This window comes from Sorex fumeus, unplaced genomic scaffold, assembly GCF_029834395.1.
Source record: "Sorex fumeus unplaced genomic scaffold, SorFum_2.1 ptg000171l, whole genome shotgun sequence".
Lineage (NCBI taxonomy): Eukaryota > Metazoa > Chordata > Mammalia > Eulipotyphla > Soricidae > Sorex > Sorex fumeus.
The window spans coordinates 242053-314141 of record NW_026606228.1 but is presented as its reverse complement, the minus strand read 5'-3'; the positions used below and the strand labels follow the sequence as shown (position 1 = coordinate 314141).

General features: G+C 40.9%; 2 pseudogenes; one reads left to right on the top strand and one right to left on the bottom strand.

Moving 5' to 3' along the window:
• The first annotated feature begins 14026 nt into the window (after nucleotides 1–14026).
• LOC130017019 (kelch-like protein 5) lies at nucleotides 14027–14678 on the top strand (annotated as a pseudogene).
• A 6212-nt stretch (nucleotides 14679–20890) lies between these two features.
• LOC130017018 (tRNA N(3)-methylcytidine methyltransferase METTL6-like) lies at nucleotides 20891–57273 on the bottom strand (annotated as a pseudogene).
• Nucleotides 57274–72089: the final 14816 nt, after the last annotated feature.

Below are 72089 nucleotides of genomic sequence, written 5' to 3'. Positions count from 1 at the left end.
GCAAGAGAGAGAGGAACCTTACATTCTATGTTACATTCTAGTGGAGAGGGACAATGGTAAATATAAAAACACAGTAAATAAACTCAATCATTTCAAATAATTATGTTTCATGCAAGATGAGAGAAGAATAAAATAGAGTCATGGTGAATAGGATGGTGCTGTAAAATTTCCTACATATTATCTCACATACTAACCCCCAAATGTACTTCCATTTTGAGGCTCCATACGCTCTAACTGAATTTTCACTCTGTGGGATATCAAGCCTCTTCTCATATTATCATCCTTTCTAAATGTTGAGTCTTTCTCTGGGCCATGGTCTATATTGGTTGACTAGTTATCTTTCCCCCTCAGGGCAAAGAATACAGAAACTTACATTAGATGTGGCCAGGGTAGGATGCTTCAAAGAAGGAATATGTAGCTGAGAAAGGAAGAACATGCCAAACACCAAAAAGAGCAACTCGGGCAGAACACAGGACAGTGTTTGTTCCTAGAGTTAGTTAACAGGACCAGTGTTGATGTGATGGGGTTAATAGCATCCCATAAACACCAAGATGCCAAGCCTCACCCCACACTCCTTTTCACACTTCCCACTGCAACTTAAAAGTTTGAAGCGAAAGAAACAGTACTGAAAATTGGTCATGAAGGAACCGAGAAATGAATGGCATTTGACCTCTATTGCCATTTAATATAAGAGAGAAAGCACAGAGGCAAAAGCTGACGAACCTTATTTTTATCACATTTAGCCTTAATTTTCAAAGATGTTCTGGAAGTTCTCACCTAAAACCTACTGTGATTTCAGATTCCCTTTCCATGACTTGTTCCTTGGGGGAAATATGCAGCAGTGTTTTTGGACTCAGCACATGAACCAGATGATTTGGCTATGAGGAGTGGAATGAAAATGATTCTCAGCTCATTTGGGGGAACTTTCCTTTCCTAGATTGAGTAACAAAAACAGCAATAGCAATTAGTCTTCAAGTCACTTTTAAGCCCATTTGGGGTTTGAGTTTTCACATTTATTTTATTGCATTTCTTTTTAATGACTCCAAAACTACCTGCTTTCTGAGGTGACAAAATGATAGACTATGTTCTCATAGTTTGGTGTGGTTTACTATGAAGTTACAAAGAATTACAAATAGTGAAGAAGGTGGCCAACTGAAGAGCAAAGTGTCAAATACCACAAGTAAGAGATGAAGGTTGTTTAGAGGTGGTATTTCCAAGATGCATCACAGTAGATGTAGACCAGATATGAAAGTGAAGAAAAACTCTTGATTATCTATTAAAAATTTGTAAAATTATTTCAGTTTTCAGATAAGAAGAAAAGCACTATTACTGTCGAAAAAGTGATCTGGGAAAAGTTTTAAGTAGGAAAAAACATGTTGGGAACTCTTTAGGAGCTTTGCTGCATGTTTTCCAAGAACCCATTTGGGTCAATAACTAGTATCTTACCATTGTCTTCCCTTCACTCAGGCTTATGATACCAGGAGTCTTACTTTGTCAGCAAACCCAGAGTAAACTCCATTTCCAAGAAGTCTCACTAGTTTTCATTCAGCAGTGTTCATTAAAAGCCTTCTATCTTCTAGACTTATGTGTTTTAGGCACTAAGAAGCAATGGTGAGCAGGCAGACATTAACAAATCCTTTCTTAAAGCCCCATTCATAGCTTGATTTGGTTAGTAAACTTAAATCCTAAATATCTCTGATTTCACTTGATTCTGAGGCTACATAACCTTTTAATGACCACTGAGCACACATTCCATTTAACTGCAGAAACTAGTCTTTTGCTAAAACCTTTTCCCCAGGAGTTACTGAGACTCCCTAAAGAATACTTACATAGTCCTTAGATTCATCCTAATTATCTGGCTCAGTAGGTATTTAGCAAAAAATTTTATGTGTGAATGAATTTTGATAATCCCTTATACAAAGTACTTTCATGATTCTTTCATCTTAATCACTTACTATATGCACTGCAGAATACATGACACCTCCAGACAGGTCAATTCTCATTTCTGGAAAGCAAATAAAACCGTGTGTCACTTAGCTAAAAATACAAATGAGCAGTAGAGCTAGTCAGCATTGTAGAAGAACCCAGTGGAGCAGTTAGTAGCTAAGTAAAGTCTCATATTTAGAAATGGGAGATTCTAAACTAGCAAAACAAAAAAAGAAAAGTTTAGGTTATGCAGTGTTTAGAGTCCAAAGGTAAGGCCATCTTAACTTTGGATTTAGATAGCTCATATGGGGCCAGGTTAAATGCAAAGTCTTTAAGGCTAGGTTTAGGAGTTTTACTGACAAATAGGGAGAAGTCACTAAACGAAAGCACAATAATATTGCTAACATTGTTCTAATAGGGTTGAAAAAGACAGTCAAGTATTTCTAACTGCACTGATAAAGAGAAAAGTCAAAGAGCTGAGGATGTGGCTCAGCAAAAAACACATGCTTCACAAATATGAAATTGTGGATTCAACCCTGAGCACTGCAAAAAAATATTGATTTCTTGACAGAAATAAAGAGTCTTATATCCCCAAGGAATGAAACATGCATACTATATATGAAAAGAGTTGTTTCAACAAGATTTGAGGTTAAAAAATCCAGACTGCCTTTCCTAAATAAGTTATTTAGCAGGGAGGAGAAAGTAAATGGGTTAAACTTTCCTAATTTCATTATGCTCTAGATTCCCAAATCACCTTGCCCTGTTATATCTTTCCCACTAATTCTATTAGAACCCTTAACTCTGGTAGGCACTGTGGGTATAAAAATGTATTAAAAATGCATAGAACATCTATCATACACCCAACCATCAGGTGAATAGTGTTTATATTGAGTTTCTGCTATCTGCCAGATTCCTTCTAAATGCTCTCCAAAATTTACATGAATATAATCTTCTCAACCTCTTTGAGAGATGGGTGTCTCTATTTTGTGGTTGAAAGAGCTATGATTCAACGAATAGTGGCTGGAGTGATAGTACAACGGGCAGGACATTTGCCATGCATGCAGCATAGCCAGGTTCAATCATTGGCATCCCACACGGTCCCCTGAGCACAGCTAGAAGTGATCTCTGAGTGCAGAGCCAGAATTAAGCCCTGAGTACAGTTAGGAATAAGCCCTGAGCATTGCCTAGTGTGGTTCAAAAATAAAACAAAACAAAAGGATTAAATTACGCTCAAAAAAGTTAAATTGCTTGCTCTAGGTCAGAGTATACAACCAGTTGATCTGGAATTCAAATTAAGATTGGTCTGATAGTCTTGCTTTTGACAACTACCCCTATTATGTAGGGCTTAGTGCATAAAACAGAGAAGGAGCAATAACCAAGAACCTTACTCAGCACTTTTCAATTCTCCTTGTGATTTTATTTGATTGTGTGAGTGAAAGTCGTTTCATAAGAAGAATGAAATGTGCTGCAAAGTATTATCTGGAGATGACCTTTATGAGGACTAAACGTCAGTTCAAGGTGGAGATGATGAATAACACAGATTTTCAATCACACATAATCTCAATTAATTTCTCCTCTACTGATTTACCTAAATTCATGCTCTAGTACTATTTCAGCTTCACTCTCTCATCTTGAGCCTAGATATACAGCTCTTCAGAGTTCTAATTTGAGCCAAAGGTAGAACACATAACACCCACTGAAGGAGGAAAGGTAGCTTCAATATCAGTTCCTTGCTTTAATATCAGTTCTTTCAACCAGCCTTTTCATAGACCGATAAATCAAGATTATGTTCTCTCTCAAAGATATGGAGGAAGTAGGTAGTACCACTGGTTCACAAACTCTTGTTGAATTGTTGACATTACTGGGGCTAGAGAAAAAGCACAACAGCTATGGTCTTTGCCTAGCACACGGCAACTCAGGTTTGATCCCCTGCATTCCATCTGGTCTTCTAAGCACTGCTTAGAGTTATTCCTGAGTTCAGAGCCAGAAATAACCCCTGAGCATAACAAGGTGTAACCTCAAAACAAAAAAAAGAAAGAAAATAGAAAAAAAAACAAATTCCTGTTGACATTAGTTAAAGTAAAGGCACATATAAGTAAAAGCAAATATAAATTTATTTACAAATTATATGATATGCTACTAAAAGATCATATAGATTATGATATAAACATACACAGATACTAAAAATATTAAGGGTTAAAAAATAAAATCAACACTATTTAATACAATTTTTTTAACTTGGGAGCCACACACTTGGTGGTGCCCAGAGCTTACTCCTGGCTCTGTGCTCAGTTATCACTCTCGGCAGTGCTTAGGAGACAATATGTGGTGCCATGGTTGAACCTAGGTCAGCTTTGTGCAAGGCAAGCATCTTACCCACGAACCCCAAATTTTAATTTTTAATGATACATCTAAATTATTACTAAGCATAATTTTCTAAATTAAAGGCAATTAAGTTAACATGGCTCCTTAATTTTTTAGACTTATGAAACACTGATTTAAAGGATCACTTCTAAATTTAGGTTATTTTAATAATAGGCATTAATGGAATTCTTGGTTGAAAAAGACAAGTCACAAAAATACATATATTTAAACAGAAAAAGATATTGTCTGCTTAATATGTCATCATGAACAAGCATTTTTAAAATTCTGTGTTCCAGCAAGCTAAGAGTTTATTACAATTTGTCTACTACATTCCTACACATCCTAGTGTTAGTCCACTATGCCTGAAAGCTAATCAGCTGGGATATTTGAGGGGAAAAAACAGGTTCATATTTTATTAAATACGTTTGACATAGAAAATTATAATAAAAGTTAGAAATATTTTCCAATGTTTAAAAGTTATACAGATACCAAAATGGTTATGTAGATACCATTTTCTTAGATGATGAAGCAATTATATAAAATAAATATTTTCTAGTATTCATGTTTAGAATATGTTTTTAAGCAGTGGCTCGTCCTTTCTTAAAACTTACATGGAAGGGGTAGATTGTATTTTTCAATATATCTTCTGAATAACATACTGTTGTCAAATTCTTAGCATGAAAAATTCAGAATAATATACTGTTGTCAAATTCTTAGCATGAAAATTTCAGAAAATTTGCAATACCTGATATTTGCTTCAAAGAGTAAAATGTACCTCTAAAGGTTCACAACCTATTGATGTAAAATGTACCTCTAAAGGTTCACAACCTATTGATTTGGTTTTGATACCACAGCTAGTGGTGCTCAGGAGCTATCTCTGGCCCAGTGCTTGGGGAACCATGCTGTTCTGAGGAGGATGAACCTTGGGATCCCCCTTACAAAGCTTGTGCTCTAGCCGTCTGAGCTCTCTTCCCTGCCCCAAAGTTAAACAACTTAAAAGATTTAGTTCAGAATGACTACTACAGAATCCATAGAGAGAATCCAGGAGGTAAGGTGTTTGCCTTGCATGTGGCCAACCCAGGTTCAATCCCCTGAGCACTGTCAGGGGTTACTCCTGAGCACAGAAGCTGGAATAGCCCCTGAGAAATGCTGGGTGTGGCCTGAAATTGCCATGCCTAAAAGAGATGACAAGTAAAAAATATTCCCATATCATTCTTACAAAATAGTCAAAAGATCTATCATTGAATATTATACAAGCAGATAAAGGAATGTGTCTCAGTGACAAAGAGCATGCCTTGAAAGCATGAGATTTGGACACTGCAAAAAACATCAGCACTGCAAATATATATATATATGTGTGTGTGTGTGTGTGTGTGTGTGTGTATGTGTGTGTATCCTTTTCCCTTTATGCTACAATATGCTAAAACAAAATCAAATGAAATCATTGCTGATGACCACTTTGAATTGTGACAATGATTCTTTCATCAGAACACTGATGGTCATAAGTGCACATTTAACCCAACAAATGGCCTATGAGCAAGCAATGTCCATCTAAAAATTAAACATCAATAATAATCATTTATTTTTATTTAACATAAAATAATTGTAAAGATAAATACAATATAAATACCTACTATTTCCCCCACTATTGAGGGTCCATACATTCAAACTTTGGAAATCACTCCCCTGGGTTACCTATTAAGTGCAATCCATGAGCTTTGGCACCAAAGAAGTAGGTAGGTCATAGAGAAGACAATAAGAGTTGAGAATTATACACAGTGCCTTTAACCAGGGGTTACACATCCCTAGCTTTGTTTAGAAATGGGATGAAGGAATAGCTGAGATGAAATAAGATCAGCAGCTAAACTTAATATTATCATGAAAAAACAGTATTTTCAATGCCATACTGGGAGACAACTTGTGAAAGCAATATACTAGTTTCTGAGAAAACTAATAAGTAAATTTCATATAGACTGAACTCTAGGTAAAATGTAATTATTACTAAGTAACATTTCTAATCCCCTCTACGGACTTTAAATGCACTTTACAAACTCAATCTCTTATCTCTATTCTGTTCTAGCAGAGCTAGGTATGGAACCTAGGGTCTCACACATGTAAGGCAAGCACTCTACCATTGAGGTCCATTCCTGGCTCTCAGTTTTATATTTACTCATTTTAGCCATCTCAAGTTCATGAAGTAGATGTAGTCTCAGCCCCACTTTATAAGTGATAAAACTGAGTCCCAGAGGGAAGACTTAACTTGCCCTAGATTGCACACACCTCAAAAAGTAGTCAGGCTGGGGGTCAGAGAGACAGTACATCAGGTAGGGCACATACATTGCACACAGCTGACCTGGGTTTGTTCTCTGGCACCTTATATGATCCCTCAATCCCTACAAGACATGATCCATAAGTGTACAGCCAGCAGTAAGCCCTGAGCACTGCCAGGTGTGGCTCAAACGAACAAAAAAATGTAGTCAGGCTGAGGATCCAAATGTCTCCAGCCTAACATGGCACAAAATGGAGCCAAGCAGGGACCACCAGTTCAGTTCCAGCACAAAACTAATGATTTCTACCTTAGGAACCATTTTACTTCTCCCTGCTGTCAAATCCTAAAACAAATGCTTTATCCCGGTGTTTTGATTTCCCAGACTCAATTAAATCCCCTGAAAATGTAACTTGCTGTCTGAATTCCCTCAGTCCTCTAAGGACAAGGACAACTCTGGAAATGTACTTTCCAGATGGAAGTGCACAAACACTACAAGTTGTGTGGTATGTTTTCACCCATAATGTACGCTTACACTTATTCTTCCTACCAGATCATAAAAGGTCGCAAAGGGACTTAGGGTTTATTCACTGGGGATGTGCAAATAGTTCCCTTAGTGCCACCTGACAACCTCTAGGACAAAGAGGCATGCACAGAATAGGAACTACTGTAAAATTTTATCAACTATGACATGTGACTAGAATAAAGGTGAAAACATTTAAATTCCTTTGGCTTCAACACTTTGGAACTTAATGTAGCATTCTTCATAGAACTAATATGTTCTTCAAGGCAGTGTATTAATAGAAAAGAGAAATGGAATATTCCTAAAGGAACAATAGCTGCACAGATGAAGGTCAGTCTCGTTTTTTAAAAGTATCACCATTTCAGTATGGTGAAAAACAAAGTAGCATGCAGATTTTTAGCATATTTACCTGCATATATATGTGTATGTGTATATGTAAACCTGTATACATATACTATATAGTCAAAATATATGCAAACAAGAAAACTAGAATTGTCTTAATGATTAGAAATGTTATAGAGCATCATAGAAAGATATGGGTTAAACAGTGTGACCACAGACAAATTAACTCTGTTTCTATTTTCCATTATCTATTTATTTATTTATTTATTTTTGGTTTGGGGGCCACATCTGACAGTTCTCAGGGCTTATTCCTGGGTCTGCACTCAGGGACCACTCAAGGCAGGCCTGAGGGGCACTTCACGCAGTGCTGGGTATCAAACCTGGGTCCATGCATGCAGAGCAAATGCCTTACCTGCTGCACTATCTCTCCAGCACATATTTTCAAATTTTTAAAACAGCAAAGTATGGCAAACCCTTGGCCTTGGAATAAAAATAACCCCTCAGTGGGAAGTTGGGAAGGGGAGAAAGAAGACCAGACTTCAAGTGACAGAAGGACAGTGGTGGAGAGTCATAGGGATTTTGGTGCTGGGAGGACACAGTAATTTTGTTTATTGGTAGTATAAGCTTTAACACTATTGTAACTAACTAAACTCTAATAAATTAAATTAAAATTTTGAAAAGGGAAAATTATTTCTTCCTGTCCAGAATTGTTGAGAGGATAAAAATGTGCTATTCTTAGTACTCTGCCTAGCAAATTAGTAAGCACTCAATAAGTTTTAGCTTTTCTAAAAACTGACTTACCTAATATTATTGTTAACATTATTATTGTAAAAGCCAGAAACCATAAGACTCATTTCTCCTGCAGTGAACTGAGAAAAGCTTATATTGTCACTACAGAAACTTAATTAGCGTAGAGAAGACTTGAGGAATATGGATCGACAAGCCATGAAGGGATTTGATGAGGACGATGCGAAGAAGTTATTCTCAATGTAAATTAAACCCTGACCAAGGAGAAATGAGCAAAATTCAAGAACAAGTGACATGACTGGAAATTTTTATCTTATTTCCCTTGAATTGGAAAAGATTCTAAGAAAGCTGGTGAGACCCTTATCCCTAGATAGTGCCCCAAATTTGGAAGAAAATAGGTCTCAGATCTCAAGAATTCTATGTAAAATCGCTCATAAGTAATATGCTCACAGCTCTAGAGGGAAATTTCCATTCTCAATCTATGGGAAACCACACCGGAACCCTTGCATCTGCCTTTGACCAAAGCCAATTTACACAACCACAATGGTAGCTCTCTGCCTCGGCACCATGAAGATCATAATCCCCAGGCATACCTTTCCAGCAACACTATCATTTTCACCTTTAAATGTCAGCATCTGAAGACACTAATGGGCACATTAAATTTTCCACTTGTAAATGAGCAAATCCAATTTTTTCAGATGACTCAAACTGAGGAGAAATCTGAATTTTCCACTTAACACTAAATGTAGAAAGGCCAATATCACACCCACATCGGGCTTGGTTGGTTTTCTTTCCCCCAAACCAATCTGAAAAGTACATACTTCTCTGAATAAAGTGGATTCAGTTGTAGAATTACCAAAGTGGGCTAGGAACATAAGATAATCAATGAGCTATTTTATGTCAAATAGATATAATTCATTTTTATTCTAGATTTTAAGTTCTAAAAGAACTTTGCAAGACGAACACTCCCTCTATATTCTGAAGATCAAAAAGGTCTCTAGAGTCCAGAGAGATTAGACAGTAGGAAGGCAGTTGCCTTGCACACTGCTGACCCAGGTTGGATCCCCAGCATCCCACATGGTTCCATGAGTTTCTTTAAGAGTGATCCCTGCACTGGACAAGATCTGAGTGTTAAAATTAGGTAAAGGGATATTCTTAATAACATTTAAGTATCAATATTGCAAACCACAAATCCCAAAAAGAGACACAGAGAGAAACAGAGAGAGGGATGGTGGGGGTGATGGGAGAGAACTTGGGGACACTGGTACTGGGAAAATGTACACTAGAGGAGGGATAAGTGTTGGGGGAAAGTAGGAGAAAAAATGGAGCTAACTCTAAGAGTAAAGCCAGGAGTAAGTCCTAAGTACCACCACGTATTGCGCAAAAACAAACAAAGGTCTCTAAATTGGTTTTACTTAAACATTTCAAAAAGTTAAGTCCAGTATTTCTTGAGATCCTGCCCATCTTCAGAGCTTCTTCTATTTCAAAAGAGAGGGAGCTTTATGCATTCTCCCAGCTTCTGAGGTTAGATAGATTGCTAAAAATAGCTTAGAAAGAAGACCGAAGAAGCAATTTTGTTTTGAGAAGGTCAGTTTTCAGGATGCCTTGCATCCTACAAGGCATGCCAGGGTATAGGATATAAAGAAAACAGTTTTGCTTTCCTTATCAATTCATTTGCTTGGAAATCTTGGAGCTTCTGGCTTTTATCATACACACCAAAGAGTCCTGCTTATAACCTAAATATCTAGGTGATTTGTAAAGACGTGACAACTTCTCTAGCGACCAATCTCTCCTCTCATCATGAGTTTCACACCCTTGAATTTGTTTCCACTTTCTGTTGGGACTGGCTGCAAACTGTTTAAGCAAGCACTCTGAGGTGGTCAGGTCAACAATGTCTCAAAAGATTATCTTCTTAAATAACTTGTTAATTTGTTATTTGGCCACAATTTAATTAACCTTATACCAGCTGCTACTAGGGAGACATGATACCTTGGAGAACTAACCACTGCAGACACCAAACACATAGACAATTTACTGAAAGATGTCCATGTGCGTTAATGTAATATGCTAGTAAGCCTTTGCAAAAATACTTTTACCATACATTCACATACGTGTGCATGCGAACACACACACACACACACACACACACACACACGATACCCTGAGTCCTATTCTTCCCTTCAAAGCTGCTAAGCTAATTAAATAAAATGTCCCAAACCAACTAATAACTATCTCCATGTTAATGTGATAGTATTTCTCTACATCCAGCACCCAATATTTTAAAGTGGAACTCTAGAATACAATATTTTGTTTCTTTCCCTAATAGGAAGTTCAGACCTTAGGACTTGCCTGTAGGGGAAGAATTTGGCAAAGGCAGATCCTTTCCCCACACCCTACAAATCACAAGGCTTGGGTGACTGCCTATTCCCTTGACATAAAGCTGGCTCCAAGTCTAAACACACACATATGGTGTCCAGCTGCTTCTCACTTCAGAGTCAGAGATTTGGCCTTCATCTTGTCTTCCCCAACCTACATTCCATCACCTCCTCATAGATTACTGATGGGAGCCATATGTTCAAAATTTACATGCACTGTATTCATAATGGAAAATACTAGTCAGACTTCTGCAATAGATATCTGGATGTCAGCTTCATTAAATTTCTCTGGACAGAAAGCAAAGCCATTTGGCAGTCATGTCTCTCCAAGTATTATAAAGTAAAATACTAATGTTTTGCACTTAGACTTCCTGGACTTTATATTCTAAAGACTTTTGTAAATATTCTTACATGAATATGATTACCTTTCATCTATTTAGTCTAATATATCACATTCAGGGGTAAAACTTAACTCTTTATTTCTCAAAATACATCCTAATCTGCCTTCACACAAGCAAGTAGTGCGTCATTCATGTCCAGAAATCTATATTCTAGCATGGATAAATGCTTCCCCATCTCCTGAAATTTGAAAATTTTTAGCACTTGTTCATGCAGTGTAATAGTTGTCTCTCTAATTACTTCTCATACGCTTATCTTGCCAACCATATTACAACATCCTTGAATCCTTTGTCAAAATATGAAACACCTCAAATAGCATGCAGAACCTACCTTCGTGGTAAGATACAATAAAGAATCTAAAGTGAATGATCAAATAAAATTAATTTTCTCTATACTATTCTCTGAAAATATTTGGGAAATGATTTTAAAATAAATAAAATCAAGTCATGTGACTATGGAAGGATAGCACAAGAGTTTTCTGGGAAAATGTAATGTGAATCTATACATATGTTACAATTCAGGGAAGTTCTGTACTCCTGCACTTTTTGTCAATTTTACTATATTATTTTTAATATTTAACAATTTACTTGAAGGACATTTGCATCACATATCTGAAAACTTACTCAAACCCTAGTTTCCTATCCAAGACTTGAGTAAAAATCCTTTTCCAAATCACCCTGAATCTTTTACAATTTCCCAAAATAACTTTTATATTAAAAAGGACAATCATGGGGCTGGAGTGATAGCACAGCGGATAGGGCATTTGCCTTGCACATGACCGACGTAGGTTTGATTCCCAGCATCCCATATGGTCCCCTGAGCACTGCCAGGAGTAATTCCTGAGTGCAAAGCTAGGAGTAACCCCTGAGCATCGCCGGGTGTGACCCAAAAAGCAAAAAACAAAAAAGGACAATCATGATACTAGTTTCAGATACCAATAAAGGCTATCCTCTTTAGTATGTCAGAAGTTACAACATCAAATATGATGAAAGGAAACTGAAGTTCTAAGTCTCTTGAAATGAGCTTAGACTAGAACTTATTACATGTCCAGTGATTAAATGTACCACAGAGAATAATAGAGGTTTTTCTCTATTTGTATGTTTGTATTCTTCTGTATACCACTAAGTAAAATAATAACTAAAGCATATTATGGACAAAATTTATGTTAAATAAAAATTAAGACGAGGAAGCAACTATCAGATCTAAGAATAGGATAAAGATTCTCAAGTCATAAAAGCCTCCATGGTTAATAAACTTAGAGCTGCAAATTTGACTGTGACCATTCTGGCAACTCATGCAAAAAGATTGTGTTTCCACAAGATCGTTTACCAGATTTGCATGAGAAATAAAACATACCACTTTATCAGGATAAACGTAGTTTTTCCTAGCTTTTATTCAAAAACTTTCTCACATGGGGGTGTCATAGTGGACACTTTATAATAAAATAGATGACATAAACAACAATATCAAATAATTTAACTAGTTCTCCAGAATTCTCTAAAGTACTATGAAAAATATTCCAGGGTCAAACAAGTTATGACCTTAGCAAATTAACTGCTTCCCTCTGAGCCTTAGTCTTCACATCCGTGAAAATTAGGTACGGAACAAGTTGATCTCCTAATTTCCTACCAGATTTCACATTATTTGACTCTGTGACAACTTGTTTCCGTTGTATATATGTGTGCTTAATGTATCTTCAAAGATCTACTTCAGTTTCTCTTCCACATCCTCTGAGTCTGACAACTGCTTAATGATAGAAAGGCTCTCCCATAGCCCTCACAGGACCTCAAAAAAGAAACCAACAACAATGCAACCTTCTCTACAGGCTCCAGAGACTGAAATTATGCTATTCCTTGGTAAAAGATACAAAAAGGAAGAAAAAGTTACTCATAACCCATTATATGCTAGACAGTTTTCCCTAGATTTCATCTTAGTTAATTTTTACTGAATCACCATGAATTACAAAGTTACAAAGTTACAAAGTTAATCATGATTGAGTTATAGTCATACAATATTCCAACACTAATCCCTCCACCAGTGTGTACTTCTCTCCACTAATGTCCCCAATTCCCCTCCCACCAAAATCACCCCCACTGAGACACTTTTTCATCCTTTTTTTCTTTCCCTTTATTATTTACAATACTGTTGCTGATAGGATATCATGAATATCACTTTACCTCCTCTTAGCACCTCATCCTCCTCCAGGGTGACCAGTTTTCTGCACCATTGTTATAGTGCTCCTTTCCCTGACCTTTGAGGAAGTATAATGACTTACTTTGTAGGAGCTACACTCAGTGGTGCTAATAGGGCCTCAATTTTATTGGTGTTTAATTCTTTACAAGAGTCCTATGAGTTAGGTATTATTATTCCCACTAAAATAGAATCAGGAGCCAGCGAGATAGTATAGAGGTCAAGATGCTTGCCTTGCATTTGACCCACCCTGGTTCAATCTCCAGTAGCACATATGGTCCCCTAAGCATCTTCAAGAGAGACTTCCAAGCACAAAGGCAGAAATAGGACCCGAACACCACTAGATTTGACCCAAACCTCCTACTCCCCCCTCCACCGCAAAATAGAGACTCATGTCTAGATATAATTCAGTGGTTTTTCAAAAACACCTGCCTTGCAAGTGTGAGGTTGCAAATTTGATCTTTAGCATCACCATTTCTTACAATCCTAGCAACATTTGGAACCCTTACACCACCAAAGTGTGTGATCTCTGGCACATTGCAATCAAGTGTGTGAAAACACCACATCTAAAGAATGAAACCCTGGCAAACACCACAGCTAAAGTGTGAGAGAAATGCAACAAAATGTGTATGCACCACAAGTATGTGTAACCTCCAGTCATTGCAACAACAACAAAAGTGAAAGAAAGTGGAATAAAAATAAAAGAAACGGAGTCATGTCTAAGCTAGAGGTGGGGGGTTCTGCTTTCCCTTCCATAATCTAGTAGGCCTCCACGTTTTGGTTTTGGGGTTGTAGCACTCAACAGTGTTGAGAGTCTTCAGCCCATCTCTCCTGCCCACCACATACAGCTTGTCATCCAGCACTGCTACACCGAAGTGCAACCTCCTCCCATTCATGGTCGCCATCAAAACCAAAACATGGAGCGTGATGTCACCCATGTCCACACACAGGCATGGCCTCAGTGTGGATGTGCTGGAAGACCCCATGTATGCCATGGCCGGGCACAATGGCTGGAGCTACCTGAACACAGTGGAGAAATGGGATCCACAACTGCGCCAGTGGAATTTTGTTGCCACTATGTCAAAGGAGCACAGTAGGTGTGGCAGTGCTAAGTGCAAACTTTATGCAGTTGATGGTCACGACGGCAGTTCCTGCCTTAAAACAGTGGAGTACATTGATCCTCACACTAACACACTTGTGCACAGATGTCCAAGCGGCATGGTGGCGTGAGCTGACACGTGGAACGGGCTGCTCTACATCATCGGTGGCCACAACACGACTGCCTCCAACCTGACCTCAGGGCTGTCGGACGGCGTGGAGAGATATGATCCCAAAACCGATAATGTGGACTGCAGTGGTGTCCATGAGCGTCATCAGGAACACCTACAATAAGTTGTATGCTGTAGAGGGATATGATGGACAGACGTGCCTGAATATGGTGGAGGCCTACGATCCCCAGACAAACAAGTGGACCCAGGTGGCTCCACTCTGCTTGGGCAGAGCTGGTGCTTGTGTTGTGACTGTGAAACTGGGCTTCGCTGAATGAAGATAGACTCTCCATTTATGAATTGAATTCTTTCCTTTCTCTGTGGATGTACTTTCAACAAATTTATAAGGCTATGTCTCTGGGCACGAAGTGTCAGCTCTCACCTGGCAGAGGAAGAAGTGGACAGGGGCACGTTAAATGCTTCCTTTCCCGTGAATCCACATGGTGGGTTTTGAAGATGCATTCCCGGTGCCACAATGCAGCATCTCCTAAACTCCACCCAGCACTAACTGGGAATTTTATTCATTGAGCACATTTTACTGACATTCTCCAGATTTCTTGTATTACATATCAGATACGACAGATAAAACTTCTATGAAAAATAACTTTCTTTTTAAATTTATCATACCAGAGTTTAATTTTATCAAATTCATTTGTACTATTAACCATCACCACTATTTTAATAATACATTAAAGACTGATTTTTAGGTTTTTTGGGGGGTTGGGGCTTTTTTGGGGGGATTAGCTAATTGTCTAGTTCTCACTCTCAGAGAACCCGGCAGGCTACCGAGAGTATCCTGCCCACACAGCAGAGTCAGGCCAGCTTCCCATGGCATATTTGATATGCCAAAACGCAGTAACAATTATGGGTCTCATTCCCCTGATCCTGAAAGAGCCTCCAATGTGGCACTTGCTAAAATCTCAGTGCTAGGACAAATGGAGATATTACTGGTGCTTGCTCGAGGAAATCGACGAAGAAAGGGATGACAGTGACAATGACAGTAAGTCTAGTGGGCCATGAAAGAAATGTATAAGATTTGAGAATGCAATTGAAGTAATAGCCATCATCTTCACACACCTGAATGGCTAATGTGGGGACCAGGTGTGATTACCTTTAGGCACATTGTCTCTTCTGTCTGTTGTTTTTGGCACAGAGCAGTTTCAGAGTACCAATTATCATACTTCCCCCACCAACTTCCCTATTTGGCAGAAAACACCACATTTAGGCCCCAATGTTACCAGTTCCCATGGGATCTCCTACTGACTCAGGAACTCTTATCTTTGAAGTTAGTGGCAAAGAGGCCCTGAGAGATTGATGTGAATTCTTATTTGTCCTCATGAATTCCAGAAAGTCCTGAAGAGTACAGCTGGTCCTCATAAGTTCTCATTTGCTCTCCTATACTGTACCTCCATCTTTCCAACCTTGGATATTGCTGACTTCAGGCCCAGTTCCAGATATAGATGTGACAGTCTCATGTGAACTATTGAATTTTCCACAATTGAATTAGATTAAATCCTCTTTGTTTTCTATCTTCCTAATTGTCCTGATTCTCTAATTCATCACTAATAGAAGATAAAATGAAAAGAAAATTTGACCAAGATTACAAAACTAGGTTCTGAATTCTAAATTAAAATGGGCATAAACTGACTCCAAAGTTCATGCTTAACTGCCTACATAAGAATTTTCCTGTTACCTAAGCTTGAACACTGATTTCCCAGGGAGATAACAAGCAACCGTGTTTATAAATCCATATTCCCACACCCTGTTTCATTTTCTCTCTAGAATTTATCATTTAACATACTACTATATTTTATTTACTGCATTCAATAGTCACTAAAATATAAGCACCATGAGGGCAGGATTATGCATATGTTTTGTTCATTGACCTTATTACCAGTGCTTAGAAAATATTTTGTACAATGTAGACATTCAATAAACATCTGTGGTTAATGAATGAAACTATGCCATACCAGAAAATAGGAACAGTATTTTGGAGTAATAAAAACATAAAAATCAAACATAGTTAAGAAAAATTATGAAAATTGTGATTATCAATTTATCTTCAAATAAAAGCTAGTGAGAACAAAGTATTTTAAGAGTAATGAGCATATTGGTGGTCTAAAGGTGTGATGTGCATGTATATATCTAAGTCACAGAGCCAACAACACTGAAAGCATTAAAATATACAAAAATAGCTAAATTTAAAGTGTGCATATTAAGGATGCAGGCCAAGGGGTGGGAGGGAACCTGGGAACACTGGTGGAGGAAAGTTGATACTGGTGTTGCAGCACTGTATGCTAAAAATTCTATTGTGAATAACTTTGTAAACAATGATGCCTTAATAAAAATATTTTAAAGAGTGTCAAGAACTCTTATCAACCTTTTCAAAAACTAGCACTAATGACAAGCAAAAACTAAATAAATGCACTGTCCATGGTAAGCTGCCATCTAAGTATGACAATAGCTCAGTCTCTACCTTAGAACTTTATTTTGAAATAGGCCTACTTTCAAGTCAGTAATTATTGTTGAAAACTGAGTTTTAACTCCTTAAAAAAGAGCATCAAAAGGACAATGGGAGGGAAGCTGGGGGCAGGGGAAGCATCAAGGGACCAGAGAGATGGTACAAAAGATAAGACACTTGCCTTGCAAGCAGCCAACTTGGAGACATCCCATACAGTCCCTGGAGCATCCCAGTACTGTTTCCTGAGTGCGGAGCTAGGAGTAACCTCTGAACATCATTGGGTGTAACAAGGAAGGAAGGAAGGAAGGAAGGAAGGAAGGAAGGAAGGGAGGGAGGGAGGGAGGGAGGGAGGGAGGGAGGGAGGGAGGGAGGGAGGGAGGAAGGAAGGAAAAGAAGGCAAGCAAGCATCTAAGGCCTAGGAGAGAACTCAAGAGCTTTGCATGAAGTAGTACCAAGTAGAATTCCCAGCAACACATGGTTTCCCAAGTACTGCTGGTTGTGGCCCAGAAGCAAATAAAACCAGAATCACCACATAGATTAAAGTATAAAGCTGCCACTGCCTTATATGCAGCCTACCCTGGTTCGATCCCCAGCATACCATATAGTCCCCCTGAGCACCCAATTACTCAGGAGTAATTCCTGAGTACACAGCGATGAGTAACCCTGAGCATCACTATGTGTGACCCCCAAACAAAAAGTAAAACTAAAAGTAGGAAGTTTCTGAGACACATAGAATCGCGATGGTCACAGTCAAAAATATATATATTTTTTGGTTTGGTGATGCTCAGAGGTTACTCTTGGTTCTGCACTCAGGAATTACTCCTGGCAGAGACCATATGGGATGCTGGGGATTGAACCTGGGTCAGCCACGTGCAAGGCAAGTACTCAAACTTCTGTGCTATCGCTCCAGCCCCAACCAAAATACTTTTAAAATAATGTTTTATTTTATAGGGAGTTGGAGGAAACTACAGGCCCAGATGGGGGTGATTTGCCTAAGGTCACCCAGATAAATGTGGATGTTGGTCTCCTACTACCTAGAGTCAAATTTCCACTGGGAACTTTTGAAGAAATAAAGAGAAGAATAGTATTTTCCTCAGAGTTAATATGAGAATTAGCTGAAGTAATACATGAAAAACATTTATCAAAGTGCGTGCCACATTGTAGACATGTTATTCACTTCTCCCTGCTACAGACACACACACTCACACACACACAAAATATCCCATTAATAAAAATCTTTCTCCTCTTGTCTTTTGTCTATATATATTATGACTCACACCAACCAAGTAAGTTTTGCTACTTACCATAACTATCTGTTGTGATGACAATTCGGGAACCACTTTAAGAATCTAGGGAACCCCAATAAAAATTCCAACTTCAGAAAATAGGATACTTATCTGCTGAATAAACAGATTCCTAGCTCTGTTTTTTTAAACTAGCATATTCCACTGGTACATTTAAAATTCAAATTGTTTACCAAAAGTACATTTACTGACTACCATTTCAGGATGAGGAGAGATGGCAGAGTTCCAGGCACACCTGCATTCATTTCAAGCCATCTGGAAAAATCCTGATATGATCATTTCCCCCAGTGTAAGTTTGATGGTCCCTAGGCTGTTGTCTGCCCTCCAAACATTGATGAAAAGGAAACGAAGCCACTTTCCCAAGATATGTAGTTTGTAAAGGCTTTAGCAGAATCTCTACAAATTTGACATTTTACTAAGAGGTTCTTGGGGGTACAAATAAATTGAGAACTGGTGGAATGACTGGCAGAAGAATTTGAAAGGAATAATGTACTAACAGCTGCTTTCTCAAATGTCATTCTAAAGATGACCACATATTTTGTTAATGATAACTCTGTTAAGGTCAACTTGAAGATGTTACAAGGAAGCTGAATATGCTCTTGAACTGTTGAAAAGGCTGTCCAAACAAGCATAGTGAAAGCAGATATCAGTCTCATCCTTCAAGGACAAAACTGAATTCACGTTTCTAATTTCAGTCATCAATCACTAATAGTGTGTCCTTAAAAGACTGCCCTTCTCCACTCCCCTCTAACACAAAATACTTCATCTTACATGCACACACGTTCCATGACAGACAAGAAGGATGGAAATTCTGAATAGGCACTGCTGTGCTCTGGTAACAGGGAAGAAGAGAAAAAAGAGAGACTTAAATAGAATTTCTGGTCCATTCCAGGCCCACATGAGCACCAAAACAAATCCGAGATGCAGATACTCTAACATAGACCACTGCTGCTTTTCTCTTTGGACCTGAACATTGTTCTGTGGCAAACTTATAAAAGGATCAAAATCAGTAACAAAGCCAGCCAACTACAATCTACCATGGACTAACCTGTAACTATTAATAATGTGGTATTCAGAAGTTTCTTGTAAACACAGGGCTGGAGGAATAACACAACGCTAGGGCATTTGGCTTACAAGCGGCCAACATGGCCGACCTGAGTTCGATTCCTCCGCCCCTCTTAGAGAGCCCGGCAAGTTACCAAGAGTATCTCACCCGCATGGCAGAGCCTGGCAAGCTCCTCGCATCATATTCGATATGCCAAACACAGTAACAACAAGTCTCATGGTGGAGACGTTACTGGGCCCGCTTGAGCAAATCAATGAACAACGGGAGGACCGTGACCGTGACTTGTAAACACATTCTGTATCTGACTATATATACAAATGGTTGTAGAAATGAAAAATGGTGACCTAACCTAGCATCATAAATATAAGTCATAATTGGTGATCATTTCACAATATATACATATATTCAGTCTTTAAGTTGTGACCTGTGAACAAATACAATATTATATATGCAATTACATTTCAAAACTAGAAAAGTATTTCAAATGGGCTCTGAAAAATTGAAGTATTTTAGGGACACCTCCACTCTTACATGGACAAGGCTTAAGAATAGAGAAATATTCTGAGTGAAGTCAGTTAAAAGTGATAGCTACAGAATTATTGTCCTGTCACTGTCCTCCCATTGTTCATCGATTTGCTGGAGCGGGCCCAGTAACGTCTCCATCGTGAGACTTCATTGTTACTGTGTTTTGGCATATCGAATAGGTCACGGGTAGCTTGCCAGGCTTTGCCATGCAGGCGAGATACTCTCAGTAGCTTGCTGGGCTCTTTGAGGGGGCGGAGGAATCGAACTTGGGTGGGCCATGTTGGCTGCATGCAAGGCAAATGCCCTACATGCTGTGCTATCGCTCCAGCCCACAGAATTATTACACTTATATAAAGTACTTAAAGATACACAGTAAGGTGGCAACAATGGGCCAAAGGAAAGAAAATGGGAGAACTGATCCACGCAATTGAGTTAGAGAGTAGTGAGAGGGAGGGGTGTTAGGGTCCTTGGGAAAAGAGAAGGCACACTGATAATTGGTGTGGTGTTGGAATTATGTACATGAGAAGTCATAATTAATAGCATTATAAAGTACAGAATCTCAATTTTTAAAATTCCCCCAAAGAAGAATAGAAGAATATAGAAATCCTTGGGGCAGAATATATATATATATATATATATATATATATATATATTTGAAGCACAATTGTCTTGCACACTAACAAGATGGTTTCCATCTCTCTATCACATATGGTAGCCCAGTGCTCTTCCAGTAGTGATTTCTGAGCACATAGCCAAAAGGATGCCCTGAGCACTGCTGGCTGTTGTCCAAAACAGAAAATATAAGAACCCTTTAGTTATTTTTTTAGTTTTATTTTTAGCAAGTCTCAGAATTTTATTTGACTTTTTGTAATAGATACATTTACTTGGTTTTAGTAATACAAATATTATACACATTTGTTTTTAAGACTACAATATAAAACCATACAACCAGAGAGTGACTTTCTACTCCTCAAGGGAAGATACCACCTCAGCCCTGTGAAAGGTCAGACTTGGGATTCAGGGGTCCTGGGAGTGAGGGGATCTTCAGTGTCTTCTAGAATTTGCCCTATAGGAAAACCCTGGGCACACACAGGCCCTCCTTTTTATTTACCATCTCACAAAGCACATACTCTTTCACCACTTCTTCATAACCTGAATCCATGAATAGCTGAGCCAGGGATTTAGCAGTGAAAAAAATACAATCTGGTTCTGTCTTGTCACACATAGAGGTTCTCTCCAAGATTGTTGCCAACTTTAAATCTGAGCATGGTGTGGTCATAGAGCCCATAATCACAAAACAACACACTTTTGCCTGGTTTTAATACCTTGTAAATGTTCCATAAGACATGGTGCATCTTTTCTGGGGCCAGAGAGGAAAGCATAAATATCAGCGTGACCACGGCCACTGACTCTGGGGAAACAGGTTCCAGAAGGTCATCTGTCATCAGGTTACAGTGGAATGTCCTGCATCTTTCTGTTTTATATAAAGAATTCAGCTTGACATTCTCTATTGCTCTTGGAGAAAAATCACAGGCATAGACAAAGATATTCAGATCTTTTAAAAGTGGAAACAAACAATTTCCAACACTGGCTGCCAGCTTCAAGTCTAGTCCACTTTTGATCTTCAAACTCCCTCAAACTCTTTGGTGGTCCAGTGTCTATCTTTGAAATAATTAGTACTATATCTCTTGTGAAAAAGATCCCAATTCTTCTGTGCCTCTTTTTCCAGATTTTGCTGTTTAAAATCAGATACTAAAATCTCATCTCTTTCAGTTTCTCCTCTTCAGAGCTAAAAATCTGTGCCTGTAGCTCTTTCTTCTGCAGAAAAAAAATCTTATAATTTGATGGTAAGACATTCAACACAACTGAAGATGACTAACTAAGCTGATTGATGAATAACTAAGGAATCCAATCTGACAACAGGCAGCTTATTCTTGGAGGTAGTTCCTTAGATTGGGTTGATGTGTAGCTGACACAGCACCTGGTACTTGCAGGGCCAGGCTGGTCCCACTAAAACCTTAGCAGGGTCTAAGTTGTGAAAGTGGAATTTGGCAGCATCTGCTGCCACTGTCACAGAGAACCCGGATCCTGACCAGCCAGCCTTGAACATCAAGAAACCCTTTCATTTGTAACTCTTAGAGAAATACTTGAAGAATAATATCTAAAAAGTTCTATTTCAACCAGTGGTAACATAGTAGTGAAGGATCCTGAGCACTTAGGTGGTGGGGATGGTTCAGTAACTTTTTATACTAATACCATAAATGTTAACACTGTTGTAACCATATTACCTGAACTACAATTTGAAAAATTACTAAAAAAGGGAAAAGATTCCTATTCCAGCCATTGATATAATTTTTCTTGGTCATCTACTGTCTACTAGAAGGTATTAAAGCCTTTTTTGAGAAGTGATGTCACTGAAAATAGAGTAACAAGTAATGACCTAGTCAAAATGACAACAAAACAAACCTGTCTGAGTCAACAATTCAAGAGCAATTACATACAAAATTTAAAAACTGCTTAGAACCAGGAAAAGTCTTGAAGAAAGAGACTGGTTTTTAGTAATAGAGAAAACAGTTGTTTTAAGATGTTCATCCACCATGCCCCATACAACTGATTAGCATTGGCTGTGCAGATGAAAACTGTCACCTCTGGTGAGAGAGTGCAACTGCCAGAGGGAAAATTTATTGTCCTTATTTTTTATTTCCCTTAATTATGATAGCAAAGGCTATTCTTTATTTTTTTCTAACTCAAAATGTTCCCTGTATTGGGTAACTTCCAAGGCAAAGGTACTTTTTAAGGCATAGGTATTGGCTGCAGCAGTGTGGAACAAGAAATAGAATAACAAGCCTGGGAAATGAAGTAGAGAGATAGTACATAAGGTATGGTGCTTGTCTTGTATGTAGCTGACTAGGTTTGATCCCTGGTACCCCACATGGTCACCTGAGCACCACCAACAGTGGTACCCTTGTACAAGTCAGGAGTAATTCCTGAGTACTGCCATGTACGGCCCCAAATCACTAAGAAACAAACAAAAGAAGACTAGAAGGAAGTGGCTGAGGAAAACAGTCATATGAGGGAATAAGGGCTTTACATACCCATGTACACCAAGAAAATGAGGAATGCACATAAGTAAAGTAAAGTAAAGTAAAGGCCCTCCCGTTGATCATCGATTTGCTCGAGCAGGCCCAGTAACGTCTCCATTGGAGACTTTGTTGTTACTGTGTCTGGCATATCGAATACGTCACGGGGAGCTAGCGAGGCTCTGCCGTGCGGGCGAGATACTCTCGGTAGCTTGCCGGGCTCTCCGAGAGGGGCGGAGGAATCAAACTCGGGTTGGCCATGTTGGCTGCATGCAAGGCAAACGCCCTACCACTGTGCTATTGCTCCAGTGAGGAATGCACATAATTGCACTATATGGTATACATACTAACATACTAAGAAAAGATGTGAGAAGGATCTGAAATTTCTTTTTTTTTTTTTTTTTTTGCTTTTTGGGTCACACACGGCGATGCTCGGCGATGCTCAGAAGTCACTCCTGGCTCTGCACTCAAGAATTATTCCTGGAAGTCTTGGGGGACCATACGGGATGCTGGGGATCGAACCCAGGCCAGCCATGTGCAAGGCAAACACTCTACCCGCTGTGCTATTGCTCCAGTCCCAGATCTGAGCTTTAAACAATTCTGGACTAGCCTTCAGTCTCTGTACAAGTCGGAAGCTAAAAGGAAGCATTGTGTGTGGGAGCAATAATATAAAGGGTAGAGCATGTTGCAGACAGCCCACCTACCCACCCTCGGTTCAATCCCCAGAATGACATACGGTCCCTGGAGCCTTCTAGATCTAGAGCATTCCTAAGCACAGGGCCAGAATAAGACCAGAGCACTGCAGGGTGTGACCCCAAAACAAACAAAGTAAGTGTGTAAGACCAGGCTAAGCATTAGAGTACCTCCACTCGGTATGAGAGAACCAATCTGCCACTCGAGACTCACTCACAAGTGAAGCCCCACAGAACCAGGTAAGCAGAACTCTGTGACCTTAGATTCCAGACTCAATGGGACCTGGGAACAGAGATCCTCTGCCTGCTCCCAACAATGTCCAGTGGCCAAGGGATTAAAACCAGAAGCCCCACCCTACCCTACACTGTCTGCTTCCAACAACCTCCAACAAGCCAGGGATTGCACAAAGAAGACCCACCCTACTGTTACCAGATAAATACCTAATCTGCAGACCTCCACTACCTCCACCACCTCCACTATCCAGCTGCCGCCACACTCCAGGATGCTTCCTGGACCGCGTGGCCACTTCACAGTCACGCGACACATCATAAGACACTTAATACCCATCTTCCAAGTTACTACACCATATTTGATGGGGTTCAAATATGGTTTGAACCATGGGAACACCTGCAAGGGTGATTAGAGGCCACCCTAAAAGCCTCGATCCCTCTCAGAGAGCCTGGTAAATTACTGGGAAAAATCTCACCCACACTGCAGAGCCTGGCAAGGTATCTGTGGTGTGTTCTATATGCCAAAACCAGTAAATAAAATTGGGCTCATTCCCCTGACCTTGAAAGAGTCAGCAATATGGCAGCATTAAGAAGGATGAGGAAGGAGAGGCTGGTAAAATTTCAAGGCCAAACTAGGCTGACAAAAAGGACAAAAATGACTGTCTGTTCTTTCAATGCATGTATGATGGCATCAGATGCATCCATCGAGGACCTGATGGAGGAAGCGCAAAAGATCAAGTATGACATCATTGGTCTGACCAAGACAAGAAGGCATCAACCACATCACATCGTTTTCTGTAAAATCTTATCACGCCAAAGGTTATGTGTTCGCGGGCTCACTGGATGGCACTGTCTCACTGCCCGCGTTTGGTGCTCTTGAGCTGCTGTGTGTGGCCTGGATCGGAACGGCTATTGGACAAGGGCAGATGGAAGAAGAAACAATGGCCAGGTCTGTCGATATCAATAGTAGTTTATTCCAATCCTCTTCACTTCTGTCTCTCTCTGCCTCCTTCTCTCCGGGGCTCCAATCTGGAACCTCTCTCTTTCTGGCTCTAACTCTGGATCTCTGGAGCCCGAGCCCTCTTGCTTCTGACTCCCCTCTCCGAGCTCACAATCTTAGTTTATATAGCAATTACATAAGGAATACAATCTACTGGTTCAGCACCTCCATGATTATGCGAGGAACGCCTAGAGAGAGATAGCCAAAAAAAGATGCCTGTCTTCAAAAACTCTTGAGCTCATTTGCCAAAGTGGCTTGGTGCAAGCCTCAGGCAACCGAAAGTGAACATCCAATCTCACAAAGGAGTGCAGAGAAGCGATCAAGGAAGACCTCAAAGAGAGAAGAGCAGCAGTGCTAGCCGATGTTGCAGAATCCGGGAAAAGCATTTGCGAGCCTGCCTGTTCTTCACCAACTACAAGACGAAGATAACTGCCCTCCAACGTCCTGATGGATCTATCACATCTACCAGAAGGTCAATGGAGAAGATTATCCACGACTTCTACTCAGAACTCTTCAATAGCCATGTCCACCTGCTCACATACCAAATTTCGCAGGATGGATAAGTCATTCCCAAAGCTCTCCCTTCTGAAATCCGACACGCCATTTTGTCAGTAAAGAAGTGAATATCACCTGGCCCAGACAAGATCAGACCCGAACACTTGACGAACCTGCTGTCAATACTCATCAATACACTGGCTCGGCTCTTCACACACTACCTGTCTGAATGCAAGTTTCCATTCCAATGGAAAATCAGCAGGACTGTTCTACTGTACAAGAAGGGAGACATCCACAACATTGGCAACTATCGCCCAATCTGCCTATTGTCTGTCATCTACAAGCTGTTCACTCAAGTCATCCTGAATAGGATTAGCAGAACACTAGATGCAGGACAACCATGCGAGCTAGCCAGGTACCTAAAAGAATTCAGTACAATCGACCATATCCACATGATAACCAAGCTCATTGAGGTTTCTTGGGAGTTCAAGATGCTGCTATGTCTAATGTTCTTTGATTTAAAGAAGGCCTTTGATTCTGTTGAGACTGAAGCAGTCATCAAAGCCCTAGCCAAACAGGGTGTTCAAACTTAATACATCAGGATCCTCCATGAGCTGTATTATGGATTCACTACCAGGATCTCACCATTCTACAAGGAAGTGATCATCCATGTCAAGACAGGGCCTCGGCAGAATGATACCATTTCACCGAAACTCTTCAGTGCCACCCTCGAGAATGTCATGCGATAATTGGAATGGGAACGAATGGGAGTGAAGATAGACAGTCGGCAACTGCACCACTTCTGCTTTGCTGATGACATTGTTCGAATAACAACAAACATTAGCCAAGCTGCACAAATGCTGGCCAACTTCGACCATGAGTGTGGAAAGGTGAGACTACAGCTAAATATCATGAAGACAATGTTTATGAGAAACGGTCTCATTCCTGACATTCCACTTGATCTCAACAGCATGAACTTCTTTGAATCAACAGTATCTAGGTTGAGAAGTAAACAGTACAAATGACCTGCAACCTGAGTTGTGCAGGAGGAAGATAGTGTCTTGGAATGCCTTCAAGAGCATCGAAGAAATAGCTAAGAGGACAAAGAACCTCTGGCTCTGAGCACATCTCTTTGATTCCACGATTCTTCCTGCATTAGCATCTGCCTCAGAGATCTGGGCCCTACGGAAATGGGATGAGAATGTTATTTGAGTCTTCCAAAGAGGAATTGAAAGAGCTATACTTGGAGTATCATGCTTCACTCAAATGAGAGAAAGTATCCTGAGTTCCGACCTCCATCAATGATCAAGAATCAGGGACACTGTCTTGTTTGCCAAGGTGTCAAAAATCAGATGGGCTGGACACGTAATGCGATTTGGAGACAACCGCTGGACTGGAGCCATTACCAACTGGATTCCATGGGACGTCATATGATCGCATGGCTGCCCACTTATGAGATGGTCAGTCTTCTTCATCAAGACCCTGAACAATCTGTTTGAGGCTCTTAGTTTACCTGGAGCAAGCAGATGCCGTTGGGCTACACTAGCATGTGACAGGGACGAATGGAGACATTACTGGCGCCCACTCGAACAAATTGATGAGTAATGGGATGTCAAGTCATCAAGTGATAACCTTTTCTTTTTATATTTCTTGGATCCGAGGATTTAAGATAACTCTGTCAAAATACAATCTGACCTTTAAGCTAAGAGATCATTAAAAGACTAACAAAAATCACGGTCCTCCCATTGTTCATCGATTTGCTCGAGCGGGCCCAGTAACGTCTCCATCGTGAGACTTGTTGTTACTGTGTTTGGCATATTGAATACGCCACGGGGAGCTTGCCAGGCCCTGCCGTGGGGGCGAGATACTCTCGGTAGCTTGCCGGGCTCTCTGAGAGGGGCGGAGGAATTGAACTCGGGTTGGCAAGGTTGGCCACTTGCTCAACAAACGCCCTTCCGCTGTGCTATAATTCCAGCCCAACAAAAATAGTTTATAAAATTTTACAGTAGGCATCAACAACAAATTCTGGGCAGCATGAAGAATCTGATTTCTATGAACTGTCACATTATAAAATTGAAAAAGACAGATTACATAACGAGATACAAGGAATGTAATGTGTAGGAGGTATGACCCATCCATACATCCATATGTAGATAATACAAACTATTCCTTAGGATGCTCAGACATTGGAATTACTATACAATGACTAAATAAATTGGCAAATATAATCAAAGGCCTAAAGGAAACTATGGGCAAAAAACTAAATGAAAGTGCTAGAATAATGTCTCAACAAGTAGAGAATAACAATGAATAATTTTTATTTTGCAATTATTAAAAAAACAGAAGTAAAAAATATTTGCTAGAGAGGTTTAACAACTGATTGATGATGCAGTATAAAGTATCGGAAGAAAATTACCATACTTAAATTCAGGTTAGTAGAGATTATTCAGTCAGAAAAACAAAGAATAAAGAGTCAGAAAAACAAAGAAAAATATGAAGAAAAGTGATCTGAAATGATGATACCCCATGGGATACCAAATATACCAAAATATGCATAAATGAAATCCCAGAAAGAGAGGAGAATATAAGCAAAGAATATTAGATGAAATAAAGGCTCAAACCTTCCAAATTTTGTTGGAAACCATGCATTTGCACATGAAAGATATAGAAAAAGTTCAGTCATGAAAAATTCAAAGATCTCTCCACCAAGATTCATAAAGGTCAAATTGTCAAAAAACAAACAGAGAAGCAACCTAGCAAATATGAGGTCTTCTTAATAAGATTAGCAGTCTCTCTTCAGAAAACTGGGGCGGGGAGAGATAGTACAGGGGCCAGCGCAATATTGCAGCAGGTCGGGCATTTGCCTTGCATGCAGCCAATTTGGTTCAATCTCCCATATCCCATATGGTCCCCTAAGCACCACCAAAAGTATTCCCTAAGTGCAGAATCAGGAGTAACTCCTGAGTATCACTGGGTGTGATCAACAAAACAAAAAGAGTTAGTATAGTGGACAGGTCAAAGGATTGCCTTGTACAGCTGACATGGATTGATCCATAACACCACATATGGTCCCCCAATCCCCTCCAGTAGTGATCCCTGAGCACAGAGCCAGGAGTAAACCTCAAGAACTACCAGGTGTGTGCCAAAAACTAAAAACAAACAAACAAACAAACAAACAAAAGAGATCCTAGATGAAGTAGGACAATATACTTTAAGTTTTTTGTTTTTTGGTTTTTTTTTTTTTTGCTTTCTGGGTCACACCTGGCGATGCACAGGGGTTACTCCTGACTCTGCACTCAGGAGTTACTCCTGGCGGTGCTCAGGGGACCATATGGGATTCTGGGAATCGAACCTAGGTCGGCTGCGTGCAAAGCAAATGCCCTACCCGCTGTGCCAGCCCCAATATACTTTAAGTTTTGAAAGAAAATAATGCAAACCAATAATTCTATGTTTAGAAAAACCATCCTTAAGTTTTAAGGAAAAATTATTCTCAGATAAAAAAGAGAGGGAGTTCATCACCAGAATACCTGCCTTATAAGAAATATTAAAGAGGATACTATAAAATGAAAAGCACATTAGAGGAGGTCGGAGTGAACATACAGTGGGTAGCTGATGTGCTTTGCATGCAGCCAACCAGGGTTCCATCCCCAGCACCACTTATGGTCCCCTGAACTCTGCCAGGACCTATCCCTTAAGTACCACTGAAAACAAAAAAACACTAAATAATAATCCATAGCTATATGAATAAAAAAAGATGATAGTAAAATTTGATAAATAAGTATAAAAGCTGGTAAAACTATATAGGTGGTTCAAATATTCTTTAACTTTTATCACTTTGGGTCCACATATGATTTAAAAGGAAAATATGTAAAATAGTATTTATGAGGCTATTTAACAGACATACAATGTTTAAATAGGTAGTTTTGTGGAAATTAGACAAAGCAGGAATATGATCTATAAGGAATAGTTTTTATATCATTGAAATTAATTTGTCATCAATTCAAACATACTAGCACAAAGTTAAGATGCCAAATATAATGTCCACAATGATTAGGAAATCTCTAAAGTGCTCAGGAGCCTCTCAAGGAAAAAATAACACCTAAAAATACAAGAAAAGAAAGGGGAATCCAAACTTCACACTAGAAAAAAAGTTTTTCAGGAGTAACCCCTGAAAAAAATTCAAGGTATCAAAAAAGAGACAAATTGGGCCAGAGAGATATTACAGAAGTTAAAACATTGGTCTTGTACATGAATGACCCTGGTTTGATCTGTAATACCACATATGATCTTATCAGAACCTCAAGTAATGATTCCTCAGCAAAGAGCTAGGAGTAAGTCCTAAGCACCATTGGGTGTGGCCCCGAAAAAAAATCAAAAGGGAGAAAGGGAAGAACTAAGGATCAAAAAGATCTAACTCCTGGCTGTACAGCAGGTAGGCACTTTCCTTGCATGTGGCCATCCCCATATCCCTTATGGTCTCCACACCCAGCACCGCCAGAAGTGATTCCTGAGCACAGAGCCATGAGTTACCTCTGAATATCGCCTGATATGGCCTTAAAGCGAAAATAAAACTAAACTGAAAAAGATCTAACTCAACCAGAAAAAAACCTGAAAAAGGGATCAAGAAAGATATACAAATGGTTAGGGCTGAAGAGCAGTACAGTGGGTCAGGTGCTTGCTTTGCATGTAGTCAACTCCAATTCAATCCCCAGCATCCCATATGATATCCCCAGAAGTAATTTGTGAGTGCAGACTCAGGAGTAACCCCTGAGCATTGCCAAGTGTGGTCCAAGAACCAAAGGGGGCAGAAAGGTACATATACAAGTGGCCTAAAAATGCACATGAGTCATTAGGAAAATGAACCAAAAATTACACTGAAGTATTTGCCACTTCATATACATTAACAAGGCTGTAATAGGAGAAAATGAAAGACAATAAGCTTGCTTTTCAAGCCTGTGTATTCCCTTAACTCATATCTCGCTTGCTTGTCTCTTTCTTTTCTCACCTTTTTTCACTCTGGAGAAGCCTGTGTTCTCTCTTAAACATATACTTCTCCCTTTCTCTCCCCTCATACCTTTCTAAATAAGTTTCATTTAAAACTTTCTTGCTTTACCAAAAAAGAAAGAAAATAAGAAGTATTGGCAAGGATATGGAGAAACGGGAACCTCCTCACACATTGCTGGTATAAAATGTTGCAGTCCAGTGTAAAGTAATTTGGAAGTTGCTCAAAAAGATAATGCAGTTATCATATGACTCAGCAACGCTATTGCTGGCTATACATACAAAAGATGTGAAAATACTTATTTAACTAAATATTTGCACAAAACTGTTCATAGCTACACTATTGACATTAACGAAAATGTATAAACAGGTGAAAATATCCATCAAGAGAGTTTTAAATGTGGTATAGGGGCTGGGATGTGACTCATTGGTGGAGCATTTGTCTTGCATGTGTGAATGCCAGCTTTCAAGTCTGTACATGGCTAGTCCCATGAGTATGGTCAGGAGAGACCCATAAGCACCAAGTCAGGCGTAGCTACGGAGTACTATTAGGTGTGTCCCAAAAATCAAAACAGGAACAGAAAGGAAATGTGGTTCTACCCAGTATAGTTAAATGTTAGTAATAAGAAGGAATGAAATATTGATTCATGTTACAAGGATGAACCATGAAAATATGCTAATAAAAAGAAGCCAAACACAAAGGTCACATTTTTCATGATTCCATTTATACAAACTTTCCAAAATAACATAGCAACAGTAAGTAGATAAGTGGTTGCCAGGGTCTATGGAATGGAAAGGTGGGTGAGAAATGACAGCTAAGTAGATATAAGTTTGTCTTGGAGGGTGATAAAATGTTCTGTAATTAGTGCTGACATTTGCAAAGCACTATAAATACTATAAAAGCAACTGATTGTTTGGGGGCGGGGCTTGGGTCATCCCCAGCGGTAATCAGGAATTACTCTCAGCTCTACACTCAGAGATCACTACTGCAGGGCTCAAGAGACCATATGGGATGCCGTTTGTCAGCATGGAAGGAAAGTGACCTCTCCACTGTACTATTTCTCCAGCTCCTTAAATGCAGCATTAAAATATTATTTTAATTTTAATATGGTCAAGTATATGTCATGAGAATTTTATTTAATTGAATAATTTATTTAATTATTGATTTGGAGGACCAGTAATATACCTCAAGAAGTACCTTGAATTTTCACAGAATTGCATGCCACCCATCCAAAAGCACTTCCAGTTGTGACCCCACCAATAAAACATGGCATGCTTCCAAAATGAGGCTGTCTCTACCTCCTATGAAATATTGTTTATACATTATTAAGCTTGTAGGAAAGGTTGCATGAACTATTTTGTCACCATTATTAATGAACATTTATTTAACAGATATTAATGAGCAGGACAGAATGTAGTCAAAGATTTCCTTTTGTTATAATCTCATAGATTATTGTGGAAACATTCATAGTTTTTACCCATCCTCTATGACTATCATTATTTCCAATTAAATACATACAGACACAATCAAATTGACTGAGGCAAGTTTACAACTCATAGGGTTCTGAGGATATTATTTATTATTATGCTTCAAAGTGAATGAGGTTCTGGAGAGTAAGTAAGGCATTTGGCTTGCATATGGCTGATACTGGTTCTATCCCCGACACTCCCTATTTTCCCCTGAGTTCAGCCAGAAATGATCCCTGAACACAAAGCCAGTAGTAAGCCTTGTGTACTACCATGTATGGCCCCAAACTAAAAGCAAAATAATTGTGCAGTATTTAAATGTAAGGTCATTGGAAAACAAGGGAGGCTATTGGTGCAACTAAAAGAATTTTCAAATAGATCTCATATATATGGACAAAAATTATACAGAGCAGTGCTTTCAGAAGGTCACCTCAGCATCAGCATGCACAACTACAAATACTGAAAAAAGAGGGCCTGGGAGCAGTCAAACACCTCTAGGAAACAATTTGAATCTTATGTTTAACATGAAAGCAAACTTACCAAATCCTAGTGGTTAAAGAATGCTCTCTTGAGAGGCCAGAATGATAGTACAGCAGGTATAGTGTTAGCCTCGCACATAGTCAACCTGGGTTCAATTTCCCCACACCCAATATGGTTAGCAAAGTCCAGCCACAACCGATCCCTGAGTATAGACTCATGAGTAAACCCAGAGCACTGCTGGGTGTAGCCAAAACCATAATAATAATAATAATAATAATAATAATAATAATACCTATAATTATTTTATTTCCACATCAATGTGAAATATAAAGGGCAGGCATTATTCATATTTTACATATTAGGAAACTGGATACTATGAAAGAAAGACAGTGATTTCAATAAAGGTACAAATTGGGCTGGAGAATTAGTGCAATGGGTCAACCTGGGTTCTATCTCTGGCACCACATGTGGTCCCCAAGCCCCGCTAGGAGTGTCCCTGTGTTCAGAGTCAGAAGAAAGTCCCAAGCATCTCTGGGTGTGTCCCCAAAACAAAACAAAAAGTACAAGAAGTACCGAAGAGATACTAGTAAATAGTACAGCAAATAAGAAAATATATTCTTAGTACAGCAAATAAGAAAATATATTCTATTTTAATTCCCTGTTCTCCCAGTTCAAGGCTTTTCTTCAACTCAGCTTCTAATTATATAGGTTTGGGTTCAAATAGATTTCACAAGAATCTCACAATTGAGATAAAGAATCATACAATTAAAAAAACCCCAAACTATATGAATCCATTAAGCAAATATGTGATGTGTCTTTCTCTGGAAAAGAATTACACTTTAGTTTCATTTGCAATATCACACGTAAGAAATTTGGCCATATAATGCCCAAACTAGAGAGAGAGTATGAGTAAAACTGTCTGCAAGGGAGCAGGGGGAGGGTGGGAAAGAGGGAGTATACTGGGGAGATTGGTGGTGGGGAATGTGCACTGGTGGAGGGATGGGTGTTTGAACATTGCATGATTATAACTGCAACATGAAAGCTTGTAACTGTATCTCACTGTGATTCAATAAAATAAAATTAAAAAAAAGAAATTTGGTCACATTCCAAAATAAGAAAAAGAAAGAAAAACATTTCCATCTCTCTCTACCATAAGGCAAAGCCTTTACTGATGTGATGGACACACCACTAAATGTAAACTCAGAGCCACAAAAAGTCAGGCCTTCACCTTGACCCAAGAGTGGAAACAATAGAAACTAAGCTGAAGATTCTTCCATTCAAGTAAAGTCATCTGAGACTCAGTATCAGAAACTACCCATGGAAGCACTGACTGAATGAACTTATTTTATTTTTTTTTAATTTTAGTTATTGGTTTTTGAGCTACACCCAGCAATGCTGGTGTGGGAGGCAGGGAGAGAAGAAACTAATTTAATCCTAATAATAGCTCTAGGAGTTAGAAAACCAGTCTTCTTTCAACTTCACAGACAAGGAAACTGAAACTCAGAAAGATAATACAAAATTACCAAAGAAACACTGGTAAAGCCTTGAATTCAACAAGGGTCTGTCTGAATTCAAAAGGATAAAATTAATTGAGACTACTTGTACAGGCCCTACTGCTTAACCTGCCCTTAAAAGATCAGAAGAACTGGTGGTGCAGCAAAAGTATATCAGGTAGAGTGCTTTATTTGCATGAAGCCAGCCCAGGTTCAATCCTTGGCTCCTCCCATGGTCCCCTAACCCTGTTGGGATTTCCGGCTTTGCACTCAGGAATCACTCCTGGTGGGGCTGAGGGGACCATATAAGGTGCCGGGGATCAAACCCGGATCAGCCACATGCAAAGCAAGCGCCTTACCCACTCTACTATCACTCTGACCCTTAAGTTTTTTAAAAGAAAGAGAACGGGGGCAGGTGCTAAGGCAATTGTATTGTATGCAGCCTATCTACCAAGGATTGATCCCTGGAACTGCCTACAGTCCCCCAGCACCACCAGAAATGAACACTCAGCACAGAGCCAGGAGTAAGACCTGAGCACCACCAGGTGTTTCCCCCACCATAAATAAGAAGAAAGAAAAAGAAAAAAGAAGTAACTTTGTATGAAAGTTCCATCCCTTTGATCAGCAGACAGTTATTTCCTCTAAGCTCCTATTGTCCTTCTGGTTGTGCTACTTAATATTTACAAAATTGGCAAGCCTCCTGGAATGGCCTCTATATTGGCTTAGCATACAATAGAAGAAATCAGAAGGGCATATGATAGCAGTTTGCAAGTATAATACCCTGAAAAAAACGATTCTTTTTTCTAGTTTCTGTGAACTGACAGATTTCATTTTTTTCTTTACAGCTGCATAAATGTTAACACTATTGTAAACATGCTACTTAAGTACAAACAGCAATTAGAAATTGTTTAAGTTTTCTCATCGAGTTGGAGAGAAAAGATCCTCATATCCATGAAACAATGAGCCCATGATACAGGACACTAGATAATAAAAGGATAAGTTATGTAGTAAAGAGTAGGTAACATAAAAGGCCAGAAAAGAAGTCGGAGAAAAGAAACTAATTTAATGCTAATAATAACTCTAGATGTTAGAAACCAGTCTTATTTCAACTTCACAGACAAGGAAACTGAAACTCAGAAAGATAATACAAAATTACCAAGGAAATATTGGTAAAGTCATGAATTCAACTAGGGTCTGTCTGAATTCAAAAGGATAAAATTAATTGAGAATACTCCTACAGGCCCTACTGCTTGAACCTGGCCTTAAAAGATCAGAAGAACTGGTGGTGCAGCAAAAGTATATCAGGTAGAGTGCTTTCTTTGCATAAAGCCAGCACAGGTTCAATCCTTGGCTCTTCCTATGGTCCCCTAACACTGCCGGGAGTGATTCCTGACTGCAGATCCAGGAGTAATCCCATGTGGTCAAAAAAAAAAAAGAAACACTCCCCAAATGGGAAGGACTTGAAATATAAAGAATGTTAAAAAATCAAGTAGGAATTGTGTAATTATCAATAGCACTGTGCAGAGTCACGGGGAGCAAACAATGGACAACAATGGACAACAGTGGACAGGGTACTCATCTTGCACATGACTGATCCAGGTTCAATCCCCAGCACCCTATATGATCTTCCAGGCCCTGCCAGTAATAATTCCAGAGCACAGAGCCAGGAGTAAGTTCTGAACACCTCCAGGTATGCCCCCCAGCAAAAAAATAAGAGAAGGATATCAATGACTACCTTCAAGATAACCCACAGTTATGATGAAAAAGGAAAACTAAGCTATAAAATAAAAGAAATGTATAGTCAAAAGATAAAAGGAAAACTCACATAAAACTGTGTCAGAAAACCAAAGTATTCAAAATCTAGTCAGCATCAGTAAAAAGAATAATATAGATTGGAAAGGGGAAAAAAGGCTATTATGATTTGATGAGAAAGATGCCTGGGACCCTGTGGGATGTATTTTCCCAAGCAGACCCAAAGCCTCATGAGGAAGTATTTCTCAATCTAAGTTACTCATGCGTTGCTATGGGATCTTCGACACAGTTGACTGCTTAAACGGAAAATACTGTTCTTAGTCAATGTAGTGCTTAATGAAATCTCAACACCTCTGTTTTCAGTTTGGTTTATGGCCACATTATCAGCTTTGGTGATCCCATACCCAATAGAGACCCGACCAAAGTCAAGAGTTATTACCATCATCTTGAAACACAGTAAATGTAGCCATAGTGGAAGAAAGAGATCAAATTTTATCGGCAGGAAAGTGAACTTTGGGTGTCAGTTTCTTCAAACACAGCACAGCACCTGTCACAAACACACCAGGTGGCACGGAAAGGTCACCTGCTTGCAGCCTTATTTTCTTGCTGACAAGTCAATGGGGGTTTCCCAAAGTGGTGCACTCTCACTTAAGACACTCTGGAGTCCTAATTTCCATTTCAAGCTATCAGTTGTCTCTACTTTTGATTAAGCTTTAACTCATTGCCATGGAATTCCTCAGCCTGACTTGGGTGTCTCTGAAAATGGTAGGTTTCTGGGAAGAACTCTTGGGGAAAGTCCCCTTCTATGGTTGCATAAGCTCACTGACCCAACCAATAGAATGTACTGACTATTTTACATAATCAGTATACTCAGAGAACACCATGATGTCTGTGGGAATCCATTCTGATCTCTAAAAAAATAGCTGGGAAATGTCAAGAACTCCCCCATAATGTAAGCATAGTCTCAGAAAAGTATGACTACAGTAGTATATTTATGTTGTTGTTATTTTTCACTTTGAATCCCCAGGACCATATCCAGTGGTGCTCAGGGTTTGCTCCTGCCTCTGTACTCAACAGTCACTCCTGGTAGGGCCTGAGGGACCATATCGGTTGCCAGAGGTGAAGCCAGGTTGGCAATATGCAAGGCAAGCACATTGTGTCCTGGACTATCTCTCCAGGCTCTATAGTAGTATCATAATTTCATTGTCTAGTGTTTCTCATTGCTATTTATCCTCTTAGTAAGATGATGATGTACATATTATAATTTCCCAAATCTACAAGCATCTTAAATGGCAAGAAAAATTTTCACGATATGATTAATATAATGAAAACACTTTTTTCCTAGATTATCTGCATGAGTTAAATCTCACTCCAAAAACCCTCATAAAAGTGGGGCCCAAGTGATAATACTGTGGGTAGGGTACTTGCCTTGCACCTGGCCAATCTGGATTCAGAAACTGGGATCACATATGGTCCCCCAACCACCACCAGGAGTGAGGAATGATTTCTGATAGCAGAGTCAGGAATAATCCCTGAGCTTCATGTCTGATATGGTCCCGAAGCAACAACAAATAAGAATACTTATAAAAGTGATGCCAGACTTGTCAGAGTCAGAGGACTTGATGAGAGAAGAGAGGGTGGTAGGGCAGAAGAAAAAGGGTGAGAAAAGACAAATAGAAGAAAAAATGAAAAGGGGGAGAAAAAGGGATTTTAAACATCCCTGCTGGAAGGAGAGACACTACAGGGGATAAGGGCATGCCTTGCATGCAGCTGACCCCAGTTTGATTCCTGCCACCAAATATAGTTCCCCCACTCTTACCAGGAGTGATCCCTGAGCACAGAACAAGGAATAATCTCTGAGTACTGCCAAGTATGGTCCCCATCCACTCAAAAAGTCTGCAGATGGTGTTGAAGATGGGTAAAGAATATGGGTTGCCACTAGAAACTGGAAAGACCGAACAAATTCTTTAATGCCTCAGAGAATGACCGCAACCATGCTGACAACTTGATATTAGGACTTCTGAATTACAGAGCTATAAATTTGTTGTTTCAAACCACTATGATTATCCTAATTTGTTACAATAGGAAACTAATATACTTGCCATCATAAATTCTTTTGAAAACAATGTAACTAAATGTGGGTAGGGTACTTGCCTTGCACCTGGCCAACCTGGATTCAGAAACTGGGATCACATATGGTCCCCCAACCACCACCAGGAGTGGTGCCTAGATTTCTCTCAGAAATTCACGGTGCATCATTGATTCACTGAAGCTCTAAGAAATCCTACAGAAAAGAAGTCTAAGTATAACTAAGTTTTTGTCATGGAGAAAAAAATTTAACTGCAACTGTCAATTGCAATCTTGAAGAATCATGTTCCTTTCTCAAAACACTGGTTTTGAGGTAATGCTGCTTATAATTGCGTGATAATTTGACTGAAGCTGAAGCTCAATGTGTTAACCAAAATAGAGGTTAGTGTGGAGATCTAGAAGATGGTGAGGCAAAAAAGAAACTCAGTATGTTGCTCAACTGGTCCAGAAAATTTCTCACATATAACTATGAGAATTTAGGACCCGCTCTCAGATTCCTAGGGTAGAACTATCACATGTCAATGACAGATGACCTTAAGATAATCCAAGGAGTTCCCTTATTAGTCCTTGCTTCTATAATAACCTTCTGCTATCATCAAGATTTCAAGTCTGGACTGACCAGCTGACATGCCAAATTCAGTCTGTATCACATTTATCTATGCATCTAAAAATGAATACATTAGTATTCTGGATTTGTATTGCTATCCCCTTGTGAATTATGGTTGGTTAACATGTGTTCATCCATCCCCAAGAAATTGCTGACCTGTAAGTATCTCTGATAAAAATTCGGTTTCTGGGCCTAGTTAGTGTCCTGAGATCCTGCCTAAATTCCTTTTTTAAATGACACTTCTATCCTGCCATATATTCTTTTAATGAGTCAGACCATATCCCTCTTGGGGGCAATTTCCTTGTCCATAACATGTTATGGAATCTAGGAAAAAGCTCCTTGACAGCACATTTAATTTACCCAGTTTACCTGAGAATGAATTCAGGCAGCAGTGAAAGAGTATGCCTCAGTTTACACTTGCCAGCTTCTGTGAGCAGTCCCAGTTTTTGGCTGGCCCATCCTACATTTTTGACTTACACCACATTTCTGGGCTTTTCTGATAAACAGGGAGTTAACAACTTTCCATCATAAAATTCTGCCCCGGAGTTTAGGCTCACAGAGAGGCTAAGATAATGGGAAATACCTAAGGTAATGGCCATACAAGGATTTGTTAGATCCTGGCATCCTCTATAGTACTTGCCAAGAGCCCAATTTTTCATTTAAAAGGGTCTACAGGAAACCCTTTTTTAAAATTTCCTACATTCCCTGTAACACAAAGATGCAGTTTTTCTATAAAAAAAAATAAAACACAAAAAGAGGCATAGTTAACTTAGTCCTATAGGAAGTTTCTCCCCACAGAGTTTCTTTTCGTTTCTCTTTTACTTTCTGATAAACTTTTCTACTTCCCAAGTCTGAGTCTGAACATCTATATTACCCAATGTTTTCATTTTTGAAAATATTAAAGAACCTGTGAAGAGTGAACAGAGACTCCAGCATCATTTGCATCAGTAGTTACCTTGAGCAGAAAAGCCCTACAGGGGCAGAGAACAGGATGGAGCTTTTGACAGATTTAAGGATCCCCCTTTGGTTTCTGGTTTGGGGCCCTGTCCTTGTGGTGCTTGGGTGCTACTTCTGGTTCAGTGCTAAAACTGAATAAATAAGTCCCTTCTGAAAGATTGTTAAATTAAGAAAAATGGTCAGTTCTCTTTCTGATCAGATCCATATCAGATAAAACTTGGTTTATATGTTTCCAGCAACTTGGCAGTCATGCCCACAAGCCACCTCTGGCTGGCACCATATAATCTCATCAATGGTCATGATCCAGAGACTCATTATAAATCTCTAACATATCTAACAGAGCATAAAATGACTCTCTATAACCATGCCGCTGGACCCCGCACCAGGCTATTTCATTCAGGGCACCCTGAAGGGGAGCAGATGAGGCCCCTCCCCACTCCAAGGAGCCAGCCACAGTAGCTAAGGACCTGCAGAGCTCAACCACCACCATGCTCACCGCTGCTCTCCACACACTCAGCCCAAGCTTTCACCCATGAATGAACCTATTCCTGGACCATGCAGCCATGAATGCCTCATATATCTCATACCTCACACCACTAATATTCCAAGAGTAGTTCACCACATTCTATAGAGCTTAAAGTAGAAGGCAACCAATCTTAGAGGGAAATATATTTTTACAGATATATATTTATATATTTATACACACACACAAGGTTCACTCAACCTTTAACAACATGTTAGTAATCTCTTATAGAAGGCCCCTGGGTAAAATACAACAATCTTCACACACTTTCCTCTAAAGAAACTTTTTTTGGATCATTTTCAGCGGTTTATTCGTAGCAAACAAGAAAAAATAAACTATTTCGGTTCTGCTTTGGGGCAGGGGTTGGGGTTCGGGATGGAAACATCTGAAATAGGGTGATGGGAAGGTTTAATGGTGATAGGATTGGTGTTTGAATATTAAATGTAATCAAATATTGTGAATCATTGTAGCGCTGTCCTCCCATTGCTCATTGATTTGCTAAAGTGGGCACCAATAACATCTCACAAACTGTGAACCATTTTATAAAATAAAAAAATTTTAAATGGTGGTGGGATTGGTGTTTGAATAATAATGTAATCAAATATTTTGAAACATTTTATAAAAATAATCACTATCACTATCACTATCCTCCCATTGTTCATCAATTTGCTCGAGAGGGCCCAGTAACATTGTGAGACTTGTTAATGTGTTTGGCATATTCAATATGTCACAGGAAGCTTGCAGGCTTTGTTGTGCGGGCGAGATACTCTCAGTAGCTTGCTGGGCTCTCCAAGAGGGGCAGAGGAATCAAACTTGGGCCGGCCATGTTGTCTGCATGCAAGGCAAACGCCCTACCTACTGTGCCATTGCTCCAGCCCTATAAAAATAAAATAAAATAAAAAATATTAAGTGGAAACAAGAAATGTGATATGATCCAGAGGAAGAATAAAACTATCCAGTTCCCCCCACAGAAAAATCTTGAGTTGTAGGAGTTTTTTTTTTTCACAAGACATACAGTAATATACAGAATATAAGAGAGAAAAAAGGGCTGGAGCAATAGTAGAGCAGGAAAGGCATTTACCTTGCATGCACCAACCCAGGTTTAATCTCCAGCATCACAAATGGTCCCCTGTGCATTGCCAAGAGTGATTCCTGAGTCCAGAGCCAGGAATAACCCCTGAGTTATTAAAACACAAGTAATGGTAATACCAGAAGAGTTCCCCCAACCCATGCCTCCTGAAAGTCCCTTCTTAAAAAGAAAGTCTGTATTTCTGTGTCCCATATAGAAGTCTGTTGTTCCTGCAAATTTCCCCTATTCCCTCTGATAGAATAGCTGTCAGTATCCTATACCAATAAGCACATACTTCTTTATATCTTTGCGATTAAAGGGCCATTTCATTTACTTTCCCCAGATCAAAGGAAGAAACCATTATCTTCATTAAAAACTGCCAGAAACTTCCAAAAAGCAGCTAATGAATGCCAAAGGGTAGAACATCTGCCTTGTACACTGCCAACCTAGATAACATCTTGAGCATCCAATATGTTCCCCATAGTATCATAGTATCACCAAGAGTTATTCCTCAGTGCTGAGTCAGTAGCAATCCCTAAACTTCACCGGGTGTGACTCCCCCCCCCAAAGAAAAATGGCAGCTTCCCTCCTTAGAAAATAGTCCCTTCATCAGAACTTCTTGTACATGATTTAGCAAACCCTGGGTTAGAGAATGGAAAGGCACTGACAACCAAAGAGAAAGGGTTGGAGGTAGAGGAGTTGATAGAGATTTAAAAAAAGACTGTAAAACACTAGTCCAGCCTTTTTCTTTCCACCAATTGACAGATTCAAGAGGGATGGTGTGGGGAGGTTGCCTAAGGCAGTACAGCATAGTTCAGCCATGTTCAGGGCAGGGCTTGAGGGACTGCATGCAGTGCCCAGGATTGAAACCAAGTTTTGCTACATGCAAGGTAAGCACCCTACCTGTGAAGCCAGTGGGTCCCTTAGGTGGCTTATGTGAGGTGGAGAGGAGAGAGATGGTCACTTTCTCCCCATCCACCTCTGCCACACCGAGACCGGTTGGGAAGGCTAGGGTTGATAGTCTGTGGATGAATCCCTGTGCCGCAAGAGCCAGAGCCCCGTCAGCTCCACCAGGTGACTGTCAATCCACACCTGACATCTGCTTGGTCTTCTCAGCATGGGATTTAATCCCCACTACGTGTTTTCTCCAGGAGCCACAGACTCAGGCTGGAGAGAGGAATTGCTCTTTGCAGGACAAGAAAGCCAGTTGTAGGCCTTACCCAGGCCTTCTGGGTCCTTGTCCTATATCACAGAAAAGATTTTCAGGAGTTGACAAGCAGTGAAGTAAAAACAGATTTTATTTAGAGGTTTTGGCGAAGGGAAAGGAGGAAAGAAAGGTGGTAGTGACACGTTCAAGAGAGAACACCCTCTTCTCCAAAGGTCGAGAGCCCCAGTACACATCTCAAGAGGGGAGATACAGGTGCCACATGTGTTCGGCCTTGTGGGCACAAGCCGCATGTGGGCTCAGGCAGCATATGCACGCTCTTTGTTCAAGATGGCTTTTATGGGGTCTCTTCAGTCTGCCCCATGTGGGTTTTCTAGCTAAGTTATAGTCCTTTGCTAGTGTGGTTGCCAAGAGAGGTAGAGTTGATGTGGTCTTAGAAACTCCTAATCTTGATCTTGGCTCCCACTGATCTTCTTTTGGATATGTCCAGCCTTTTCTGGATAGGACTAGCTCCAGGTAAAGGTCTTATCAGGTCTTAGTTGCTGTAGCCACAGGTGGGTCCTGACAGCCTTAGGGCAAGGTGGTTTTACTACTTCCCAGGAATTCTATTGCCATGGGCGGTAGCGGGGTTGGAGGTGGTGTGGGGAGAAGAAGGGGTTTCCCTAATCTACCTGCCTACATCACCTGCTATACTATCTCTCTGGCCCTTTGCTTACATTTTTACCAACTTGGCAATAAAAGCTTCCTTTCATTTGGCTCTATTGGCTGAAGTTCTCCTGGAGCAATGATTTTCTAAGTAGTTCCCCAAATCAACAGCAACATCACCTGAGAACTGGTGAGAAATGCAAATTTTCAGGCACCTGTACTTGCTGAATCAGAAATCCTGGGGGTGGGGCCAAGCAGACTTAATCACCTCCAGGTGATTTTGATGCTTGCTCAAAAGTGAAAACTACTGGTCTAGATCTATTTTAGCCAACCAACCCTGTGCTTTGTGCTGGAGTGGGAATGAGGGTGGAACTGAAATAAAATTTGAATTTCAGGTAAACTACTCAAATATTAGTGTATTTCCAAAATACTGCAAGGTGGGACTAAAGAGATAGTACAGCAGGTAAGGCCCATGCCTTGCACCCAGCAGAAACCAGTTTAATACCTGGCACTCCATATAGACCCCTGACCCCTGCCAGGAGTAATTTCTGAGCTCAGAGCCAGGAGTAAACCCTGAGTATGCAAGGTGTGACCCCAAAAGTAAAACAACAAAAATATTGCAGGGAATATGTTTTTATTAATTTCGTTACAGGTATATAAAAGTATTTGTTTTATGTCTGGAATTTAAATACACTGGGTAAAGGTAAAGGTAAAGGCCCTCCTGTTGATCGTTGATTTGCTTGAGCGGGCCCAGTAACGTCTCCATTGGAGACTTTGTTGTTACTGTGTTTGGCATATCGAATACTCTCGGCAGCTTGCCAGGCTCTCCGAGAGGGGCGGAGGAATCGAACTCGGGTCGGCCATGTTGGCCGCTTGTAAGGCGAACGCCCTACCCGCTGTGCTACACTGGGTATCCCTTATTTTATTTACTAAATTTGGAAATCCTAGAAAGATGATACTACAGAGAGGATGATGATATCACAAGTGTAGCCTCTGAGAGGGAGAATTTGCCACCAGCAAAACATCTCTTTTAGCAAAATTATTATTGTAAGCTGGTTATTTTTAAGAATTGGCAATTATAAATAAAAAGTTCAGAAAACTAAGAAGAATTTACCCTTACATTAGAGACACATTGTCTTCATAAGATTCAGCTGTAGTCCTACCTTTCCACACTCACGGTCAAAGTCGGCCAGCATTTGTGCCGCATGGCTGATATTTGGTGTTATTAAAACAATGTCATCAGCAAAGCGGAGGTGGTGTAGTTGCCCACCATCTATCTTCACTCCCATTCCTTCCCATTCCAGTCGTTGCATGATGTTCTCGAGGGTGGCACTGAAGAGTTTCGGTGAAATGGTATCACCCTGCCGCACCCCTCTCTGGACATCAACAATCACTTCTTTGTAGAATGGTGAGATCCTGGTAGTGAATCCGCAATACAGCTCAAGGAGGATCCTGATGTATTGGTCTTGAATGCCCTGATTGGCTAGGGCTTCAATGACAGCTTTCGTCTCAACAGAATCAAAGGCCTTCTTCAAATCAATGAACGTTAAACAGAGCGGCATCTTGAACTCTCGAGAAACCTCAATGAGCTTGGTTATCATGTGGATATGGTTGATGGTGCTGAATCCTTTGCGGAACCCGGCTTGCTCGCATGGTTGTCCTTCATCTAGTGTTCTGCCAATCCTATTTAGGATGACTCGAGTGAACAACTTGTAGATGACAGACAATAGGCAGATCGGGCGATAGTTGCCAATGTCATGGATGTCTCCCTTCTTGAACAGTAGTACGGTCCTGCTGGTTTTCCATTGGGACGGAACCTTGCATTCAGACAGGTAGCGAGTGAAGAGCCGAGCCAGTGTATTGATGAGTACTGACGGCAGGTTCTTCAGGTGTTCAGGTCTGACCTTGTCTGGGCCGGGTGCTGTTTGTTTCCTCACCAACGAAATGGCGTGTCGGATTTCTGAAGGGAGAACGTTGGGAACAACATATCCATCCTATGGAATTTGGTATGTCGGCAAGTGGACATGGCTATCGAAGAGATTTGAGTAGAAGTCATGGATAATCTTCTCCATTGCCGTTCTGGAGGATGTGATGGATCCATCAGGACGTTGAGGGCAGTCATCTTGGCCTTGTAGTTGGTGAAGGACAGGTGGGCGTTACGAATACTTTTCCCGGCTTCTGCCACATCTACCAGTACTTCTGCTCGTCTCTCTTTGAGGTCTTCCTTGATCGCATCTCTGCACTGCTTTGCGAGCTCAGACGTTAGCTTGCGGTTGCCTGAGGCATGCGCCAAACCACGCTGGCGAATTAGCTCAAGAGTTTTCGAAGATAGGCGATTTTTTGTGGCTATCTCTCTCTTGGCGTTCCTCGGCACATTCATGGAGGTGCTGAACCAGTCGATCGTATTCCTCGTCAATGTTGTCAACAATGGCATCTTCCCATGTTGCCCTAATAGTACCAGAGTTCCCAGTTGGTGGTCATTCTGGGAGTTCTCTTTTTGAACTTTGCAGCCCTTTCTCCCCGCTCTGTGAAGTAGAATTTTGCACGAAGGAGACGGTGGTCCGATCCCGTTCGAAATTTTGGGACAACAGCGACATCGGTCAGGCAAAACCGTCGATTGAATATGATGTGGTCTATTTCGTTGTGGAATCATCCACCGGGAGACTCCCATGTCCATCGTTTAGATTCTGCCTTCTGGAACTGTGAGTTACCATGAATGGTCTTGGTCGACATGATGAACTCAGACAGTCTCTCACCCTGTTCGTTCCATTCTAGGCCATGGGTCCCGATGTGAAGTTCTTCAGCTGATCTTCTCGGTCCTATCTTGGCATTAAAATCACCCACAATGATCTTGTAGAAGGTGTGCTCTTCTTTATAGAACTTCTCTAGCTCCATGTAGAACTTCTCGATTTCTCTTTCATCATAATGAGATGTTGGTGCGTAGACAACGAAGATAGAAACTGCAGGCAGGGAGCCACATCTATTCAAATGTAAACGTCCGATTCGGGTTGTTAGGCATTCGAATGAATCAATGCTCTTGGCCAAGTTTGTGTTGACAAGGACACCAACGCCTCCAACACCTCTTTTATCGCATGTTCCGAGGAACAATTCTTCTCCAGTGTTGAAAACGGCATGGTGAGATTTGTGCCTTCTTGTCTCGGTCAGACCAATGATGTCGTGCTTGATCATTTGCGCTTGTACCATCAGGTCCTCGATGGATGCATCTGATGCTAGTGTACGTGCATTGAAAGTACAGACGATCATTTTTGTCTTCCTTCGTTGTGGCAGCCTAGGTCGACCTTGAGATTTTGTCGGCCTCTCCTTTCTCGTCCTTCTCAGTGCTGCCATGTCGGTGAAGCCTTCAGGATCAGGTGAATGAGACCAGTTGTAGTTACTGGTTTTGGCATATTGAATACACAATGGATAGCTTGCCACGCTCTTCCCTGCGGGCGGAATACTCTCGGTAGCTTGCCAGTCTTTCCGAGAGGGATAAAGGCTTTTGGGGCGACCTCTAATCCCCCTTGTAGGTGTTACCATATTTGAACCCTATCAAATACGGTACGACAATTCCGGAAGATGGGTATTTAGTGTCTTATGATGTGTTGCGCGCGGGTCCGGAAAGCATCCTAAAGTGTGGCGACGGCTGGGTAGTGGAAGTAGTGTCGATAGTGGAAGTCTGCCAGTGGGGTATTTATCTGGGTAGAGTGGGTCTCCTGTGCGCAATTCGATTCCTGAGTGGTTGATGGAAGCAGACAGGGCAGGGTAGAGTGGGGCTCCTGATTAGAATCCCTTTGTCACCTGTGGTTGTTGGGAGCAAGCAGAGAAGTTTGGAAAGGTAGGACTACAGCTGAATCTCACGAAGACAATGTTTATGAGAAACAGCCTCGTTCCTGACACCCCATTCACTCTCAACGAAACGACCATCTCTGAATGCAACAGCTATGTATACCTAGGTCGAGAGGTCAACATGACAAATGACCTGGCACCCGAGCTGCGCAGGAGGAAGAGAGCGGCTTGGAACGCTTTCAAGAACGTCGAAGAAATAGCTAAGAGGACGAAGAACCTCCGGCTCCGGGCACATCTCTTTGATTCCACTGTTCTTCCTGCATTAACATATGCCTCAGAGACCTGGGCCCTACGCAAACAAGATGAGAACGCTATTCAGGTCTCCCAAAGAAGAATAGAAAGTGCTATGCTTGGAATATCACGTTTCACTCAAATGAGAGAAAGAATCCGGAGTTCTGACATCCGTCGACGATCAAGAATCAGGGACGCTGTCTCATTTGCCAAGGTGTTGAAAATCAGATGGGCTGGTCACGTAATGAGATTTAAAGACGACCGCTGGACTAGAGTTGTTACTGACTGGATTCCACGGGATGTCAAAAGACCTCGTGGCTGCCCACCTACCAGATGGTCAGACTTCTTCCTCAAGATCATGAACGATCGGTTTGAGGCCCTTCATGTTCCCGGAGCTAACAGATGCCATTGGGCTACACTAGCACGCGACAGGGACAAATGGAGACGTTACTGGCGCCTGCTCGAGCAAATCGACGACTAACGGGAAGTTAAGTGATTTAGTGATTAGAGACACATTTATATGAGAAATATCCATCTATAAAGGACTCAATAGAGAATCCCTTACAGATCCATACCCAAAAGAGGAAGGAAGTCTTATCAATGTAGAAGGCAATGAAAGAGGTTTTCCCCAGCTTTGTCATTTTGATATGTCAATTATTTCAAGTTAAGATCAATCAGCCCTGCAAGTCTCACAAGAAATTTACATTTCTTTAAACTTTCTAGAATAATGAAATTTCAGAGTATTACTCAGAATTAGGACTTTTGTCATAAATAGCCAATCTAGAGGACAGAGCAAACATGTATGATGTGGTTTTCATACTTTTAGTGTCCCGTCTCCCTCTCTGAAGCCCCATGTCCCTAGCACATTTCTTAGTTAAGGGCACAACCTTGTTTTGCCTCCATTAGCTTTCAAATATACATCCCCATGAATTCTTTGTATTTATATTATTAAATTTCATTTTCTCCTAAGCTGTGTGATGTTATTTTGTGTACAATAGTGGGGCTCGGAGAGGTCACCATCAGCAGTGCTTGGTGAGCCAAGGATGCTTTGCCAGCCACATGGTGCCAGGGAAGGACACAAAACCTTAATCAAAGCATGGGCTCTACAAAGCCACACCCCTATCTGATGTATTTTCATTGGTCAACCATCCTGAGAATAACCTAGGTATGGGACCCCTATGGAACAAGTTTGATCTGTAAAACAATTTTACCTGGGACTCGGGATATATATATATATATATATATATTACAGCAGGTAACACTTTTTTCTTGTATGCAGTTAAATGTGATTCAATTCCCAGCACTATATATGGTCCCCAGAACACCGCCAGGAGTAATCCCTGAAATCAGTCAGTGCCCACACACCATTGGGTATGGCCCCAACAAATCAAACAGAAAAAAGACACCCTAGTCAGATAATGGGTACTTGGTAAGGGGTTTCAGGAGCTGTATCAACAAAGCAAGTTACAGAAGCAAAATAAACTAGTTAATGGTTAAGCTGGATTACTGCCAAAGGGTAACTGAACAGTTTGTTCATGGGCTGCCTCCCTGGGACTGGTTGGGTAGTCTAGAACTGATAAAATCTGTGATGAGCCCCTGAACCACACAGATCTCAAATCCTGCTAGCCCCACTATGTAGCCATCAAGCCACAGCTGACGTTCACTTGTTTCTGCACTACCTGATTTTGCGGGGGGGCTGTGGACTTGGGCTGGAGCAGGGAAATTCTCTTTGCAGGAAGGGAAACAAGTCCTAGATCTTACCGAGGCCTTTCAGGTCCTACCATTCTCACAGGAAAGAATTTCAGGAGACAAGCTATGAAGTAAAACTGATTTTATTTGGAGGGTTTTGGTGGAAGGGGAATTAGAGAGAGAGTAACATGCTCAAGGGAGAACACAGGCTTCTCCAAAAGCAGAGAGAACCCTTGCACATATCCCAGCATGAGATAAAAAAGTACACATCTAAAGAAGGGAAATGCAGGTGACACATGTACTCGGGTACCACATGTGCTTGGCTGCAACATGTGGACACAAACAACACATAGGCTCAGACAGCGTAAAGTGCATTTCCTTTGTTCAAATTGTCTTTCATAGAATTTCTCCCCAAGCTGCCCATGAGAGGCTCTTTTTTAAATTTTATTGAATCACCGTGAGATAGTTACAAGTTTTCATGTTTGGATTACAATCACACAATGATCAAACACCCATCCCTCCACCAGTTCACATTCTCCACCATCAATGTCTCCGGTATACCCCCCTTTCGAGCCCTCCTCCTGCCTCCATGGCAAGCGATATTCCCCCCACTCTCTATCTCTACTTTTGGGCATTATGGTTTGCAATAAATACACTGAGGGGTTATCATGTTTGTTCCTTTATCTAATTTCTGCACACATCTCCCATCCCCACCAATTCCTCAAGTCATCATTTTTTAGTGATCCCTTCTCTACACCAGCTGCATTCTCCCCTTCTAGCTATGGAGCAAACTTCCTATCCCATGTATCTACTATCCTTAGGTGTCAGTCTCATGTTATATTGTTTCATACTCCACAAATGAGTGCAGTCCTTCTATGTCTGTCCCTCTCTGACTCATTTCACTCAGCATGATACTCTCCATGTCTACCCATTTACAAGCAAATTTCATGACTTAATCTCTCCTAACAGCTGAATAGTATTCCATTGTGTAGGTGTACCAAAGTTTCTTTAACCAGTCATCTGTTCTAGGGCATTTGGGTTGTTTCCAGATCTGGGCTATTGTGAACAGTGCTGAAATGAACATATATGTACAGATGTCATTTCTACTGTGCTTTTCTGCATCCTCAGAATATATTCCCAGAAGTGGTATTGCAGGGTCATATGGAAGCTCAATTTCTAGTTTTTGAAGGACTCTCCATATTGTTTTCCAGAAAGACTGAACTAGTAGGCATTCCCACCAACAGTGAAAGAGCATCCCTTTTCCTCACATCCACGCCAGCACTGGTTGCTTTTTGTCTTTTGAATGTGTGCCAGTCTCTGTGGTGTGACATGATATCTCATTGTTGTTTTGATTTGCATCTTCCTGATGGCTAGCGATGTGGAGCATTTTTTTCATGTGCCTTTTGGCCATTTGCATGTCTTTTTTTGAAAAAACTTCTGTTCATTTCTTCTCCCTATTTTTTGATGGGGTTGGAGGTTTTTTCTTGTACTACTAGTGTTTTGTGAATCCATAAGCCACATAGAGGAAAATGTAGGCAGAACTCTCTACAACATTGAAGCTAAAAGCGTCTTTAAGGATGAAATAGCACTGACCATGCAAGTGGAAGCAAACATAAACAAATGGGACTACATCAAACTAAGAAGCTTCTGCACTTCAAAAGAAACAAGGACCAAAATACAGAAAGAGCCCACAGAATGGGAAAGAATATTTACCCAATACCCATCTGATAAGGGATTAATATCCAGGATATACAAGACACTAGTAAAATTGTACATGAGGGGCTTTCTAACTAGATAAGAATCCATTTGCAAATGGTGCTGGCATAACTGGACAACCACATGCAAAAATGGGCTTGGACCTCGACCTAACAACATGCACAAAAGTCAGATAAAAATGGATTAAATATCTCAACATTGGGCCAAAATCCATAAGATACAGCGAAGACAAGGTCGGCAAAACCCTCCAAGATACTGAGGCTAATGGTATCTTCAAAGACAACACTCCACTGACCAACCAAGTGGAAACAGAGATAAAGAAATGGGACTATCTTAAATTAAGAAGCTTCTCCACCTCAAAAAATACAATAACAAGAATACAAAGACAATCCAAAGAATGGGAAAGAATATTCACCTAATACTCATCTGATAAGGAGTTGATATCAAGGATGTACAAAGCACTGGTTGAACTCCACAAGAAGAAAACATCCAACACCATCAAAAAAAGGGGTAATGAAATGAAGAGAAACTTTCTCAAAGAAGAAATCCAAATGGCTAAAAGGCACAAGAGAAAATGCTCTACATCACTAATCAACAGGGAGATGCATATCAAAACAACAATGAAGTATCACCTCATACCACAGAGACTAGCCCACATCCAAAAGAACAGGGGCAACCAGTGTTGATGTGGATTTAGTGAGAAAGGGACTCTCCTATACTGCTGGTGGGAATGCCGACAGGTCCAGCCCTATTGGAAAACAGTATGGACAATTCTCAAAAAGTTAGAAATTGAGCTCCCATGTGATCCAGCAATACCACTCCTGGGAATATATTCCAGAGAGGCAAAAAATTATAGCCGAAGTGACATCTGCACTTCTATGTACATTGCTGCACTATTCACAGTAGCCAAAATCTGGAAAAAACCCGAGTGCCCGGGAACAGATGACTGGTTAAAGAAACTTTGGTACATCTATACAATGAAGTACTATGCAGCTGTTAGAAAAGACAAAGTCATGATTTACTCACAAATGGCACTACATGGAAAGTATCATACTAAGTGAAATGAGACAGACATAGAAAGATTGCATTCATCTGGGGAACTTAAAGTAACAAAATAGGAGACCAACATCCTAGAATAGTCGAGATAAGTTACAGGAGGTTTACTCCATGGCTTGAAGGCCAGCCGCACATGCTACAGGAAAGTGCAGCTCAGACAGAGAAGGGAACACCAAGTAAAGGGTGCTGGGAGGATTCTCCCAGGATGGAAGATGCATGCTGAAAGTAGACTATAGACCGAACATGTTTGCCACTCAATGCCTCTTTTGCAAACCTTAGCAACCAAAAGGAGAGAAAGAACAAAAGGGAATGTCTTGCCATAGAGGCGGGATGGGATGGGGGTATGGAGGGGTGGGAGTGTTACTGGGATCATTGGTGGTGGAGAATGGGCAATGGTGGAGGGATGGTCACTTGATCGTTGTATGACTGAAACCCAAGTACAAAAACCTGTAACGTCAACAACTGTACCACATGGCGTTTCACTAATAAAATAAATAAATAAAATAAAAAGTATCCAGTTGCTAGGGTGGTTGCCACGTGAATAGAGTTGAGATTAACTGATCATCTTCTTTGAAATTCCTTTCTTGACCTTTGTTCCTGCCTGAGATTCTCTGGGCAAAGCAGGGATGGGGGGACGGGGTGGGCCCAGCCTTCTCTGGTCTGTGCTGGTGCCTCATAAAAGTCTTATCAGGTGGTGTGTTCACAAGATGGTTCCTGACAGCTCTGAGGCTATTGGTTTTATTGCTTCCCAGGAATTCCACGGCCATAGGAGCCCTTTCATATCTACTGCCTGCCTCACTTGGAGCAATGGAGGGGAGTCCCTTATGTCAGAAGTCCTTAGCCATTCCACACTGGTTTTATGATCATGGAGTCAAATAATTGATTCCTCCGTTGTGTAAACTCACACAAAGGGGGCATAGCACACAGCGGCGGTGGCTCTATCTCTCCCGCCGCCTACGTTCGGTAGTCTCATCCTTCTCCCACCCTGGGGAGGTTGATGGCGATGGTCAGGTGGAGGAAGGAAACAAGGGTCAGGCTGGTTGGTATTAGTCACAGTTTATTCCTATCCTCTCTTCATCTACACCAGTCTCCCTTCTCTGCCTCTGCACACTTTGCCCATTCTACAGTCTCATTATATCTCTCTCCATGAGGAATTGGGGGAACCATTACATATAGGTGTGGTCACAATCAATAGGGATAGAAATCTTAGCCTCAGGGAAAGCCGCTCCTAGGACAGATCCTTTCTCAGCAGGAGGACCCATCCTAGAGCGGAATCCCAAGGGTGTGTCTCTCCTCTCCTTGTCCAACAAGCATATAAGCATATATGATATAAATCATTTTGTATGGATACAGTAAGAAATATTTTAAACTTATAGAATTGCTCTCTTAGGGCCATCTCGATCTCAGACTACAGTGCTCAGGCCAGATAGTCTTTCCCACCCCTAGCAGGATCCTAGTCTCGTTGTTATCTTTGGATCATGACAGCATTTGTCTATGATCAAACTCTTAACTTATAGTTAAGAACAATGGCACTTTGGCCTGGCCCATTTCGATGCCAGGGTAGCTCACCGCTTGCCCTGCGTCCATTCAGTCCCTCGTCGGGACCCTGCTTTTGGGGTGTTAGGAAATTAGGGCAACTGAGGCTTAAGTTGAGAAAGCAGATGCCTGGGAGTGAGTAATATTCAAAGCCAATCAAATCCTAAGTTACAAAGCATAATGTTAACGGTCTTCCTGTATCTATACAAAAAGGGCATTGCTTTAAAGTAAACTGTTCATAAGGCATAAGGAGAGGAGAAAGGCAATATTTCACTCATACATATAAAATCATAGATTTCTGGGAATCTGACCTTACAAATTAACAGAGTCTGATTAGGGGGAAAGCTGATTAACTGGGTGGGGAGGAGAGCACAGCGAAGAATGTTTACAGATAAACACAATGGAATGGAAGTGCCTCAGGAGCACTGTGATGGGTGTAACCAGATAAACCTAAGCTTCTTGTGGAAGAATAAAGCAATGTCACCCTACACTCCATGTCTTTTTTTTTTGGCTTTTTGGGTCACACCCAGCGATTCACAGGGGTTACTCCTGCCACATGCACTCAGAAATTACTCCTGGTGGTGCTCGGGGGACCATATAGGATGCTGGGAATCAAACCCCAGTTGGGCGCATGCAAAGCAAATGCCCTACCCGATGTGCTACACTCCAGCCCCCCCCCCATGTCTTTTGTTAATATAAGAATACTGCTATTTATTTTATTGGGGATCAGAGCAATGATGCAGTGGGTGGGTTACTTGCCTTGCACATGGCCACTGTAGCACTGTAGCACTGTCCTTCATTGTTCATCGATTTGCTCAAGCAGGCCTAGTAACATCTCCATTGTGAGACTTGTTACTGTGTTTGGCATATAAAATACGTCACGGTTAGCTTGCCAGGCTTTGCTATGTGGGTGAGATACTCTCCGTAGCTTGCCAGGCTCTCAGAGAGGGGCAGAAGAATCAAACTCAGGCTGGCCGTGCCAGCCACGTGCAAGGCAAATGCCTTACCGCTGTGCTATCGCCCCAGTTGGAGCTAGGCGACAAGTAGACGGGGAGTTGTCTCCTCCTGAAAATTTTTTCTGTGGGGGAAAGTTTCAAATTAGCCTTATAGAGTTTCTCTCAACATTCCCTATGTGGGGCTTTCCACCTAAGTAAGAATCCATTGCTAGGGTAGTGGCCAAGAGGGTGAGTTGGGAGCAATTGATGGTTTTCTCAGAGGGGATCCAACCTTCTCTGGGTCCGTGCTGGTGCCAGGCAAAGTTCATATCAGACCTTAGTTCCTGTGTACATAAGGTGGGCTAGTTGATTTTATTACTCTCCAAGAACTCATTACCATGGAGGCCCTTCCCTTTTTACCTGCCTGCCTGCTTCAGTTATATTGCTGCCTTAGCACTAAAAGTTTTAATGAGTTGATATGGCTTTGGATGAAATTTGCAGAAACCATTAACAAAAACCTATGGTCACCCAGAAGGAGTGGGGGGAGTATTTGCCATAGAGCCATAGAGGTAAACTGTGGGGGTGGGGGAAAAGGGCTGGTTGGAAGGAAACTTGTGTACACTGGTAGAGGAATGGGTGTTGGATCATTGTATGAATGAAACCTGATCATGACCAGCTTCATAACTATTTATCTCATGGTGACTCAATTAAAAAAATAAAAAATAAAATAAGTTTAAAAAACCCTATGGTCAGCCTCAGAAGTATGGTTAAGGAACCTATAGTTGCCTATATGAGGGTAATGAGTGATGCACACCAACTAGACCCATTTGGCTCACTGAAATAGTTTCCAATGTCTGAGCACAGGAAAAATGGGGGCCTTATAATAAGCAAATGGTCAGCAACCTGAGGAGAGTGGGAAAGGATACTTTACCTCCACAATATAGTCTCAACCAGAATTTAAATGGGGTAGCAGGAAAATCATCTCTCTTCTTCCAAGTCTTTAAACATCCCCCAGGTCATTTGGGCATGCAAACTTCTAACATAAAGCAGATAGAGAAAAATACTAGAGAGTGTAATACTTGTCAAGAGAGTCAAAGCAAGTGATTTGAGGAGGGACAACTGAAAAAGGGATTTATGAAATGGATGGGAGTTCACAATTCAGACCCTAGGGGTCAGGGACCCAGATATTTTCTGGCAACAAGCCTTGCATTCTCCCCTTTTCTCTGACTATAGTCCTGCCTTGTGTTCAGATGTCACGTTTGTGTGGATTTCAAAGGTGCCCTTCCCATTGGATTGGGTCACCTGCATGCACAGCATGATGTCTGGATCTGGGGATGCACTTCAGCTCCATTTTCTCCCCCAGATATGCACAAACTATGCGACCCTTCAAGGCATCTGTACTAATGGCAGGCCTGCCTCTTTGCCAGCTAACTTGGATCCATTTATTTCAGGGTTGGGTCCAGGTGGACATCAGTGGGGGGGGGGGACTCTATCCCACGACCCAAGGCTCAGCTTTCTAAAGTCACATTGTCAGGAGCATCCCTGTGAAAATTCCTTTGTTCCTAATGGTTGTATTCAAGTTGAATTGCACATGAAATTGTCTTACTAAAAAAGCTTTCTCTATATAAAAAGGGCAAGAAAAATGGAAAGATCTGATTAGTTAATAAGAATTCTGAGTAGTGAACTTCCAAATTAGCATAAAACAACTTCTTGTTCAGAGCACGTGCAACAGTAGAGTAAAAGAATTCTTTTATTCCACTTCTTTCTTTGTTAGAGCATTTTGTTCTAAAATAGTATAATCACAATAAGACATTCCAATGTGTGAATTATAGTATATTAAGTCATGACTAATTGCGTTGATTTGCATTCAGGGTTTTTTAACATCTGTGTGGTAATTATCCTAATCCAATTTGTTATGCAGAGTACAATCAACTTTATGTATGTTAGCATTTAGGGTCCCTGACACAATTTCCTGTAATAAAACAATGAAATAAAAAAAGTTGCTCATGTGGAAAGGCAGAAGCATCTTTTAGGTATACCTAAATCCCTTTTTTCATCTCCAAAATTAACTTGGAGTCCAGGGTGTCAGAGATCAAGCAAATTTAATTATCATTTAAAAAGAAGGTTCAAGGGTGGTGGGGGGGAGAAAGAGAGAGACTGACGGCCCACCTGGGTGAGCACAAATGAACAAATGAGCATGAGCACATGCTGGTGAAAATAAACCCTCAGGAAGACTTTTAAACCCTCAGGAAAAAGAATTTTTTCAAACAGGCTGTAGCTTTCAGAAGCTGCCCAAAATAAAGTCCTGACCTCACTCAGTAATGAGCCAATATTACCTTGTTCTGCTGCCATGGTGCTATTTTCAGTAAGGGCTGCATCCTACCTGCAAGTCGGAGTTGAGCTTTCAACTCTTCATTTTTCTGTCCTTTTAGAAAAAAAAGGATAACACCCTGTGTCTAATATCTGCCAGAAAGTCCAGGGAATCTGGGGCAGAGATAAAGTATGTGGGCTGCCAGTGAACCTAGGCAAAGTGGCAACAAGCTCTACACATACACACACACAATGACACACTCACAGAGCTATGGATCCCCTTCTCAGAGGTGTTATTTTCCTACTTTGTGTCACCGAATGCTTATATTCCAGATATTTTCCCCTTTAAAAAGTGATAATATGCCTATTTAAAACACAAACCTTAGTAAAAAGACTTAACCAGCCAGACTTTACTCTTATAAAGAAGAGTAAAGAAGTAGGGAGGGGTTGGAGCGATAGTACAGCAGAGAGGGCATTTGTAGACCCAGGTTCAATCCCTGGCATCCCATATGATCCCCCAAGCACTGCCAGGAATGACTCCTGATTGCAGAGCCAGGAGTAACCCCTGAGCATTGCTGAGTGTGACCCTAACAGCGAAAAAAAAATGAAGTGAGGAAACCAGACTTCTGAGAAACAACAGAGGCTCAGAGGAGTGGGGAAGAAAGGTCTGAGAAACAAAGAGTATAGATATTAAAATTATATTGGCCATTTCACTGAATAGAACTGCCACACGCTGATGGTGAAGGAAACTGATGGTTCTAGGGAAAGGGACATATGAGACTTGGGGTTCCTTTCAGTTTTCCTCTACAATTCTGTACCACTATTCACTCCCTCCCTAGTAACCAGTTCCCACTCTTTATCACCATTTTGGTTAATCCATGGAGTTAACTATTGGGTCATCATCCTGGGTAGCAATGTGAATCACTAAGGAAGACTCTTAAATATGTAAATGCTATATTCAGTCATCAATTCAGATTCAGCAGGTGTGGATTGGATTGGTTCTGGCATGTATTTTTAAAGCTGTCCCCAGGTAAATCTAAAGAACTCCATGGGTAATTGCTGGCATTTGCTTAGGTTTTGCAGACGGTGTGCCTGCTTTTGCAAACTTTGGTTAGGCAAATCAAGATTCCAATAGTGTGGCAAATGCCAAAGTTAATGAGCCAACCTATGCCCCAACCTATGAGGCCTGAAAGGATTATTACGCAGGCCTTTTAAACCCTTGTTTCCATTCAACCTAGTCCTTGACCTGCCTTCAGCAAAGAATCCTGCTTAGTCAGTTTAGTGAAAACCCTTCACCTGAGCTATCTTATCACACACACACACACACACACACACACACACACACACACACACACACTTGATTTCCAAATCCTTGCTTTAGATTTCTAAATTATGTAGCAATAATCCTGTTAAACCAATTTATTAAGATTCCCTTACGCTCAATATCTACCATAGCCTGTTTCTGTTGCTGGAAGGAACTCCCATAGACTGGGTGGCTTAAATAAAAATATTTCTTACACTACATACTCTGCAGATTGCAAAGTCTAAAATCAAAAATTTCACAGTCAGGGATGGAGCAATGGTGGTTTACAGTGGTTGGGGTACTTTCCTTGCATGTGACTGACCCAGATTTGAAACTCAGTACCAAATATGGACCTCTGTGCTCCATCAGGAGTGATCCCTGAGCAAGCTATAAGAACCACTGGGTGTGGCCCCAAAACCAAAAAAGAGAAATTGACAGATGAAATTTAACATGTGGTAAAGGTTAGAAACTTCTTCGGGTTTACAGGCAGGTGAGGCAGAAAGAACGAGAGTTCTGATCTCTTACCCTCTTGTATAGTCAGTTCTGTTACTCATCATTGGACCTAGCACCTACCTCCTAAACAAGCCTAGTTTCTGACCATGCCTGACTTGTGATTAATCATGATTAAACCAAGCTTATGTTACTCCTTGTTATGTAACCACAAGTGCCAATGCACATGGGGCAGAGGGTGAGTGGATTCCCTGACCTTGTACCAGATTTGTTCACTCCCCTATATAAAGTCATCCCAATGTGAACACACATGGCAGCAGCAGCTGCAATAAAACTATATCAGACATAACCTGAAGCTCCTCACTTATGGCTGGCCTGATTACAACTTAGGTGCTCATCTGGTGCCTGACACTTAGAGGAACACTAATTCCCTCCTGAAGTTCTTGCTATTAATATTTAAACCAAATTTCTTCTGAAGAACCCACCTCTAAATACCATCATCTTCAGGAGTAGGGCTTTCATAATTGAAGGTGGGCCCAAACATTCACTCTGTATCACTGAATCATATCACCCTTAGTAATTTTACATCCACAAAATTCCTCACTCTACTGATTAGTTCTAAGTCCCTCACTTCTCTTTCTCCCCTATTGTAACAGTCTTGAAGAAAGTCTTTATCTAGGCTTGAAATATAATACGGCAGGTAGGGTTCTTGCCTTGCATGCAGCCAACCCAGGTTCAACCAAAAAATTCATTGAAAACATTTTAATAAATTCTTTATATTTGAATAACTTTTGGTGCCAGAGATGGAATCTAAGGCCTCACACATTTAGCACATGTACTCTACCACTGACCCACATTCCTAGCCCCCTCTTTATCATTTTAATAAATGCCAGAATAATTTTTTCTTAATATGTAATTAAAGGAAAAAGCTACCTCTGCTAGACACCATACTCCTGCCAGTGCCAACTACTCTGTCAGTCAAGGCCTGCTTCAGTCCATTAAACAGGATCCTAGAGACTCCACCAAGGTGGAGAATGGGTACTGGTGGAGGGATGGATGTTGTTTGATCCTAATGCAATCATGAAAGTTTGTAAATCTGTAACTGTATCTCACAGTAATTCATTAAAATAAAAATAATTAAGTAATTAATTAATTTAATTATTTTTAAAAGGCGCCTAACACAGAAGCAGGAAAGTCTCTGCTAAGAATCATCTGCTCTTTGAGCTGGAGAGATAATAAAGGGTGCTACCCTAGCACTTAACCTGGAATGGATCCCCAGCATCCTATATGGTCCCCTGAGCACTACCAGGAGTAATTCCTTAATATCAGCAGGTGTGGTCCAAATACAAACAAGAAAAATATTATTTGTCCTTGATGGGAATTTGTTGGCAGTATCAGTATACAAAGAAATGAAACACCCACCATTCAAATAAGCATTTAATATAGGTCTTACCAAGGTAACAACTGGGGAGTAAGACTTGACCCTTTGTTCTCAAAACTCTTTGATAAGTAAGGGAAAGCAGACAGGTTAACATTTCATTCCAACATACCTGAGGGCATTGGGCAGTTTATTGTGACCACTAACTGGAAAGAAAGGAGACTGTGATAGCAATTAATTGGCACAGTCTCCATTGGATCACATCTGACATGAGTCCTTAACCTTGTTTATTCTTGCAGAGCTGCTCCAGTCTGCTTATCCTTCCACAACATCTGCAAGGATTCTTTTCCCAGGTGTCTTGTATGTATGTGTGTGGTGGGGTGAGGGTGTGTTTAGGTCACAGCTAGAAGTGCTTGGGAGCTACTGCTGGTTCAGTGCCTAGGGTGTCACTCCTAGCAGTGCTTAGGGGACCATGTGACACAGTGGATAGAATCCAGGCCTTCTGCATACAAAGCATGCACAGCAATCCTTTGTATTATCACTCTGGCCGGGTTTTCTTCTAACTTCATCACACTGACCCTCCATGGCTAACAAACAACAGCCTAGAAAAGAAAGCTTAATATTATGCAGCAGCCATATGAAGCACTCTATGTCCACAAAGGAGGGCTTTCTTCTGATGAACTTCATAAGTCACTGAAGCAATGCGGGGCATCTAGCTCATGAAGCTAGAGACAGGACAGAACAGAATATTCCCCTGAATCCTGAGTTCACCCTGTTTGCGGACGACCTTAGACAGTGGAAAAAATGGAAAACATAGAATCTCTGACTATGGAGAAAAGAGATTCTGAACTCAGAATGGAGGAAATTGAAGAACAATATCAAGGCAGAAGAAAGAACCAAGAACCTATCAGCACTGAAAACCCCTAAAAACACCTCAGCCCTCATGAAGAGCACATCATGGAGCTCTGGTGCTTTTTCTACTAGCAATCAAAACATCTCTACCCTCTCCCAAAAAGCCATTGAAAGAGACAGCAGAAAAGCTATTAGAAGCTTCCAGAAGCTAAACGATAAGAGGTAGCTAGATTCTAGTGAGAAACCTCTTAAAGATGTCTTGAGATGTCCTCAAATATGGTCTCTTAACCATTAAAACTAAGATGATATTGGCATACTCTCTACCTCACAACAGGTAAATGTAAAGACTGAACTGGAGTTCTGGAACAGAGGGTAAAACACATGCTTTCACAGGCCCAACCTGGGTTCAATCTGTAACTCCCCAACTGGTCCCCCATGTCTTGCCAGGAGTGATTCCTGAGTGCAGAGACAGGAACACACCCTGAGCACCACAGGATGTGCCCCTTCCAAATCAAATAAAAGAAAGATCAAGTAATTGGAAATGCTCTATAAATTACAGTTGGTCATTGAGGCATGAAGCCTTATTTCTATTCTGATGGCTCATGTAAGGCATAGTGAAAGATTTATAGCAACACATGAGGGTAACAGGTTGGGTCCAGTAATAGTGAATAAGAAGAGGGGAAAATACTGCTTTAGACATGGACTCTCCAATTCACCTCTCACTCAGGGTGGGGTTCTGGGTGTGATAAACAGCCTTTGCCACCACCCTCCCCCAGCTACTCTCAGTGTGGCATTCTGTCAGTAAAGCACCTGCTGTCTCCAACTGAAGATGCCAAGACCTAACCACAAAAAAATTACTCAGCGGTCTCCTCCTTCTTTCTGAAGGCTTATCATCTTTCTCAAAAATACTGCTCCTAGCATGCTCTGAAAAACATCTAAGACAGACATTGTGCTGATGAACAATCTTTGCAAAGCTTCCTTTCTGAATTTGCAGAGAAGGCCACAGGCAAAGAGAAAAAACTGAAATGTGTCTGGCATGCCTGAAACTTGTCAGCAAACAACCCCCCACCCATCAAAACATCCCTTCCCTGTACTTCTCTGGGGGTCTCAGGGGAACCATGGGCAGCACTTGCGATGCTGACAATGACTTGTTACCACATGTTGGCTCACAATTAAACAGCACTATCTCACTCTGAGGTGAGGAGGTATACCAGACTTCCTACAAGGTCCAGGTGGGGGAGAGGCATTGTTTTGTTGTTGTTGTTATAGAGGAGCATGGAATCTTGTCAATTCTTTCCTAAAAGCTACCTGCTATAAGGTGATCCATGGTTAGTCTTCTGAAAGCTTCAAAAACTCTCCTTTGGTAATCAATGTCATTCACTGAGTAGCTTTTTCCAGTCCTGGGAAATTTTGTGGTCAAGTCTACAAAATCCTGTAAGACATGCTGAATAGACAGTACAGAGGTTAAGACTCTCGGTTTGCACACAGCTGACCCCAATTCAATCTCCAAGTACTAACGAGAGTGATTCCTGAGCACAGAGACAAGAGACAAGCCCTGAGCACCACCAGGTGCAATTTCCAAAGCAGAGCACTGTAGCAGAGCACTGCTGCAGATTCTATTCTGTGACTCTTATTGGAAGATCCATTATTTTTCTCCCATCCAGTAGGCTTCACATGGATCTAATTTGATAGTGGTCAAGGCCTGGAGACAGAAGTAACAAGTTGCTAATAAGAAAATCTCCCCTTGCCTTCTTTCCTTTTGTCGCCTTGACTTGTGACTTGTGGACACAGCAGAAACACCATCTGCACTTTTATGTTCATTGCAGCACTATTCACAATAGCCAGAATCTAGAAACAACCTGAGTGCCCAAGAACAGATGGCTGGATAAACCATGGTACGTACATCTACACAATGGAATACTACACAGCTGTTAGGAAAAATGAAGTCATGAAATTTGCCTATAAATGGATAGACTTAGCGAGTATCATGGTGAGTGAAATGAGTCAGAATGAGAGGGACATATATAGGATGACAGCATTTATTTGTGGGATGTGAAAAAAACAGTATGACACTAATACCCAATGCCAGGGAAAATGGGCCAGGAAAACTGGTCAGTGGTTGATCAATGGTGTGGGAGATGGATGGTAGTTAAGATAAAGGAGGATTCATTATGATAATACTAGTTGGAAATGATTACTATGGACAAGAATTAAGTCTTGAAAGCAGGTACAATGATATACCTGATAACCTTTCAGCATCTGTATCACAAACCATAGTGCCTAAAATGAGGGAAAGAGAAAGAGAGAAGTGATTACCATAGAGGCAGCCTGGGGTGGGGAGTGGTTTCAAGGAGTGGGAAGGAAACTGGGGACACTGGTGCTGGGAAATTACACTGTTGGTGTGACTGGTGTTGGAACATTGTATGACTGAGACACAATCATGAATAATTTTGTAATGCTTTATCTCACAGTGTTTAAATTCTTTTTTAAAAAAGGAAAAGAAAGGGGGCTGAAGGCCTAACACAAAGTTATGCAGAGAGTCATTGTCTCTTTGGACATCAAAGAACACTGGGAACCTAAGATCAGATGATACTGGTAGGAGGTGAGGTGGTTGTTAACTAGTAGATGAGACTTAAATCGGAGTTTAATAGGGTTTGTGTGTGTGTATGTGTGAGTGTGTGTGTGGCGTTTTTGGATCACACCAAATTATACTCTGGTCTTACTTCTGGTGGTACTCAAGGGACTATATATAAGGCCAGAGATTGAACTTGGGCCAACTATGTGCCAGGAAAGTACCTTACTCACTATGCTATTGCTCTGGCACCTTAAATCAGAGTTTAAAGCCAAGTTTTTTTAAACGGGTGAAATGTTATCCTGCTCACCAATCAAGCTTAAAAAGGGAATGAGTGAAGCACTCTTTAAAATAGCTAGAATCAACATAATCCACCATATCAAAAAAAGAAAAGATAAAAAGCATATGATCATATCAATAGATGCAGAGAAAGCATTTGACAAGATCAAGTACCCCTTTATGACGAAAACCCTAGCAAAAATGGGTATAGAGGGGACCTTCCTCAACATAATTAAAGCCATCTACCACAAGCCTACAGCAAGCATCATCCTCAATGGGGAAAAACTGAGAGCCTTCCCTCTAAAATCAGGGACGAGACAGGGATGCCCACTCTCTCCACTGCTGTTCAATATAGTACTGGAAGTACTTGCAATAGCGATTAGGCAGAAAAAAGATATTAAGGGCATTCAGGTAGGAAAGGAAGAAATCAAGCTCTCACTATTCGTAGATGATATGATACTCTACTTAGAGAACCCAATAACTTCCACCAAAAAAACTCCTAGAAACAATAGACTCGTATAGTAAAGTTGCAGGTTATAAAATCAATACCCAAAAGTCCATGGCTTTCCTACACGCAAACAGTGAGAGAGAAGAAAGCAACATGAAAAAAACAATCCCGTTCACAATTGTGCCCCAGAAAATCAAGTACCTAGGAATCAGCTTAACTAAGGAAGTAAACGACCTGTACAAAGAAAACTACAAAACGCTACTTCAGGAAATAAAAGGGGACATGAGGAAATGGAAAGATATCCCCTGCTCATGGGTCGGGAGACTTAACATTGTCAAAATGGCAATACTACCGAAAGCATTGTATAAATTCAATGCAATCCCTATAAGGATACCCATGACATTCTTCAAAGAAATGGAGCAAACACTCCTGAAATTTATATGGAACAATAAGCCCCCACGAATAGCTAAAGCAATTCTTGGGAAAAAGAAAATGGGAGGAATCAACCTCCCGAACTTCAAACTGTACTACAAAGCAGTAATAACTAAAACAGCATGGTACTGGAACAAAGGCAGAACTGCAGACCAATGGAACAGGGTTGAATACACTGACATCTCCCCTCAATCATATGCTCATCTAATCTTTGATAAAGGTGCAAGTAATGTGAAGTGGAGTAAGGAAAGCCTCTTTAATAAATTGTGTTGGCATCACTGGACGGCTACATGAAAAAAAATAGGCTCAGAACTCTGCCTAACACCATGTACAAAAGTAAGATCAAAATGGATTAAAGACCTCAACATCAGACCAGAAACCATAAGGTACATTGAAGACAAAGTTGGAAAAACCCTCCATGACATTGAAGCTAATGGTATCTTCAAAGATGCCACGCCACTGGCCGAGCAAGTGAAAACAGAGATAGATAAATGGGACTATCTTAAACTAAGAAGCTTCTGCACCTCCAAAGAAACAGTGACCAAAATACAAAGACAGTCTACAGAATGGGAAAGGATATTCACCGAATACACATCTGACAAGGGGTTGATATCCAGGATATACAAAATACTGGTTAAACTCCACAAGAAGTAAACATCCAACCCCATCCAAAAATGGGGCAATGAAATGAACAGAAACTTTCTCAAAGAAGAAATCCGAATGGCAAAAAAGCACATGAGAAAATGCTCTACATCATTAATCATCAGGGAGATGCAGATCAAAACCACAATGAGATACCATCTCACAACTCAGAGACTGGCCCACATTCAAAAGAACAAAAGCAACCGATGCTGGCGTGGATGTGGCGAGAAAGGGACACTCCTTCACTGTTGGTGGGAATGTCCACTGGTTCAGCCCTTCTGGAAAACAGTATGGACGATTCTCAAAAAATTAGAAATTGAGCTCCCATTTGACCCAGCAATACCACTCCTGGGAATATATCCCAGAGAGGCAAAAATGTATAGTCGAAGTGACATCTGCACTTGTTTGTTCATTGCAGCACTCTTTACAATAGCCAGAAACTGGAAGAAACCTGAATGCCCAAGAACAGATGACTGGTTAAAGAAACTTTGGTACATCTACACAATGGAGTACTATGTAGCTGTTAGAAAAGATGAAGTCATGAAATTTACATACAAGTGGTACAACATGGAAAGTATCATGCTAAGCGAAATGAGTCAGAAAGAGAGGGATAGACATAGAAAGATTGCATTCATCTGGGGGATATAAAGTAACAAAGTATGAGATTAATACCCAAGAATAGCTGAGATCAGCACCAGGAGGATTACTCCATAACTTAGAGGCCAGCCGGGTATCCTAGAGGAAAGGGCAGTTCAGATAGAGAAGGGAGCACCAAATAAAGGATGCTTGGAGGATCCTCCCAGGAGGGGAGATGCATGTCGAAAGTGGACTATGGACTGAACATGTTTACCACTCAATGCCTCTTTTGCAGACCACAACACCCAAAAGGAGAGAGAGAACACAGGGGATTGCCCTGCCACAGAGACAGGGGGGATGGGGGGATGGGGTGGGAGGGATATTATCCATGGTGGTGGAAAATGGGCACTGGTGGAGGGATGGGTATCTGATCATTGTATAATTGAAACCAAAGCACAAAAAATTGTAAATCTACAACTGTAAAAAAAATAAAATAAAGGGAAAAAAATCTTCACTATGTAGTGGTAGTACACACATAAATAAAGAAATAATATATAAACAATGAAGAAATTCAGTTCTGAAACTTTATGTGTGTAAAGAATGAGATAAAAAAATAAAATAAAATAGCTAGAATCTGGAAAACACCTGAGTGCCCATGAACAGATGACTGGTCAAAGAAACTTTGGTACATCTACACAATGGAGTACTATGCAGCTGTTAGAAAAGATGAAGTCATGAAATTCATATACAAGTGGTACTACATGAAAAGTATCATGCTAAGCGAAATGAGTCAGAAAGAAAGAAACAGACATAGAAAGATTGCATTCATCTGGGGGACATAAAGTAACAAAATAGGAGACTAACAAAATAGCCGAGATAAGTAACAGGGGGATTACTCCGTGGCTTGGAGGACAGCCACACATGCTAGGGGAAAAGGCAGCTCAGATAGAGAAGGGAGAACCAAATAAAGGGTGTTGGGAGGTTCCTCTCAGGATGGGAAATGCGTGATGAGAGTAGACTATAGACCAAACAAGATTGCCACTCAATGTCTCTTTTGCAAACCACAGCACTCAAAAGGAGAGAGATAACAAAAGGGAATGGCCTGCCACAGAGGTAGGGTTGGATTTGGGGATGGGGGATGGGAGGGATACTGGGACTGGTGATGGTGGAGAATGGGCATGGGTGAAGAGATGGGTATTCGATCATTGTATAACTGAAACCCAAGCACAAAAATTTGTAAGTCTACAACTGTACCTCATGGTGTTTCACTAATAAAAATTTAAGAAAAATAAATAAATAAATAAATAAATAAAAAGAAAATGAAGCAGAAAATTCACTGTATCACTGTTATTCCGTTATTCATCAATTTGCTCGAGGGGGCACCAGTAACATCTGCATTCATCCTAGCACTAGAGATTTTAGCAGCCTCTCCTTACTCGTCCTTCCCAACGGTGCCACATTGGAGGATCTTTCAGGTTCAGGGGAATGAGACACATCATTGTTACTGTTTTTGGTATATCGAGTACACCACAGGAGCTTTCCAGGCTCTGCTGTGAAGGCAGATACTCTTGATAGCTTGTCGGGTTCTCCGAGAAGGAGACTATAAGAGGTCCAGGAACTTTGTTTTATAGTCTCTGGATCTTGGCCGTTGATGGGATTTCATGGCACCGGGGGCAGTTTGTGGGTGTGACTGCCTAGCTACTGGAAAATGGGAGATCTGGGTGGAGGAGGGCCAGTCCCGATCTGAGTAGGCCTGGAGATCTCAGCCCCAGGTCCCATGCACCTGGATTCCTCTGCCAGTTCCTTCATGTGTGAGGCTCGTCCGAGCATGTGGAAAGTGACTTTGAGCATGGCTGTTGCTGGGTACCAGAGGTCTTCAGCTGCTGGGGTTTGCTCAGGGCAGGGCAGAAAATTAGAGAGAGAAATAAATGGAGACTAATTCTGCAATTACAAACATGTACTATATGGTCTTAGAGAGTCATACTCTCTAAATCCCTTAAAAAATTTTAAAGGCACAGAATCTAGCCCAGTGATATATAATATATTCTTCATGTTAATACTTGTCACTGTCACTCTCCTCCCGTTGTTCATCAATTTGCTCGAGCGGGCCCAGTAACATCTCCATTGGAGACTTTGTTGTTACTGTGTTTGGCATATCGAATATATCACGGGTAGCTTGCCAGGCTCTGCCATGTGGGCGAGTTAATACTTATGTTCTATAAATACACAACCCCACTTTGCAGCTACTAGTCACATGTGCTTATAAGTATGCCTGACAAGACTGAAAAACTTTTATTTTTTATTTTAATTTATTTCACTTCAAATCATTGCATGTGGAATTGTACTGAGAAGCCTCATGTGAACCAGCAAAAGTTTAGAGTGATACTTTGTAGGTTCAAATTCCAGTAGTGTATCCTTTGATCAAAAAAAATTGCAAATTACTTAATCTCTCTGTGCCTTTGTTTATTCAACGGAATGATAGAGCACTTGTACGACTAATGTGAGGGTTGCATGACTTAATAGGTATAAAAGGATAAGAAGAGTCTGATGCATAATTGTTCTGTTTGTGTATTTCAAGTAGAAACATTCAGTAGAACAATTTTCTCATAACTGCTACAAGACATCGACAGAGAGAGAAGCCCTTCACGGCTGTGTAATTGGAGATAGTAGGCAGAAGCACAAAACAGACTTCAGAAGAAATGAAATTTAAACTATTGCATTTTATGGAGGGTAGATAAGATAGAAAGGTGTTCAATATGAAAACAGTAGTTGGAAATGATCACTCTGGACAAGAATTGAGTGTTGAAAGTAGGTAAAGGGATATACATGATAACTCTGAAGCATCCTTATTGCAAACCAAAATGTCCAAAATGAGAGAGAGAAAGTGAAAGAGAGAGAGAAGAGAGGTGCCTGCCATAGAGACAAGCTGGGGTGGAGGAGATTTGGGGGTGGAAAAAAAACTCAGGACACTGATGCTGGGAAATTACACTGGTGGATGGATGGGTGTTGGAATATTGTGTGACTGAAACCCAATCATGAACAACTTTGTAATGCCCTATCTCACAGTGATTCAAATCAAATCAAATAAATAAATAAATAAATAAATAAATAAACTATTGCCCTTCTACTAGAAGACTAAGAACTATTGTGTATAGCTGGGTGCAAAAAAAATGATCACAAAGTATGTACGTGTGTGTTAAAGACTCCCAGATGTATTGTCTCTAAGAAACAGAAACTAACATTACACCAAAACACTTTTTCCTGAAGTTCATTGAGGGAAGGAACTTTCACATGAAGTAATATCTGGTTCAAAGAAGGAAGCAGGGGTAAGGAAATTTTAGCTATGGTCCATCAATTTGAAAGCATCCATCCAATCCAGAAAATTCCTGTCCATTCATCAGAAAACATTGTGTTGGCTCCCTGAACTTTGAGAAGCCAACTACACTGCACAAGTCAAAGTGGGGTCTGCTCTGGCACATGGCAATACAAGAAGTACATGCCTAGTAGAGAAAACTGGTCCACTATAGCACAGCGGTAGGGCGTTTGCCTTACACGCAGCCAACATGGCCGACCCGAGTTCGATTCCTCCGCCCCTCTCGGAGAGCCCAGCAAGCTACCGAGAGTATCTCGCCCGCACGGCAGAGCCTGGCAAGCTCCCCATGACGTATTTGATATGCCAAACACAGTAACAACAAAGTCTCCAATGGAGACGTTACTGGGCCCGCTCGAGAAAATCGATGATCAACGGGAGGGCCTTTACTTTTTTTAGGGCCTAAGATAGTAGAGTGGATATGTAACCACATGGTTTAAGATGCAGTTTCTCATTTCTGTCTACCCAAGAGAATTGTATAGCAGACTTGTTTCTTAGCACTATAGTAGCTAAAGAGTTGGGACAGAGGTTAAGATACTTGCCTTGTGAGGCTGGAGAGACAGTACAGCAGATAGGGTGTTTTTCTTGCATGAGGCCAACCAAGTTTGATCTGCAACACCCCTAATGGTTCCCTAAACCCTGCCAGGAGTGATCCCCGAGTGCAGATACAGGAGTAAGCCCCGAGTACCACACCACCAGGTATGGCCCAAAACAGGAACACACCAAAAAAATAAAGATGCTTGCCTTGCATCCCATCAAACTGTTTCAAGTCCCCAACACCACATATTGTCCTCCAAGTATCACCAGAGGTCACTACTGAGAACAGAGCTAGTAGTAGCTCCTAAACACTGCTAAATGTTGACCAACTCTTCTCCCCCTAAAAATATATGGAGAAAACTTCAAAGTTAGGAAATATCTCCTGATTTTCTAGAGATGAAGTTTGTTATAAAGGCCTAAATCACTTACCCTGAAGAATTGTAAATTTAAAGCGAATTCTCTGAGGGATTCACCAGTGGGATTTCTTAATTTTGTTGAGATCATAATTTCATAATTCATACTAAATTCATTCCTCATTCTATTTCAGTCAGATTTAACTTCTCATCACAGACACACAGAAAACTCTATGTTTATGTAAGCTCAGACAGTTACAAGCACATGATAGAATTCTGAGATTGATGTCAATATCCTCAGCAATAGAAGATACAGTGAGGTATTATATGAAGATATGGTATCCAGCCAGGACAATAACTTACAGGGTTAAACTATGCAAAGAACTTACCTTTTTGAGCTTCACTTTCTCCCTCTATAAAATTGGAGCAAATCAATTCCTATCTTTATAGATGTTGTACAATTGAAGGAAAGTTATGATTGTAGGAAGTAATACATGCAAAACAGTTACCAGAGCTGGTAGTTGCTGTTTCCATTATCTGTACATGTATGTTGGAATGACAACCAATTCAAAGTATGTATGAGTATGTGAGAGAGAGATTATGGCACAATCCATCATCAAAAACTCTCTGAGTTCTATAGGAGCCTATTTTCCATTGCCAAGAGAAATGAAAATCAAGAACTTAAAATGCAATCAAAGCCAGGATTAAAACCCAGTTCTACTGCCTCCTATCCCCAGGCAAGACAGCATTACAAAGCCATTCAAAGGGCCTGCTGGCTGCTAATTTCTGATGGGGTTATAGAGTTATTTTCATCAATCACTCTTTAATGTAGGGAACAGGAGTGCAAGTTACTTCATTAAAAGCACTCACACATAACTGGATACATTTACATATTAAGCAGCCAACTGAGACTCTAATCTTTCTATTTTATGTACAGCTGTAATCATTACTCAGCATCTGAGTGCTTGTTAAATACTCGGGGTACTACAGAGAATTCTAAACCCTTTGCTAAGTACAGGTTATGATTCAAAAGTGCCCCTATGCATGAGCAGGGTTAAATCTCCCATCAGCACCTCATACACTCTGGTGACCGTGTGCACAAACACCCCTGAAACTCATCAAGTAGACCCTAAGTATGGACAAAGATGTGCTGGTCTTAGCCATTGAGTCTAAGTATAACTGATTAAGTAATTATTAAGTAAAGGAAACAGGTCTCTAGTTTTGTGCATTGTGTGGTTAGTTTGGAAGTGAAGCAGAGAATGGAGAAAAAATATTGATAGTTGATAGTTGAACAGTAGAGGACTGTTTGAGAGTTCAGCACCATCTGCAGCTTTAAGACAAAAAGTTGGTAGCATGGTTTAGCAGAGTAAATGAAGGAAGACAAAATGTGTGACTCAGAGATACTTGGCCTTTTTATATCACTGTTGCTTCACACTTGCCATATATTTAACCTCTCTAATTGAAAAAACTCCAATTCAAAACTTTATCTAAACCAAACCAAAGCCATTTTGAACATAGACTCCTCCACATAATATCAGCAAATAGGAGTCAAAGAGATAGTAGAGTGAGCAGGGAACTTGCCTTACATAAATAGACATCAGTTTCAATTCCTGGCATCCCGTATGCTCCTCGGAGCATCATAAAATCAGTGTAACACATATAAACAGAATAAAAAATTAAAATAATATAATCATCTCAATATATGAAGAAAGAAAATTGATAAAATGCAACTCCATCCATGATTTTGAAAGTATATGGAAATTTGTAGAAAGGAACATCCTTGAAGTCGGTGAACATCTCAGACCCACCATCCCCACGCCAGTGCCCACGGACCGGGATCCCACCCTCTCCCGCAACCAACTGCCATCCTGCCCACAGACGCGCCACTCACCAATGCAGCCGCCTTGCCCACCCCACCCCCAGGTCAGTTGAACATCTTGGAACCGCCATCCCCGTGCCCATACCCTTGGATCCGGATACCTGCCTCTCCCAAGGCCCAGACCTCCATCCTGCCCTCAGGCGCTCACTGTTTGCCAACGCTGAAATCTTGCCGCCCACCCCCAACCCCCAGTGTATGACCCGCACACCTACAGCATGGCAGAGGGCGTGGCCTCCACAGCAGGGTCATGACCTCTGCGATACTGGGTGTGGCCTCAGCTGGCTCCACTTATGTGGTTGAAGCTATTTTCCCCATTCCGGCAATCTGAAGTCACATCTCAATCCTCATTGCCTAAGTCTGTGAATAACATCCTAGCTACCTCAAACACCACAGGCCAATAGGCTACTAGTCTATTCCAATTTCACCAAAATACTAGTGAACACAAAAAGCTGTACAAGCCCAAAATAAAAGATCACAGCCTCCAAAAGCTGAAGCAGAGGCTCCACATAAGGCACAGAGAAACACCTGAGAGGGAGTACATATTCTAGGAAGGAAAAAAAAGGGGAGCGACCACCATTGTCAAACTCATCCAGACTATTTCTCCCTAAAATAGGGAACCGTGATAGTAAACTAGAAGGTCACATCTGCATACAAACACAACAACATGAAGAAACAGCACAAATCCCCACCACAAGGAGAGGATGATGAAAACAGTCTAGAAGCCGCAATAGGCGTTACCCACAAACATGAGTTCTCCGACAAAGAATTCAGAGATGAAATGCTGAAAATTTTCAATGAACTCAAAGAAACGGTGAAACAGAAATCCAATAAATTAAAGGAGGGCATGAATGAAACAATGGAATTGATAGCGAAGAAAATACAGAAAAAAAAACTGAGAGCAGAAATTGGAAAGCTACACACTGAGTGTCATGAATAAAGGATTTTATTTCATTTTTTAGATGAAATTAAAAAAAACTCGGTGGGTGCCCTTAACAGTAGAATGGCTAAAGCCAAATACAGAATGAGTGAGCTGAGGATGAGCTTCAGGAAGCTTATAGGCAACAACATACAATGGGAAAAGAACTCAAAATAGCTCTGGGGCGAATCAGAGACCTAGGGGATGATTTCAAGCAGAGCAACATTAGAATCATCGGAGTACCAGAAAGACAGGGAGGAAACCCTAGTGAAAAAGCAACAG